The sequence below is a fragment of the Nuphar pumila genome, chromosome 8 (assembly GCF_984573655.1).
Source record: "Nuphar pumila chromosome 8, dmNupPumi1.hap1.1, whole genome shotgun sequence".
Classification (NCBI taxonomy): domain Eukaryota; kingdom Viridiplantae; phylum Streptophyta; class Magnoliopsida; order Nymphaeales; family Nymphaeaceae; genus Nuphar; species Nuphar pumila.
This window is the reverse complement of record NC_143256.1, coordinates 5832791-5904879: the sequence shown is the minus strand read 5'-3', so window position 1 is coordinate 5904879 and position 72089 is coordinate 5832791. Positions and strand designations below refer to the sequence as shown.

General features: G+C 36.2%; 1 protein-coding gene across 1 annotated transcript; it reads right to left on the bottom strand.

Moving 5' to 3' along the window:
- Nucleotides 1-26941: 26941 nt before the first annotated feature.
- LOC149829499 (CBL-interacting protein kinase 24-like) lies at nucleotides 26942-70101 on the bottom strand. The gene is made up of 16 exons (XM_090015983.1): nucleotides 69973-70101; nucleotides 69769-69883; nucleotides 69327-69627; nucleotides 69179-69241; nucleotides 69001-69072; nucleotides 67324-67431; nucleotides 67156-67230; nucleotides 67001-67054; nucleotides 65002-65127; nucleotides 47797-47886; nucleotides 43409-43531; nucleotides 43069-43188; nucleotides 41780-41896; nucleotides 28015-28071; nucleotides 27508-27582; nucleotides 26942-27299 (listed from the first exon to the last, which is right to left on the bottom strand). Exons 3-16 carry the CDS (start codon nucleotides 69492-69494, stop codon nucleotides 27201-27203), a joined length of 1347 nt encoding a protein of 448 aa, XP_089872109.1. The 5' UTR covers nucleotides 69495-69627; nucleotides 69769-69883; nucleotides 69973-70101; the 3' UTR covers nucleotides 26942-27200.
- Between the last annotated feature and the right edge of the window lie 1988 nt (nucleotides 70102-72089).

The window sequence follows — 72089 nt, the reverse complement described above, 5'->3', positions numbered from 1 at the left end:
AGGGTCAAACTTATGATAGTCAAGTAGGTATATACAAATTCCAAGTAACTCGGGATATTAAAATATATTCAAGTGTCACAATTTATATCTATCTATGCAACTCAGATGTCACGATTTATTCACAGTTTCATGTAGATTTATTCTATAGGAAAGTGTATGTTTCAAAATAATCATGTTGATAAATACAAAAAAAACATATTTAATTGATTGCATTATGAGGCATATTTTTTTCTTATTCATAACACTATTCTTTGGTAGACTAACTCATCGCCTACAGGGTTTTGTAATCCTAAGCTCTACAATTGAGTTGTGCAACTATATTCAGCATAATACAAATGTTTGTTAAAGCATTTAATAACCACTCATGTATTTAATATAATATAAATTCTCACTCAAGCATTGTACTATCAGGACATATTTATATCTCAAAATGTGTGATTCAAAAGGTCTTTGTTTCGATATTTATTTTCTCTACAGATTCTTATAGTCACTCATCATTGTATCAGCCAGGACCATCCGGGGGTTTATTATGTAATGTATTTTCAATTATCCTGAATGACTAGCTGAACAGATCTTAAGGGCAACCATTTGTAACCGAGAGAGAATTCTCCAAAGGTTGCTCTCACTTAATATTCATGTGTCTCGGACTACTGCAATAGTTGGGAATCTATCACTTAGGATACATTGATAGTGCCGACTCTAAAACCCATGAGTGAATGAAGACCACTAGGATGCCTGGAATGAGTTTTATACTTTAGTTACTCATCTAGCCATATGTCTTATCAAACATATCTTTCATATACAAGATACATGTTTCGAGAACATTTCCTTTGATATGCCTTGTTAAGGGATCAACAATCATATCAGATGTAAGTAAGTAATTGACTTTGATTTCATTCCTTTCAATCATATCATGAATATTGTTTACTTTTAGAATTGTCCGCTCTACTCTTCATAAGAGAGATGATAGCTTGGTTATCACAATAAATTTGGACTGACCCATTGGTTATGTCCTACTTTAAATCATTAATGAAGTAGCTTATCCAAACGGCAAATGTTGCATCTGCATTGCATGAAATGTATTCTACTTTCTGAGTATGCTGAGCTACACAACCTTGTTTCTTACAAGACTAGAAAATTGCTTCTCCTCCAAGGAGAAAAACATATCCAGAAGTAGATTTACTATCATCTCTGTTGTTTGCAAAGTCAGCATCAGAATACCTAGTTAATTCTAAAGCATCAGCTTGAAAATATAATTTCAAGTTTATAGTCTTTTTTAAATATCGAAATATTCTTTTTACTACTTGCCAGTGAATCCAACCAGGATTACTTTGGTAGTAACAAACGAGGCCAATAAAAAAGTTGATATCAAGCCTTGTGCATACCATAGCATACATCAAGCTTCCAACAGCTTGTGCATAAGGAATATTCAGTGTTTCTTGTTTATTGGTGTGAGTATTATGAAAATGATTTTTAAAACATTATTTTTAAGGAAAACAACTGTGAAAGTTAGACACCAAATAATAAAAACTGGCTCGTATGAGTGGTGGAGTCTGGGTCGATCTCAATGAATGGAAAATACTTTGTATTCAAACACACAATCTAAACTATGCTTTATTGCCAAAAAAAAAACTTCAATTAATCGAGTTTATAAGAAAATAGTGCAGCCCTCTGCGAAGAACTTTAAACAATAATTAACGGCCGTATTACAACCCAAATAATTTAATTGAATTAAAAACATGAAAACCTAATCTAAAAATCAAGGAAAAAGTCTTCAGTGCTTGAATCTTTAGTAGTCCCTTTCTTTTGCTTTTCTTATTTGCATATCACTTTGTGGCCCCTCTGAGGGCTCTCTAAGGGCACTTCTGAGGGCTTGAGGAGACCTCAAAGGGTACTTCGAGGGCACGAAAAGGGCTTTCTCGCACGTTCCAACGCTTTTCTGCAAAACAAAAAAATAAAACAAACAACAGAAAAGGAAATCTATGAGAAAATCAAAGGTGAAAATGAAGAAAAATCGCAAAACCATGAACTAATTAACATGAACTAACTAATAACAAACTTGTAACAACCTAACACTAAAAGACAAAATAGTAAAACTACCTAACAACTCAAGAAACTAAATTGCAACAAACCATGATTAACTAATGCAAGAAATCAAGAATTCAAGAAACTAAAATACTCTAAAGAAATCAAGAATACTTAGCTAAACTAATTAATTAATTAACATTAACAAGCTGATAAAGAAAAACAATTAGCAAGACTAAAGAAAAATCAGCTAAATGAAACCATGATACTCGGTTAATTTGAATCATCAACTAAGGCTAATGCTAACTATATGCAAGATGGATAATAAAATGAAGACTAGATTAGCTGAATGTTAATTATGCACTAAGTAATATAACCTATGTATGAAAAAGATCAAGTTATAAACGTGATTTGAACTAACTATGCATGAAAAAATATAAACCTCTGAACTACTATTAACTCTAAACCCAGCCAACATGAATTAACATGATTTGAACTAACTACTATAATAAAGTAATCTAAAAGCAATTTATCTACTGCCACACACAATCACACACAAAAAAAAAACTAAAAAAAAAACGATAATCGATAGAAGGGGAGGGATCTATGACTACTTTTACCCTAATCTATTTTAATTGAATTCAATGGAACTAATCTAACTAATCCTAACTACAACATGAACCTTAATCTAATTACAAAAAAAATGAATTTTACGTGAACTAAAACAGAGAAAGAAACACGCTAACCAAAAATTGGCGAGATGAAAACACCTAAAAAAGAAAATCAATACTTGCCTAAAATGACTTGTGCTAATCTAATCTCTGAAAAGAAAATTTTCTGAAAGCATAAGAGACTATTTATTTAACTGATAAAATAAGATAAATTAGTTTTGATCTACGCTACTCTAAAACAATGCTAATTGAATGAAAGAAAGCACAACAGCTAAATGATTAAAAAAATGCTATTTAATGGCTCTAAAGAAAATAAAATAAATAAATAAATAAAACATGAAATAATCTATCATAAACTCGATCTAACCTAAACTAATCTAACGCTAATCAAGAAACAAGAAACAAGAAACGAAAACCCTATTCTTAAACTATTGATTATCTAAAGCAAGATTACTCAAGACTTAAATCAAGAAACGGCTACACTATCAAAATGAAATCGGTTTATAACTATATGTGATGCAATGCTTTATGCGATGCAAAACCTAAAACTACGGTGAAAAAGAGGGAGAAAGAAGTGACCTATCGCGGATTGCCTCCGATGGAGGGATTGAGAGGAGAAGATGGTTGATCCAGCTGCATCCACGCTACCCTACGGAAGAGGGAGAAGTTGTCGATGATGAAAGGGTTTGAAGCTTGAAGAAAAAGAGGAAGAAGAAGAAGAAGAGGAGAATAGGTAGAGAAAGAAATCGGCAAAAGGAAGAGAGAGAACAAGGGAGAGAGAGAAGAGAGGGTGCATGTTTTCCAATTTGTAAAAATGTCTCCTCTTGCTAGAAAAAATGTATTTATAATGCTCTAATTAGGTTAAAATAGATTTTTTTAAAAGAGTCCAAAGATTTTTGATAATTTCTAAAACAGGGTCTCTTATGAAAAACGTGTTTTCTAAAAAACACAACTTCCTAAACTAATTAATATTGGCTAATTCAAGCCTAATCTAATTAAAATATAATTAAGAAAATCTAAAACTAATAAAAAATACTAAAAATGCAGGGTAAGCTTTGAAATACGCAATTTTCTGATAAATTCAATTTCAATATGGTTTCTCAAAACTAACAATAAGAATGGGTTTTTAAAGCAATTTTTTATTGGATCATGTATAAATTAAGATGAATAAATTGCAAATATTATGCATGATCATCTATCACCAAGACTATCATTCTTACTCAATTTGACACCTTTTATCACAGGTGTTCTAACAGGCTTACAATCATTCATTTTAAATTTCTTGAGTATATGATTTATATATCTTTCTTGACTCGAGCTTAAAAGTTTCTATCTTGAGTAATTTTAATTTAAAAAACATAGGATGCTTCTCCCATGTCTTTTATCTTGAACTGAGAATTTAACCATGAATTTGTTTTGACAATCATATCGTTGTTATTTTCAGTCAAAAGAATGTCATTCAGATATAGTGAGAGAATAACAAATTTACTCTCACTTTTCTAGACATAAACATAGTGGTTAAATTTATTTACCATAAAATGAAATGACGTAATTGCCTTATGAAACTTTAAGTACCACTGATGTGGTGATTGCTTGAGTCCGTATAGGGGTTTTTTTAACATATATACTTTATCTTCCTTGCCTTTTATTATATAGTCTTCAGGTTGTTTCATGAAAATGGTTTCTTTAGTCTCACCATTAAGAAAAGCGGTTTTAACATTCATTTGATATAAATCTAGGTTGTAGTGAGCTACAATAGCGAGAATTATTCTTATTGAGGCAAATTTTGCAACAGGTGAATATATGTCAATATAATCTAATCCTTTTTTCTGAGAAAATCCCTTAGCTATCGTCTATGGCTTTTACTCAGTCTATTAACTCACGTGATTTTATTGCCTCATCATATGACAGGTTATCTTCCATGTTATCTGTGTCTAAAGCATAACACAGTTCCTCCGACAGGTAGACATAATAGTCATCTAAGTAAGACGGGGGAGCTCTAGACCTTTTGTGGCCAACTTGAGACTGATGAGAAGAAGATAAAGAATTATCAGAGGGTTTATCATTACTTAAATATTCTTGTGAGTCATCAGAATCATAATACAAATCAAGCAGATCATCTTCATTTACTTTAAGAATAATTTCTTTCATGTTTTGATGTTTCAAGAATATGACATCTCTACTTTCGATTAAACCCTTATCTGAGTGATAAAATTTATAACCTTCCTTTGAGATATCTAATAAAGATACACCTTATAGATCTGGTACCGAGTTTATCTCTTGATCGCTCTATAACCTTTATATGAGTTATTGAACCCCATCTACGAAGGTGACTTAGGTTAAGTTTTCTTTCTATCAATGATTTATAAGGTGTAGAGACAATAGCTTTACAAGAAACCCTTTTTAAGACATATTATATGTATTGCTTCTTTCCATAATACTTTGGGTAATGAAGCGTTAGATAACATACATCTAACCATGTCGAGAATGGTCCTATTGAATCTTTTAGCCACATAATTTTGTTGAGGAGTACCTTGAGTTGTAGTTTAAGGTCTGATCCCATTAGTCTTACAATATTTAGAAATCTCATTTGAGGTATATTCTCCTTCTCGATCCGACCGTAAAAATTTAATCTTTCTACCAAGTTGGTTTTCAACTTCTTGGTGATATTCTTTAAATTTGTCTAATGCTTCATACTTATAAGTTATAAGGTAGACATAACTATATCTTAAAAAGTCATCAATAAAAGATGTAAAATATTGCATTCCTTTATGAGTTTGAGTCTTGAAGGAACTATAAATGTCAGTGTGCATAATTTTCAATAATTTATATGCTCTAATTACATTATATGAAAATGGTTTTCTTGTCATTTTTTCATAAACACAGGGTTCACATCTATAAAATAAAGATTCATTAAAGTCAGGTATTAGATTTAATTCAACAAGTTTCTTTATTTTCTTTAAATTAATATGTCCAAGTGTTTGGTGCCAAACATTTACATCTACATTAAAGACATTATCAATATAAGCAGAAATAGAAGGAATTTTATTCATATCAGAATTATAAATTTTGTACAGATCAAAGACCTCATCAAACAAGACTCGACCATGTTTTCCCATAGTAACCTTCCTTGGTAAAAATCAAACTTCAAAACCCTTGGCAACCAAGGCTGAAACAGACACTAGATTACGTCTTACGGATGGTACAAATAGGACATTTTACAATAGAACATTGTTTCTAGAAGTTTCAATGTGATAAGTCTCAACACCCATAACTTGAGAGTAAGTGTTGTTGCCCATGTATACCCGATGTTCACTAGGTTTATACTCAATCATGTCCACCATTCCTTCCTTGTTCATTGTTATATGACGAGTTACCCCAGAGTCCACCCACCATTCAGAAAGAGTCTGGTTTGCATAAGAGCATTCTGATATCACACAGATTATATCATGTCTTTCCTTTTGCTAGCTATTTTTGTTGTTCTTGTCATTGTTATTGTCCGTTTGACTCCAATAATCTTTCTTGAAGTGTCCAAGTTTTCTATATTTGAAGCACTTTACCTTAGTGGCAGCTGCCTATGGCTTACGGAATGTTGGACCTTTTCTCTTATCAAAATTTTCATTACCTTTAAAAAATTTCTTCTTAAAATATGGGCATCTAGAAGGATTATGGTTGTAGTTGGGAGCATCTTTTGTGAAGTGTAATTTGCTTTTCTTGTTTTGTTGTATATGTTGTTGCTCAATTTTAATTTGAGCATGAACCTCTTTTAGGGTTAGATTTTTTGAATTTAGTCTAAGAGCAGTTTGCATCATCTTCCATGAAGATAGGAGACTATACAGAATGGTGGATATCTACATACGATTGGGAATTATATTCTCAACTATCGCCAAAGTTTTTTGCCATTACTAGCATTTTGTTCATGTGGTTAACTACATTATCATTTTATTGTATCCTACACAAATTATATTGCTCCAAAAGCAATTTAATGTGAGTTTCAGAGGTAGTATCATTTTTCTTTAAAATAGAATCAAACATAAACTTTATTATAGGGTAATCTTTGAACACCCTAATTAGATCGTCATCCATGTAGGTGAGTATAATGGTTCTAACCAACATGTTATCTCTTTTATATTTGAGAAAAGTTGTTTTATTTGTTTTGGTAGCTTCGTCACTAGGGTCCCTCATTTCAGTAGTAAGGGCATTCTCGATGCCCTCTAAGGTTAAAATAAGAGGAATCCTCCTCTTCGAAATATGGAAATTGATTACATTTAGTTTATCAGTTTTGGCCAGTTCGATTGCACAAACCTTACTTGTCATTTTTTTGAATTTAAGTATTTTATGATGGCAAAACATGATAAATATATGTCCAACATTAAACAAGTAGATAAATAAAACAATATTACCCATGAACTCATAAAATATCATGTTCATAATTAGAAAATTCACAATATCAAACTTATTTTGTCATTCAAATACTAAAAAAATTGTACAATAATCAATTTCTTCTTATTTCAACTAAAACAAAATCAATGAGTCAAACTGCAAACTCTAAGCACTTTTTTGTAATTTCAAAAAATTCAGAGGTGAATACTGCAGAAAAAAAAATAGATCCCCTAAAATAGGACTTTAAAAAAATCCCAGGGGTTTTTTGCAAAAAATGAGAAATATAAGCCTATTTTGGATATATATATATATATATATGAAAGTTCAGGTCTCTTTCTAAAAATTATCAGACAATTAAGGACCTTTTTTGTAAATTAAGGGATATAAACATCAAAAATAATAAAGAACAGGGGCAGAACTATAACTTTATCGAAGCAGGATAGAACAAGCATTAACATAAAAGAATAGGGACAAAAATATAAATTAACCGAGCATAGGCTTGACTGGTAATACCGAAAAGACTAAGACAGTTATTTAATATTACCTTGGTAGGGATTTGATCAAAATTATCAAAAAAGACCAAGGGTAAATAAGTAATATAACTTTGGTAGGGATTTGACCGATATTATAAAAAAAATAGGGACAAATAAGTGATTTAACATGTTGAACCGTATAAAAGGTATGATTTTTTTAGAAAACTAGAAGCTTCGAGAGAAAGCTTCTGGTCTGGTGCTTCTTAGAAAAAATTTTGATCATCCAGTCTGATCGGCTTGTCGGTTGGGTCGCCAAAAACAATAGGGATGAAGACGGTGGTGATGAGCCGACAACGAGAAAAAAAACATAGGCAATCCCCCTTTTTCTTTTTTTGTTTTGTTTTTTTTTTGTAGCGAGGTCGTCGAATGCCGATGACCTTCTACAAAAAAAAATCAGTGAAGAGAGATCGCTGGTTAATGGTGACTCTCTAAAAAAAATTTCCTTATTTGTAAAGAGAAAAAAAATGATTTTTTTTTCAGAAAAGAGAGGTCACCGAATACCGGCGACCCTATGTAAAAACTTTCCTTTGTTAATAAAGAGAAAAGAAAAAACTCTTTTCTTTTTTCGGTTTTGGCTTTTTCTTTTCTTTTCTTTTCTTTTCTTTTCTTTTCTTTTCTTTTCTTTTTTTAAATGACCACTACCGGCGACCTAGTGCAGTGACTGGAGAAGGCTGGTGTCGTCGATCGAAGACTCTCTTTTAAAAAAAAATCCATTTCTTTTTTTTAGGTGGACAACAAAACAGAGGGTTTTAACTTAAGAGGTTGCCAATTTTCCTTTTCCGATGACCCTTTGGTGTCTGACGCAAACCCTAGATGGGGTCTGTGTTCTTCTTCCTTCTTTTTTTTTGTTTCACTCTCTACCTTCTTTAGAATGGACACATCCCATAATTCGGGGTCTATTTTTTTAATTTATATATAAAAAAATAAAGTCTAAAAAATAAATGAGAGGTTTTCCCTTGCAAGGGTTTTCCCCAAATCGAAAAAAATGGAGGATTAAGAAAAAAAAATTGTTTTCTTTAGTGTCATGGGCAGACCTGATTCAAAGCCTGTTTTTTTTAGATGCAGAGACAGAGGTCGTCAAAATCTGGTGATGTGTCTCATACGTCTTATGAACAAAAAAGCCCCTTTTCAAAGAAGTGGTACTAACCTTTCTTTTGATTTCTTATTTTGATTTTCGATGTTCGTGTGAACAGCAAATGATGGCCCCGAGCGGTGATCTACAACCCCGATGACCGATGAACTTGAGTTGTGGCAGAAGTGATGTGGATGAGTCTCTGCACATAGCAAAAACCTGGCTTTGATACCACTGAAGGATCGAAGTACCTGATGCATGCAGACGAAGGGAAGAACAACAGTAAGGTAAGGTCGTAACATGTCTTCTTTGGGAGAGGGTATGCTTTCTCATATTTACATGTGTATCTTCTGAGTAAGCCTTTTTTTCTTTTAAGGAAGAGATAAAAGCTGGTAGTTTTCACCCTCCTGGGTAACCGTTACCCAGCTCATATGGGACTTACCGATTTTCTCTCTTCTTACCGATTTTCTCTTTGAATAGAGAAAATCGGTAAATAGTTTCATCGTGAAGCTTATTTAAATGAAACATGTTCAAATGTGCTTCATTTGGATAAGGTCTTCTATCGGGCAGTTTCACTCATTGGAGAGAGAGTGGGTCCACCTCTCTCCTCAACGCATAAAACCCTACATGAAACATGGCCACTATGGTCATGTATGACCAACATGGAAGAGGAGTCCCTACTCCGCATCTTTGGCAAATGCCCCTTTTCAAGTAGATTTTGCAAAAAAATGATGTGGGATGTTACCCTTGTTTGGGAGTGCATTTCATGCTTTAGGGAGTTGCTTCTTTCAGAAGATGCGGCTCGAAGAGGACATAAGTGGCTATTTGCATGGAGGTGTTGGCTTATGTTAGTTTGGCGAGGTGTATGGCTTAAAAGAAATAGCAGTGTTCAGAGGCGTCGAGATTCCGGTTGGGATCCTCTCTGCTGGACTCAAATGGGAGTTCAAGGAAAGGCCCAAGCAAAAATGGCCAAACGATGACTTGATTGGCTTGCTCATTGAGGTTATAATTTCTATTGGTTTCCTGTTTTTATATTCTTGTGTTTGCAGGGAGTAGGGGTGTCAATGGATTGGGTTTGAACCCTATAGGGTCAGGGTTTGGTGATAAATAAGGTCTGATTACAATCCGGGTTGGACCCGAAAGATCCGATTAATATATGGAGCCAGGTATGGTTTGTGAAATTTCATACCAGACCCGGGCCTAACCTGAGTTATGACTAAAATCTGCAATTTTTCAATGTAAAAAAAATAAAAATATATATTATTTTACCGGGTATGGTCCGAGTCTGATTCATGTAATCCTTATAGAATTCGGGTATGGTTTCTCTTATGGTGGGTCTGATTGGACCCGGGTTGAAACCCTATACCAGTATCTCAAATCAGGTCTGGGTCTAGTTCCAGATGGGTCCAAACCAAACATGACCCGTTGACACACCTAGCAGGGAGTGATATCTCATCACTAGCCCTTACGCGCTAATTCTTTCCATACATTAATGACAATTATCTTTCCTTAAAAAAAATTGCCGTGCTGTTGTGCTCTTGATCCTGCCTGCGGTAATCTCTGTTGAGTCGCAGGGATGGTTTTGCAGAGAGCCATCTTAATTAGCTTTAGATAGTTCGTTGCCTTCGCTTCACCTCTGGCTGGCCTTTTGCTCCCCAATTTAATTGTTATGACCAACATGTACAGTCTGGTTTCACAATTTAATTTTCGTTTTCTCTGTCACTCATCTTCAACCACTTTGCTGTTTCACTGTTTTGGTTTCACGTTTCGATTCTGCATGTTTGAGAAGGTTCTCTGCATATGCCACACAGTGCGGCTATCATGCTATGCATGCATCTTATAGTCTAGGTCGTGGCTGGTCTAATGGTTTGACTCGATCAGGGTAGTTTTTTTTCTCCATTTCTGCTGCTCCTTGTATTAACACAGTAGTGGGCAGGCTCATTTTTTCTGCTACCCAGCACGTTCTTCTCATCAGCAAACCTCGGGGCAGTAATTAATAGAGGCACTGGTTGCAGGGTGCCTTAATTTCCTTCACTGAAATCTTCAGATCCATGCATTTTGTCCAACTCCCATCTATAGCCAGACAGCCTTTCGCAACTGCTCCTGTCCTCGTTTCTGACATATGCATGGTGCCTTGAAGGCCTTTACCAGTTTCACTTAAATATCATTCACCCACCGTGCATTCTAGCTAGATGAGCAGAAAGCACGGGATTTTCTCCTTTATATATATATATATATATATATATATATATATATATATATATATATATATATATATATATATATATATATATATATATAGAGAGAGAGAGAGAGAGAGAGAGAGAGAGAGAGAGAGAGAACTTGGGACAAAAACTGGTGAATAATGGAAGATTTTGTTTGTGGCCGCTGGTTCTGCTTTTAGAATTTTCGATTAAATTGGCCTGAATCATGAGCAGGATGATTCAGACTGGTTTCTACTTACGGCTGTTCAATTATCAGGTGTCAGGGGGGGGGGGGGGGGGGGTTATGTCTGAGAACGGGATCAGGTCATAGTGTATGCAACTGTTTGTCGGTTATATATTCAATCCCCACTGGTCCATCCCACTTGGGAACCGTGCAACTTACTTGGGAACTGTGAGTGTGGGGGCTCACATGAACCTTTCATCAAGTGAGATGTGCCGTGGGGATTGATCATAACCGATGAATCGGTTGTATGCAATATGACCTGATTTGCCTCATATCAAGCAAATGATGCGAGTACTTAGACCCGACTGACGCTTGTAATTCATGCATTATTGTTAAAGGTTACTCAACAAAGAGGAATTAGTTCATGCTATTCATTGGATCAACTTTTGGGTTTTTCTTTTATTAGAATCGGATGAACTTCGATTAGAATCACATATTTCACCTTGTGATTTGAAATCACATGAAATTCACTCCATATGCGTGTTTCTCTCTCTGTTTTGTTTTTCTTTTTAACCCTCACCGATAACTGGGTCACTTAATTGGCCCACCTACCTGCAAGGTAAAACTCTGGGTTGAGGACACAACCACCCAGCCTTACGTGTCCCAACCATGATAAAGCAACGGCAGTCCCCATGCACTAGCGGTATTCAATCCTGAGCCTTCAGCTTGACACAAGACCCCACTGACCACATGGACAACAGCCGCAGTGGTTCCATTTCTCATTTTCATTTTCTGATGTTTGGTTAGTTGCGTGAATGAGATTCATTCTCTTATTTGCATGAATCTAATGAGAGGTTACCAAACATGCAGATTCTGCTGCTTTGCCATGCAGGCTGGAACCTTCCACCCTAACTACTCAGTCTGCTGCTAAGTTGACACTTCAGTACTAAATTACATGTTGGTGCATGCTTGATTACCTCACTGCTTCCCCCATCACTTGTTTCTCTTATCAAGTAACAAATGAACGTGGTTGGTGTTACTGTCAACGTTTAGAAATGTTGAGAGCACCTGTACTCTAGTGGACCAACCTGAATGTGAACAAAGCCGTCTCTTTGCAATAAAATTGTTTTCACATGGTACTCCCATACGATGAAACACATGATCACCCATGGAACATGATCCGATATTGCTTCGTAACCGTTAATCCCCAAACAGTCAAAGCGATGATAAGAATTTGAGCCACTAGATTTCAACTTTCTGGTGCATAATAAATGCAAGAGGGATCAAAGAATCTAAACTACAACCCACAGTGCCCTAATATACAATTATCTAAAATTCAATTGAAATTCCGAGCAGAATAACATGAAAGCTAAAAAAACGAAAGACCAAGTTTCTATTAATCAATTTGTCCTTTAAAAGCACTATATATCTAATCCTTTGCTTAAACAGCACAAAACCAAATTCTCTAAATAAACTTGATTTTGTTCAAATTGCATTTGGAATTAAACTGGATCTAAAACTTGAAGTTAAATTTATTTCTTCTCCTAATCAGCAACATTTTCTTTGGGCTGAGGAAGATTCATGCACCCCTGACCAAGTTTCGATCTTTTGTTTCTGTTTCTTTTAGTTAGATTTGATCTATGCGTAATAGACCCGGAATACCTGACAATGACTGGCTTTATGGTGTTTTATAAACTGAAGATATACAAAGTCCATTCAATAGCAGTTAAGAGGTCAGTGAAAGAATTATTCATGCACGAACTCTCTCTTACAACTTTTCTTCTTGAGAATAGGTTTAATTTCATTATGATTTTATATAGCATACAGCTGCAAGCTGCAGTTGGGCAAGATCCTCTACAATCCTTATCTTGACTATTTTGTTGGGATTTGATTACATTAGAAAATGTACTTGGTCTCTTAACTGAACCTGGATTATAGAAACGTCTGACCCAGTTTTCATTTTCATTGAGATTCTCACATTTGGTGGAATTGTAATCTTCTTCCTTGATTTCAACAGTTAGACTCTTGCCATATTGATCTGTACTACATTTGTCAGGTCCACCAACGTATTTGACATATTTATCGCTAACATCCCCTTACAAGTTCCTCAAGGCTGAGATCACTTTGAGCTTGTGGTACACAGAAATTTGAATGTCAGTTGATAATATCTGCTATCTGATCTTTGGTTGATATATAATTTACTTGAAGCTGACCCTTTGCAATTCTCTCACGAACAAAATGAATGTTGATCTTAATATGTTGGATTCTACTGTGGAATATTGGATGAGCTGTCAGATAAGATGCTCTAACATTACCACACCATAGAGTAGGTGGGCTTGAAGAGAGAATACCCAATTCTTGAAGAAGGTTTTGAATCCACATTATCTCTGCACTGGCATTGGCTAAGGCGTTGTATTCTGATTCGATACTGGATCTTGAGACTGTTGCCTACTTTTTGGAGCTCTATGATACGAAGCTTTTTTCAATAAAAATAGAGTAACCACCTTTAGATCTTCTGTCATCTGAGAAACCTGCCCAATTTGCATCTGAGTAGCCTAAAATATTCATGTCTTTTATAGTTGAGAGAATAATTTCATAACTAAGTGTTCTTTTCGAATATCGAAGGATATGTTTCACAACACTCTAGTGAATGTGAGTGAGAGCATGCATATATTGACAAACTTTGTTAACTACAAATGAAATGTCAGGTCAATTTATTGTAGCATACTGAAGTGTGCCAAGAATACTCATATACAAGGATGGTTCTTTGAACAGTTATTCATACTCAGCAGAGAGAGAGGAGAAGATGTAGCCAATGGTGTTAAAACAGGTTTGGCTCCTTGCAAAGACACGATTGATCAAACTCAAGAGATACTTTTGTTGAGAGAGAACCAGGGTGTCTTTGGATCTGGTAGTTTCAATGCCCAAGAAGTAGTGAATTGGCCCTAGGTCTTTAAGGGAAAATTTTGTTTCAAGTTTTGAAATCAATTTTTCAATGTGATGTGCGAAACTACCTGTGATAATTATATCATCTACATAAATGATTGGAGGAGAAGGATTCATGTGGAAGACCCAGAATGATTTCCTTTTTTGGTTCATATCGCCGACTCCAATTATTTTGGGATGAAGGCGTAGTTGTTGTTGTTGTTGTATGTGTGAAACTACCTGTGATAATTATATCATCTACATAAACCAGGATAAAAATTGTCACCCCATTAGTCTTATACACAAATAACAATGTATCTTTTTTGGCTCCAACAAATCCTAATGAAAACAAGTGTGAACTTAGCTGAGAGAACCAAGCTCGTGGGGCTTGTTTTAAACCATAGAGAGCTCGTTGCAACTTGAAAACATGATTGGGAAACAATAGGTCTTGGAACCCTTGAGGTTGATCCATATAGACATCTTTAGTGTGAAAGCCATGAAGAAATGCATTTTGAACATCTAACTATTTGATAACCCAGTTGTTACTGATAGCCATAGACAAGACAATTTGAATAGTTGTGGGTTTCACAACTAGACTAAAAGTTTCAAAGTAATCCAATCCTTCAAGTTGATTGTACCCTTTTTCCACTAATCGAGTATTATATTTTTCCAAGCTTTTATCTGCTTTGTGCTTGATTTTGTAAATCCATTTACATCCGACAATATGCTTACTTATTTCAGGTAGTATAAGAGTCTAAGTATGGTTTCTCATCAATGCTTGATCTTCTAAATTCATTGTCTCAGGCTATTTAGCATGTTGATAAGTTTCTTTTATGAAAATGGGTTCATGATCTTAAGTTTCTTTTATGAAAATGGGTTCATGATCTTGGAGAAGAACTGAGAGAAGGGCTTCAGATATTGGGTGACGTGTGACTTGGAAAACTTTGGGTTTTAAAGTCTTGTCTTAGAACTTAGTTATCATGTGATGTGTTTTGGTTGGAGGAGTAGCATTAATGGTCTGCATGGGATTTAATGGTTCTTTTACAACTGAGATGATAAGAGGTTGAGAAACATCATTGGGTAGGTTATCATCTAGAGGTGGTTGAGTATTAAAAGATGATTATAAGATGGTTTGAGAGCTTGACATATGAAGGGGGTTTGGACTAGATATAGGGGCAGATATTAGTATGAGAATGGACATTGGACTTGAATCCTTGGGTTCACTGGCTAGTTATGACAAGGTTTTCAAAGAAAAATATATCTTATCAAAGATGACATGTCGAGAGATATAAATTTTATTATTATTTGGGTCCATACAATAGTATCCATGATGGCATGGATCATATCTAAGAAAAATACATATCAAAGTAATATCAAAGTTGACTTGTACTCAAGTTTATGATATTTGTATGGTCTCAAGAATGGATAACAAGCACTTTTAAAAACCTTTAAAAATTGATAAGTAGGTTTTGTTTTATGAAACCTCTATATAAATTTTAAAACTCAAAATTTTTGATAGAATGTGATTTATCAAATACACGGTTGTGGAAAAAGCGTTTGACCAAAATTTTGATGAGACCCCTACTTGAGCCATCATAGATAAACAAGAATCAACAACATGTTGATGCTTACATTCAGCCAACCCATTTTAATCATGAGTACGAGGGCATGAAATTTTATGCCCAATTTCACATTCTATAAGATATTTAGATAGACTTTGAAATTCACCTCCCAATCTGAATGGAGGTATTTTATTTTAAAACCCATAACATTTTCAACATGGGTTTTAAATCTTTGGAAGGCTACATAACATTTGATTTGTTTTTTAAGAAGTAGATTCATACATATCTAGAGTAAGCATCAATAAAAATAACATAATATCTAAACTTGTCTGCACTTAAAATAGGGGTTGGTCCCCAAACATCTGAGTAAACAATTTCAAGAGAATAAAGCACAACTTTAGATCTTCCTAGAAATGGACAACTGTGACTCTTCCCTTGTTGACATGCTTCGCACACATTATTCAAAAGAATATTATCATATGAAATGTCAAAAGCATTGAGAACATGTTGAATTATATTTATAGTAAAATGCCTTAACCTATGATGCCAAGTATCAAGAGAAACTCATTCACTACTTAGAGCTTGTGTATTCTTTACTTGATTACATGTGTGATGCTTATTTAGTTGATAGAGACCATCATGTATTGTTTCTTGGAGGAGCTTTTTCCCTATATGTTGATCCTTTAAACAGCTTTAGATCACATGTCGAGAGATGTAAATTTTGTTATTATTTGGGTTCATACAATAGTATTCATGATAGCGTGGAGTATATCCAAGAAAAACATACTTGGTTGACTTGTACTCAATTTTATGATGTATGTACGGTCTAGAGCATGGATAACAAGCACTTTCATAAACTTTTAAAAATCGATAATTAGGTTTTGTTTTATGAAGAACCTCCATGAGAATTTTAAAACTCAAAATTTTTTATGGAGTATGATTTATCAAATACACAATCATGGAAAAAGCATATTGCCAAAATTTTGATGGGACCCCTACTTGATCCAATATCATAGATAACCAGAATCAACATGTTGATGCTTACGTTCAGCTGACCCATTTTGTTTATGGGTATGAAGGCATGAAATTCTATGCTCGATTCCACATTCTACAAGATATTTAAATAGACTTTGGAATTCACCTCCCCAATCTGAATGGAGGTATTTCATTTTAAAACTCGTAACATTTTCAACATGGGTTTTAAATCTTTGTGATGCAAGCATAATATCTTATTTGTTTTTCTAGAAGTAGATCCATACATATTTAGAGTAAGCATCAATAAAAATAACATATCTAAACCCATCTACACTTAAAATAGGAGTTGGTCTCCCAAATGTCTAAGTAAACAATTTTGAGAGAATGAAACACAACTTTAGATCTTCTTGTAAATGGAAGGTTGTGACTCTTCCCTTGTTGACATGCTTCCCACGCATTATTCAAAAAAAATTGTCATATGTAATGTCAAAAACATTGAAAAACATGTTTAACTATCTTTGTAGTAAGATGCCCTAACCTACGATGTCAAGTATCAAGAGAAACTCGTTCACCACTTAGAGTCTCTTTATTCCTGACTTGATTACATGTCTGATGCTTGTTTAATTGATAGAGATTATCATGTGTTGTTCTTTGGAAGAGCTTCTTCCCTGTATGTTGATTCTTTACACACAAAAAATTACCGTGAAACTCAAAGAATGCATTATTAGCTTTAGAAAACTTTTGAACTGATATCAAATTTTTAGTCATCTTAGGAACATTTAAAACATGTTTCATATCTAACTGAATTGAAAAATTAAATGAACCAATATGACTAATGTTTAAACTTGTTCCATCTCCGATCTTGATGCCATTTGTACCCATGTAATCTGAATGTCTGGATAAATTGTTGATATCGTTAGTGATATGGTGAGTGACTCCTTAATCTGGGTACCAATTGTCATCAAAGAATTGTTGTCCCTGACCATTCATTGGAGTGGCCGTGTAGGCTTGAGAAGGATCCGATTTATTGACCATTCATTCCTTAAAGCTCATGTATTGATAGCATGTTTTAGCAAGATGTCTTGATTTTTTTGCAAATTTGACATATAGGAAGTGGGCAATTTTTTTGGTGATTGAATCTTTCATGCCCACAGGACTTACCTTGAAAGCCACCATGATCACCTCTTCCTCTATTTCCAAAATTTTTATTTTGTTGATTGAAGTTAGTTTTTGACACAATATTTGCAGCTAGACTAACATTATCATGACTCATCTCTTCACTTTCATTAAAATGAGCTTCTTGGAAAAGAATCATACCATGAAGATCATTTAATGAAACTGGGTCAACACGTGTCTGGATGGTGGTTTTAAAAGCCAAGTACTCATTGAGAAGACCTTTCAAAATATGCATTATCATATCACCATTTCCTACCGATTTTGGTGCAATGGTCAGTTGATGAGCAATGGATTTTACTTTTTGAAAATACTCATTTATGGATCTAGACCCTTTTTGATATCTTGAAATTATGATATTAGTTGCATCACTCTGGATCTAGAGCGTGCAGCATATGATGCCTTTAGTGCATTCCAAACTTTATATGATGGTGACAAACCCACTATTTAACTATGTATTTGCTCAATCAGAGATGACAAGATCCAACTCAAAAGGGTTTGATCACTCCTTAACCAATCCATCTACTCTGGATTAATATCATTTAATCCTTTTATTAGCAGGTTTGCTTCCATCAATAAATCCCACAAACGAGATCAAAATGGGTGTAGACTGAGACTCCCAAATCAAGTAGTTATCAGTTGTTAACTTGATCTATAGAATGATGTAAAGCATTAGAAGGATGTAAGATGGGCTGAGAGGAGTTCATACTCGAGGATCCTGATGATCCTGACACTGCTAATGATGATGATGAGAAGGATGATGATGAGCTTGCCATAGACTAAAGAATCAGCAGAATGAAAAAACTCAGCACACAAAAGATGCCGACAGCAAGACGACTTTATAAACGAGATCAAAGATGTCGATGAAGGATAAATGAGCTCAAAAAAACCCTAATGGTCTGATACCATAAAAGAATTAGTTGTGCATGAACAAAATAAAAGAAAACAACAGGATTTACGTGGTTCGGTGTGAAATTGACCTACAGCCACGAACCCTACTCTCTTACGACTTTTCTTCCTGAGAGTAGGTTTAATTTTATTATGATTTTATATAGCATACAGTTGCAGTTGGGCAAGATCCTCTATAATCTTCATATACGTCTGACCCGGTTTTCATTCTCATTGAGATTCTTATATTTGGTACAATTGTAATCTCCTTCCTTGATTTCAGCAGTTGAACTCTTGCCGTATTGATTCCACCAACATGTTTGACATATTTATCTCTAACAGCCAGCACAAAATGAGCTCTTTTGTTTTTGTTTTTGTTTTTGTTTGTCATTCCAACAGCACGTCTTCTTTGCGACTTGGATTCAATAAAATTTGGACCAAGTGGATTTTGCAATGTGAAACCGGATATGCTTTTGACAGGTTCAACCAAATTGACCTAGTTTTACCATGGTTTAGATCAAAGACTTATATACTCAAGGAAGTGGATTCTTGAATAAGGATGGGGTCTACTAAAATCTTGGTTTGGAAATTTGGCCTGGCAGCTTTAATAACGTGATGAGGTTAAAACAGTTAGGTTAATAAGGTGGGGTTATGGAGTAGAATTTAACACGTATAAAAAATGTTATCTGGGTTCAGATAGGGCAGAAACGAGGTTCGAGTGCGTGAACACATTCCACAATCTAGTTTTAGAATGCGGTAAGAGAAAGTCTATAAGGCCAAGACCTTTTAAAGACCAAACTAGTTCAGTTCCTAAGCATTTCCTCCTTGATGGGATGGGATAGGATGGGGGTGATTAGGGTGTGTACCCATTACCCACCACCAATTATGTTAATATCTGAGAGTTTGGGACTGGTTAAAATTGAGGGGCGCTTAGGTGATCGGGCCTAAGTATTTTACAAAGTACTCGAGCCACATAAAACACACAAAAATCACTGTGCAGTGATTTTCTGTATCGGCAAATTGCAATTAATCGGAGATTGCCCTCATCGGCAAATCATGATTAATTGAAAAAAATCGATCAACCTTGGTATGCAAACTCGGTAAATCGCAAATAATCTGCAAAATAGTAAACTCACACTAATAATTATAAACAACTAGATTTTAAATCATATATAGATAAATGAAAACTTATCTAAGTTATGAATTTTAAATACTTTTTTATTCACCTTATTAAGTTTATTAACTTAAAGTCAAATAAACAAGAAATATTTTGATAGTACTCATGGGTCTAATCACCTATGATGAAGTCATTTTCTCTGTGGCATGTCTGATGGGATGAGGTGGTGGTAGCGGTTGATTACCCATAAGTCTCCTCAGCATGTTAATAATATCTTCAGTTTTTTCAGTTTTCATATTTCTTTCATGCTGGATTTTTCCTGACACATTCAATCCAGATTTCATTGTCTGCCACATGCATCTTTATTTCTGAGTCTCATCCAAACCTCGATGTATTCAATATTTGATTCTAAGTTGAGTTTAGCATTCATAAGTATATTTTCTTCCTCACACTAACAAAGACAAATTGTCAAAAGAGAACCACATGGCCTTAGAAGTTGTATCTCTATTTTAAAATTTATATCATATTAATATTCTTTTTATCGATAAATTATAAATACTTTTAATTTTTTTATAGTATCAAAAGTTAAATAATTTTATTATATTTTAATATACCTCTAAAAATTAACTCTCTCTCTCTCTCTCTCTCTCTCTCAATGCTCCTTAATTTATTATATTTTAATATGCCTCTCTTTCTCTGTAATCAACAGGAGTCACGTCTCTCCCAAACACATCATCGATCACCTTTCTTTCCCCTTAATCGAACTTGACTCACGCGTTCTTGACGATACGTCGCCTTGAAATCGCCGGTTTAATCGGAGAGTTGTCCAACCTGCGATTCTCAATAAAAATCATGGTCGCTGAATCTTTCAAGAGGATGATCACGATTCACCGGCGATGACAGCTACACTGTTTGTGATCGCGGAAAGATTTTATCCTGTCTATAGTGTACCGTCTGTCAAACACTTTGATCTCAGATCTGAAAATGCAGATGTAGAAAGCCTTCTCAGCTACCACTTCAATTTATATCAAAGAGAGATTAAAGAAACTAAAGTACAATGTGCGGATCTCTAGTGTTAGATTTCACTTTGAACTTTAAGCAAAAATGCATAGAATGACAAACAAATCTGGTTGTTCAATCTGGATCAAGGGTGAACGGAATCACTTAATTTCACTAGTCTTAGTTGATGTGACTTGTAGTATGTCTCTTGTGGACCATACCAATCGACAAAAACATCTGCCAAGTTTGTTTCATCAAGCTGATCATTGACCTGTACCATATGCCACAGGTCCCATCCTCCTGTATCTTGGACATCTTTTGGTAGTCACAATAACTGCTTTTTGGAGGAGAAGGATCCAATTCAATAACTGTGGTGCAATTTTTTAAAATCTAGCGATATGATCAATCGGAGCAGTGCCATAATTCATGACTTGACCTGTGCTGACCGCCTTCCAAGGCCCGGCTGGGTCCATGATTCCAATGCACCAACACTGTTGATGATATAACAGCTTAGGTTGGTGTCTTCCATCCAGCATGTGCACCCTCTTTATGTCACAGGAACCCAATTTGTCCGTGCCTTCATGCTGCTCCAATAACCAAAGTAAAGCTAATGTCACAAGTTCAGTCATTATCTGGTTTGCCTATCTAGAAATAGATGTCTCAGATGAACAATGGGACCCATGATTTATTTTGGGGGCCCACTATGTGAGCACACACATGCACACTCATCAACATGAGAGAGAGAGAGAGTAATGGAATTCGTAGTTGAATAGGTTAAAAAAAATGTGTGGTTTCCTTGCAGTGGAATATGATTTACTAATCTAGTACTTGCTTTTGATCAAATCAACCTAGTGAAAATTTCCGTTTTCATCAAAAACTTTTAGTGCAGTATCAGCCGTTCATTTGTTTTGTATACATGAGCAAGAAAATCATAAAACTATAGGTTTTGCTTGCGCCCTTGCATTTAATAGGTCGTCACTTTGTGGTTTTTCAAGTGATTTCATCACCACCACTACAAAAAAGTTGTTGCTGCTTGCTTATAGAGCTATGGAGCTTTTGCACTAGGCTTTGTGCTATTGAATTGCATATTTTGGCTTTTTTGCACTGAGCTGAACAGTCTCAATTCCACTACAGGATTTGCAAATGAATGTTGGGCCACCTCAAATGGCATGAGATGCATGTGAGAGAACCAAAATGTACAACCTTTAGAGGACTGGCCCAGAGATTGGCTGATTTCCACCTTATTAGAGGCACTATTTGTACTAAGCTATATAGAATGTATCGAAAGTAGTTGACCTTTCAGGAAAAATTACTAGTGATGCTCCAAGAGCATAGATATTTATAAAATTGAGCTACTGTTTATTTGTTGGATCTTCAACATGCATGAGGGAAAAGATCATACCTATGCTTTATGAAACAGCTAGAAAAGCTTGAATACCACAAAGATTTTTTGTTGTTGCTTATTCCATGAATCCCATGCAAAACACTTTCGACTATGCTATTTGGAATTGATTATGATAGACGAGTAAATTGGTTAGGACCTACCAATTCTTAGGGTTTCCTAATTGGATATTGAGGCATTTTATGCGATGAGTGTTGCCCTGATAATTTCCATTTGAAACATATTAAAAGACAGATAATATCTGCAAAAAATAAACTAGCTACACAAATTATTGAGGATAATTGTAGGCCTAAGACAAGACAAACCATTGTAGGTAATTTATTAAAACCATTCTAGAAAATCCTAGAGATGTTTTTGGCATTGAATGTGCTATGTTAGATCAGTGGAACGCATTAGTTGTCTGCTCTTTATACATAGTTGAAAATCATTGAGATCAATGAAAAGAGATGAGATTGGGTGCAAGTGCCAAGTGGGTCCAGCCCAATGAGAAAAAAGAATATCGAAGCCAAAACTTTTGTTCATTACTAAACTTGCAACTGTTCTGTACATACACCATGTATTGTACTCTTCTTTTTTTTTATAACTCAAAAAAATCATACCTAGCATGAACACCTGGTTGTTGGCTCAACCTGTCGTACCTATGGTCATCGTGTCAGCTGCATAAAATTTTGAGGCTAGGACACTGACCTCGGGGCATATGCTGGGTGTTGGCTTGCGCAGAGGAAAGACATGAAAATCGAACATTGACCACTGAGGTGGTATATATCTCATGTAGTAAGCGGGCTCCTGTGTCAAGTTGAAGGCTCAGGATAGAATCCCTCTGTCACATGGGGTGGCTGTTGTTCTGGTTCTGGTAGGGGTCTGCCTAACCCAAGCTTGCCTATCAAAAAACAAAAAAATCGAACCCGCCTAATGGTGAAGCCCCCACCAGGGGCGTAGCTAGGGGGGGGCGCCCAGTCCTGCCTCCCCAAACAGTTAAAAAAAAAAATTGTTTTTTAAAAGCCCAGTCCTAGCCCTGCCCTGATTCCATATGAAATAGATTTTTATCCATTTTTTAGCCCAGCCCAGTCCTAGCCCAGCCCTTACTGCAGCAAATAGTTTGATTTGTCCATATGAATTAGATTTTTATTAATAATTGTAGCCATTTTTTATTTTATCTCAAAAAAAAAATTTTGGGGGCGCTGCCCCCGAACCCCCGACTATCACACAAATAATTTTTATTTTCTACACCCCTGTTTGCCCCCCCCCCTCACATGAATCCTAGCTACGCCCCTGGCCCCCACCACACTTAGGGATGGCAGTTGGGCGGGGCAGGGTGGAGGACAAGGTCTGCACCCCCACCCTGCCTCAAGATTAGAACCGCCATCCCCGGTGGGGATGGATTTTAACCTCCACCCCCGCCTTCATCCCCGTTTCATGTCCTCCATCCCCGGTTCAAACGGGAATGAGGCAGGAAAAAGTGGCAGGGACGGGGCGGGGATTGTGGCGGGGTGGGAAAAAGGGTACGTCCATCCCCGAACGGGGATGGATTTTAACCTTCGTCCCCGCCTCCATCGATCCCCGTTTTGTACCCTTCATTCCCGGTCCAAACGGGGCGGGGCCCCGCTTTCCCCCGATCCACTGCCATCATCCCTAACCACACTACGCCAATCCACCTTGGGGCTAAGTATTGGACTCTTGTGATGAATTGATTTAAGGAAGATTTACAAGCAAAAGAGCTTGAGTTGTTGAAACATGGAAGCCTTCAATATCGTGATTTGTTGGTGTCATATCTTATGTCTTCCAATGTGAATGACTCCTATGACAGTCCCAGCTTTGCTAAGCGAGCTGCCAGTCTCGCTATTAACAGTAAGTCAGAGGCTGGGCGAATCGTTGACCGGAAAACTGGGTTTGGCCGAGTACGTTTGGTGCTTTTTCTCTTCCTGACTTGACCCGTCCTCGGGTCAATAAATCACCAAAAGCAAAAGGCCAAAACGAGTGGGCCCACCTCACCGGCAATGCGGTGACGTCATCATCTTGGGGGGGGGGGTTTCTGGTTTGGTGTTTGTAGGACACGTGTCCGTCGACCTGTACGGGAAGATCACCGGGTTCCCCTCCGCCTTTGACAAGATGGGGATTTTTGGCTTTTCCCCGACGTGACCGAGAGATGTCAGCGTGGGGCCCGGTCTTCTCTGGTCAAGGACGAAAATGAGCTCATCATCCCCAGAGCTTTAAATTTTGCCCTTGAAGAATTTTTAAAATGACGAAGATATCTCTCGACTGACTCGTGCGGAACGAGCTAACCCACACGTGTGTAGGACGTAAACGTCCGGATTCGGGTCGGATGTGATCGATAACGGATAAGATTAATCCGATGTTGGCTAATGGATTCTGATTCGGATGGTGAAAAGCTTATGCCAAAATCTGATTTTTTTACACCCAACCAGATTCAGATATCCACTAAATCCGTATATCCATAATAGATTTGGTAGCAAAAAATCGAAACCATATCTGCATTCAATTATACTAATCGGGTTGGCTTACAAAATCTGACGAGACAGAATCGGATTCAATTGAATTTCAGATAAAATCCGATCCATTTCCATTCCTACCACCCGCACCGACTGTTCATCATCTGACAGGGGCAACTCGTGAATGTTACCAAAGCCAGTAGGTGTGTGCGTCCCTTTTGCTGCAAGTGGCTGCTCATGGGGTGGGTGTCATTACGGGGAACCCAGTTGTTAGTAGCTTTCAAGGGGGGGCAGTCTAGTCACAAAAAAAAGGAGATTAGAGGTGTAGACAAATTCTCAACGCAACGCAACAAGAGCAATTTGTCCTGTTCCCAGGCAACAGCCCACCGTTCTGTCTCTCTTCCTCCCATCAGTCATTTACTACTTACTCTCGCTCCTCACTCCACCATACCCGATCTTTCTCCTTTTTCTCTCTCTCTCTCTCTCTCTTCTTCTTCTTCTGGAGAACATATCCGTACTTTCTCTATTTTCCTCACTCTTTCTTCCTCCCCCACCCCTCGTGTGAAAAACTTCAGAAGAATAAAACTCTTTCTTCCTCCCCCCCCCGTGTGAAAAACTTCAGAAGAATAAAAATGAGAAGGCAAAAGACGAAATCGAAAATGGCTTCTTCAGCAGTACCATACCCAACGTGGAAGGGCATTACAGTGGTACTTCTCCTCCTGTCCTTATCTTTTACACCCTCCAAATCAGGTAAAAAAATCAATCTTCATTGCTCAGTACAGGAATTCATGGCATCAGTTTCCAATTTTTGCTTTGGATTTTTTATATGTGTGCGTGCGGTTTTGGTTCAGAAGGGTCATCACCTCCAAGTCATAATTCTGAGGAGTTCAGTGGGAAGAAATCAGTTTTGGGGTCGAGGCCTCCTGCGTGCATAAACAAGTGTTCGAGTTGCAGGCCGTGCATGGCTACCTTGGTCATCCCTCCTCGCCACGAGAGGAATTTCATGTTGTCTCAAGCTGATGATAGCACGTATTACCTTCTTTTTTGGAAATGCAGATGTGGTAATAGGCTGTTCCAGCCTTGATGAGTTCTCTCATCTATCACTATCATTAGTGCAGAAAAGAATTTATAATATAGTTAGATTGAAGAGCACATATCTCTCTCTCTCTCTCTCTCTCTCTATGCCTTGTATTTAGAGGATTAGACCGCGAAGGTACAGGAGAAATGTCTTTTTATATGCTTTCCTTTTTATGTAAACAAAGAAACCCTGGTTCCCTTTTGTTTGATATTTATTTTATTGTTTACATGCTGCATGTAAATAATCGAAAGCATTTTTTACTAATCTAGTTAGTGATTCATATCTTACAACCATATGACATTATGTAACTATATTCTGGCAAGATTTTTATTTTTATTTTTTTACTTTTTTCACAAATGGGTAGTGCCAGCACCCATTAATATGGTTGCAGGTAGTTGAGAAATGTACACGTTCTCAAGGAGAGAGCTGGATATCATTCGGCTATGCCCCTCAATTGTGCGGTTTTCACTTCATTCAGATCATAATCAGGCTTCAGTTCCACAAAGGTTTCAAAAGGCTAAAAAGGGAAGGTTAATACAGGTCCCTCGGTTTTCATCATCCATGGAATGGAGCTTCCCACTCTTGGGATGGCTGTTACATTACCACCAGGATAGTTGGTAACAAGGATCATTTCCCTGGACAGTCCCTCTTGGTTTCCATTCAGAATCCAGACACGCCCTTAGGTCCCTAGTTGGGCATTGCCTCAAGGAACATTTGTTGCACCCCCACCCAAGGGGCCCTTGAAAGGGAAGGCGCATTTCCATGGGAAGAGATGTGAACTCATTTTTTTATAGGAAATATGCGTTTATGCATGTATTTTGTGAGTCCCCACCACATATTCCCCATGGATATGGATATGTTTGTTTCACTCCTCTTAGGAAAGAGTTCATCTCTTCTATAAGAAAAGACCTCTTCATAGGAAAAGGGTGGACCGAGTACTTTGTAAACCACTTGGGCCCGATCACCTAACCACGCCTCCAAAAGGATGGAATTCCCCACCCACTGTGTCACTTGATGACCAAATGACCCGATCCAAATAGATCCGGATCAGCTTCATTTGGATCTCTTATGTCACCATAGCTGGTGAATATACACAACAAAATTTGTGTGTGCTCGCGCCTGAAAGTGAGACAACTCTGATGGCCACAGATTTGCAGGTTGGCGGCACGGCAATCATAGGTACAGCAGACTAAGATCATCGCGACCAGGTCTCAAGTTCTGAGTGCTGAATATTAAAACAAAAAAAAAAAAATTGGACAACAAACTCTATGAGATTTCCAGAGAGAGACTGCATATTTGAATGAAGCTATGCATTTCTACAAAATGAAATTGTTCGAGATGGCCTGTACATCTTTCCGCATACGATACAAAGAAAGCAGATACAAGCCACACGGATGACCCCAAGATTAATTACAAACGGTTGGGGGGGAAATACATTTATTCAGTGCAACCTACACCTGCCACATCCAACTTCTCATGACCGGCAGCTTATAAGTCGAGTGAGGCACAAATCCCATCCGGATGCTGACTGATCCTTCACGGAACAGTTGGACAGAAAACTAGCAGTTTATAACCCTATCATGTCGGTTAGATTTAGCTGTTGTCTCTGATGGTCTCCATATAATATGCTCAAGCTTGCTGCAGAATTGCTTATATAACTGCAGAATAGAATTTAGCAAAGCTGAGGTTACCACCGAGCTAATTGCCAAAGCGTGGGCTTTTAAAAAATTAGCATTCTATACACTTTACTATTAGATACTGGAAACTGATTCAGAAAGAAAATGGTATCCATGCTCTTTTTCCTTGTTTTTACATCAAAATTGTCATGCAATGCATGGCCCTCAAATGTCGGATAGTGTAACTGACCTTGTGATATTCAAGTGTGTCACCTGCTGCCTTTCGAACATCCACCATGAAAAGTGAAGGAGCGACTTCAAAGACCTGTAAAAAAGTGAAGCACTTCAATAGCTGGTATTTTCAATAGATGCATAATCCATAATAAATAGGTGAGTCGAAGGCTGTTTAGGCCAGCCTATGGTTTTGCTATCTGATGTGTCGAACATTTGCCAGGAGAAAGATGTTAATCAGTGGTCTGCTACGGCACAAGGATACAGATGTATCTGAAGACAGAGGAATTGACCACTTTGATGAAATGTTCCATTATCAGTAGAGTGAAACAGGATAGGTGGTCAGTTCCTTGAGCTTTAAGATATTAAACGTGCACTGTATTCCCTTGTTATCCAGCACACTTGCTAAAGCTGGTTTTCATAGTGTTTTTTATTTGTTTCTACAGTCTAGAGCCTTCCTGAAACTTCATAGGATTGTGCAAATCACCAACTGTCGACTTAATGCAAGATTACAAAGGAAAAATACCTCCAGTGCAATGGCAAATTGTCCAGCTTTATTTGTAGAAATTCCTTCTAGTCTCATCTGCAAATCATGATAGACTTTTTCAGTAGATGGACCGCAATGCCAAATGGTAATGGTAAAGCTAACAGAAGTCTTACAGACATCCAATGAACAATAAAGTGTACAAGGTGCCTACACTTAGAACATAATTACAGATTTGTGATACCACAATTATATAAAATTCACCCTGGTTCCCTAAGTTCTTCTATAAAGTAATACATACGCCAAACTGTGAACCTACCCATGCAACCAAGATTAAATATCAAGTTAGTAAACAAGAAAAAGGTCGCTTGTCCAGTAGAGAAGCTTTGAATTGCTTAGGTGTCACTAAAAACACATCAAAAGCCACATTTTTTCTCTTTTGGTGGTTTGCATAATGAAGTTTGGGAATCACTTGGAAGATTGTGTTATCTCATCTTCAAGGACTCACGGCCCTAACAACAAACGTAGCCACGATTATCAAATGCTAAATGGTGAAGATTTCAAATGCATCCTTTGTCACAAGAAAGGCTCACCACAAACTGAATTTTTGTGCAGTCAGCAATTTTAATGGACAAAATAACAAAGATTCCATCATCAGGTAATGCAGTATACACAGAGGAAAGCCTCATGTCTGGAGATGTGAAAAGATGCCTTAAATTGCAAAATGGAATTCCACAAGTTAAAGAGGCTATTAGGATCCCATATCAACCAAAAAAAGCCACCACGCATAGTCTTCATACTGCTTTCATGTACAATCTCTTTAATTGTCCTATTTTTGCAGCACATTGAAGCCTATAAAAGCATACTCCATTATATCAAGAAACTAGTCTAACAGAAGTCGCAGTAAAGGCAAGTACTTTACCATGGAGAAAGCATAAACATCGTTATCAAACTCTACTAACAGATAAGTGTCTCACCATAAGTTACGAAATTTCAAAGACTTTCAGCTTGAAGAGGAATCTTTGAATTATAATGAAATACATTTATAAGAATCCTTATACCTTCTAAAACTTTATTTTTCAAGAAAATTCTGACCAATTGTTGTCAAGGCACCCAACAAATTACAAAAGAGATAGCTTAAGTGGATACTTTGTTTTCAATAGTAATTTTAGGGAATAGTTATGCAAGAAAATTTTCTTAGGGATCACAATTTTCGTGTCACTTTGAAATTCTTTTATGTCTTATAGTGGCACGATGTGCATTGTGGCTAAAAATTATGACCATGCATAACCTGAGACCCTTGACGCTGTAAGAAAATGCATGATCTGCATTTTCATAATGTGCATTTTAGTAACCCTAGTAAAGTGCAAGCACAAGATCACCTTTTGCTAGTTCCCTCAAGTTATACTGAAGTTAACTCAGACCATTATAAGACTCTGTTTGGGAGAGGGTAGCTGGGGGTAAGAAATATGGAATCCATGAATTTGTAAAGACAACAGTTGGACTTTATGGAATTGGTAATTCCACTTGCATGTTTGAGAGTGATCTCAGTTATCTGGCAACATAATTGTCATTTCCTACATTAGGTTGTTCGGGTGACATACTTGTAAAGTCAAAACAGCTTGTGTAGCCATTGCTAGCTATGTCGTAAGGTAATTGTGGAGGCAGCCGGAGTAGCAGTTGGCATGAAAGTTGGTAATTACCACCACCTCATTAAAACAATTGGTTTGCGGAAACGGGTGGGTTTTGATGATGTAATGCCATGCCAGTTACTGTTAAAATATAAAGACTATAAATATATATATATATATGTACGTTTGCAATACCCGATAAGGGTAAATTGGTCATTTCCATTTTGCACATATTCTCCTTATGAATATGTTGTAATTATTTTTCTTTTTGTCTTTTTATTTTCCTTTTAAATTTCTTTTTCTTTATCCATTAGAGGGCCCACATAATAGACGTTGGGCCCCTCCAACAGTCACAATTGTGACCGTTGGAGGGGCTCCAACGTCTATATGGAGCCCCTCCAAGGCCTCCATCTCTTGTATTATAAATAGGGGTTCAACCCCATTGTATTCTCCAAGTTTTTAGCAAAAGCTCTCTTCTCTTTAATAAAGATCCTATATTATTTTCATGCCTTTGTGCATTTGTGATTTATTGTATGTATTGTGCATTTGTGCACACTTGTTCCAAGTGTTCTTCTTGTACCTTTGTGCACACTTCATACATTGAGAACTTAGTGTTCTTGTGCATATAATCTCGTTGAAGACATTTTCACATGGTATCAGAGCTTGATCTCTAAAAGAATTGCTTGTGTACTACCTTATTCCGGTGGTTGCCTCAAAAAGCGTGCTCATACTTCACTCGTGCATTTTGGCGTGGAAAGCTCTTGTAATCCACTTTTAGTGTGACACACCACATCAAGTGAGCTTAAAAAGACCCATTGTGGTAAGTGTCTCTACTCTTGAAGTCTTGTCTTTTCTCTCATAAGCTTCTCAATGGCGAAAAAAGATTCCTACTTTTCCCTTGGTTTCAAACTCAATGGGTCAAACTATCATGTTTGGGTCAGCAATATGGAGGCTCACATCAAGGGAAAGGTTCTTTGGGGTTACATCCAAGGTACGATCCCGGAGCCCGAACCAAAAATCACTATAATAGAAAAGGAGAAAATAAAAGTTCTTGATGGAGATGAAAGGACGAAAGCATTTGAAGAATATAGCAAAAAGCACAAAGAATGGGAGATGAAAAATTATAAAATTCTCTCATGGATCTTCTCTTCCGTTGAGACTAGAATCAATGCAAATATTTTGAAATTCAAAAAAGTGTCTCAAGTTTGGGAATATCTTGAGAGGATATATACCTCAAGAGATTTATCTCACAAGCACTATCTCCAAAAAAGGGCTTTGACCCTTCAACAAAGCGAATTGACCATTAGAGAATATTTCACCGAATTATCATCCATTTGGGATGAGCTTGATATGCTTAAACATAAATGAAGTGGGGAAGCCATTGAGCTTCGACACAAACAATTGGAAGAAGATCGGTTTTTTAACTTTTTAAACGGGCTTAGACCCAAATTCGAACAAATAAGATCTCTCTTATCCTCTTTCACTTCTCCACCTCTTGAAGATGTTCTCACTAAACTAAGTAGAGAAGAAACTCGATTGGGTACGAGTAAAACAAATCCAAGTGTTCTTGCTATGCCTCCAAACAAAGATGAAAATGAAAGAGCATATGCCGTGCCTTAGACCGAGGAATAACTTGAAGACATATAAGCCCCCGCATTTTAAAAAGTTTCAAAATCAAGGAGCAAAAGAAGATGGAGGCCAAAATAGAAGGTACCAAGGAAGAGACTATAGTAAGATTATTTATCATTTTTGCAAAGAATCGGGTCACATTAAACCGGTTTGTCCAAAATTGAAGAAAATGGTGGCCATGTCCACAACATTTCAACCAAATAAAGAGGAAGGACCATCCACAACCAACAATAGATCTCTATCACTAAATCAAATCATGGAAGCTCTTCAACCTCTGCTTAAGGGAACTATATCTAGGGCCATCATGTCAACCTTCTCTCCTACCGGTAAGATTTCTTGGCTTTTAGATTCGGGTGTCTCCTTTCATACGACTCCAAATGTTTTTGCTCTTTCCGAATACACAAAAAATTCATCATTTTCTTTTGTATGCTTCTCTTGAAATTGAAGGATTTGAAAAGTTTGAAAGTCAAAATTTGTCTATTCTTAAAATTAGATTTATACCTAAGTTAAATTTAAATTTTTTTCGGTCTCTCAACTATCAGACCATGGGTGTGCTATCAAATTCTCATCAAATAAATGTTGGATACAGGATCGTCAGTCCAGAAAGTTGATTGGAGAAGGCTCTAGGAAAGAAGATCTTTACTACATGAAATTTCTCCAAATTTCAAAACACTCTTTTTGTAACATTGCCCAACATAAAGATATAAATGTTTGGTATAAGCGACTTGGGCATCCCAATATTGTCAAGCTTTCTTATTTACATTTTGTTAAAGATCTATGTAAAGATGATTTCACTTGTAATGATTGCATTCTTGAAAAAATGAGAAGCTTACCTTTTAGACAAAGAACTATGTTTACAACCAAACCTTTTGAAATTGTGCATTCGGATGTATGAAGACCGGCACCCGTTGTATCTAAAGGAGGATTTGCTTATTATGTTATTTTTGTTGATGATTATTCTAGGTTTTGTTAGATATATTTTCTTAAGCATAAACATGAGGTCTTTGCATTGTTTAAGACATATTATATGATGATTAAAAATCAATTTAATAGTAACTTAAAGATTCTTAGAACCGATTTCGGAGGAGAATATCTTTCAAATGATTTTAAAATTATCTTGAAAATCATGGAATTGTTCATCAAAGATCTTGTCACAAAACACCTCAACAAAATGGTCTAGCCGAAAGGAAACATAAACATATTATTGAAACAACTAGAACTTTGCTTATTTTTCAAAACTTCCTAAAAGATTTTGGGTCGAGGCCCTTGCATTCGTTTATCTCATAAATCGTCTTCCTTCAAAAAATCTAAATAAAATTTCTCCTTTTGAAATTCTACATCAAAAGAAACCTGATTACAATAGGTTAAGAATCTTTGAATGCAAATGTTTTGTTCTTACTTATAAAAATGACACTCTCACCAAAAGTTATTCCTTTTGCATTTCTTAGATATTCTGAAACTCATTAGATGCTATGATGTTAAGAATGATAAATTATATGTTTCTAGGAATGTAACTTTTTTAGAAAATGTTAGTAGTTTTGAAGAATGTGAATCTCATAAAGAGAATATGGATTACTCTTTTTTGTTTAAGTTATTATCTAGAGATGATGATATTTCTAGCGATGATGAACTCTTATATAATGATTTTGGTGATAACGAAAATATAGATGAAAATAACTATCAGAGTACGATATTTCATATATGGGTTTGGATCTGGATCCAACCCATTGTGTAATCTGTCCAGCGTGTAATATTGGACACCTTTGTAAACACATGTGATATATAAGGGTATTCTTGTAAATCATGTATTAGGGTTATTACTTTATATTGAATAGTATCAGATCACGTCTCCCTCACTATTCATTAAGGGAATATGTGATCAGTTACAGCCCTATCTCTCTCCTCTCTGAGTTTTCTTGCTTGTGAACACATTTAGATGATTCCTGACATGGTATCAAAGCACATCTGACCCTAGGGTTGAGATCTTCTCCAGAAGGTGTGTCTCGAAAGGTCCTTTCCATCTTTTCTAAGTCTTCTTTCTCCTCTATACTTTCTGTCATTCTTTTCTTAAGGCTGTTTCATTTCTGCGTCTCTTTCTCTTCTTTATGTCTGTAACAGCAGATCTGTGTGAACAGATCTGGGTAGTTTTCAAGAAAAGGAAAGTTTGTCTTCTTTATCTCTGCAACAGTATATCTGTGTGAACAGATCTGGCACAGGTCTGGGTAGTTTTCAAGAAAAGGAAAGTGTGTCTTCTTTATCTTTGTAACAGCAGATCTGTGTGAACAGATGTGGCACAGATCTGGGTAGTTCTCAAGAAAAGGAAAGGTTGTTTTCTTTATCAGACGTATAACGTCTGATCAGAATTTATTCCTTATATGACGTCTGATATTTTCAGATCTGACGTCTCACACATTTAGATCTAACGTCTCATTGATATATCTTTCTCATATTGATTTTCTTCTTACATAACATCTGATACATTTAAATTTAGTGTTCAAATGTATTTTTCTCAAGTACCGTCTTATTAGCATTCTCCTCATTCTTTGTTAATCAGTGTCACTACCTGGATAAGTTTTTGTCCCATCTGTGTGTGCAGACTTGCAGATCTGTCCACACACTTCTGTCATATTATTGTCTGTTGTGTGCAGTGTTCGGATCAGACTCGTAGTCTTTAAAAAAAATGCACACGCAGATATTGGTTTTCTATCTGGTCATGGATTCCCCTTCCCAATCAGTTCTTTCATCTAATTTTTTTGGTCAACTCATTTCTGAAAAACTTACCAATTCAAATTTCTTGACTTGGAAAAAATAAATTCTTCCATTCATTAAGAGTTAAGGTCATTATGGACACCTGAATGAATCAATTTCAGCTCCCCTAGAATCTGTCATACAATAAACTAAGGACAGGAATGGGGCTGCCTCTATACAACAAGTACCAAATCCTAAATATGAGGCTTGGATGAAACGTGATCAAGCTGCAGTCGCTTTTATCACCTCTACTCTCTCTCAAGAGGTGTTGGTGGGAATTCCAGATGAATGTTCAGCAAAAGAACTATGGGACAAGTTGGTGAAGACCTATTCTCGGATATCAGAGGCCCGGATTTCATTTCTTCAGCGCGAATTTCAACTTATTACTAAAGGATCCATGTCTATAATGGAGTACTTGAACTAGGTCAAGAACATTAGTGATCAACTAGCAATCGTAGGATATGAGGTGGCAAATAAAGACAAAGTTAGGCAGACCTTGAATGGATTGGGGCCAGAATTTCATGTGCTTTCAACTTCATTGTTGTGTCTACCAGACTTATCGTCCTTTGAGGATTTGCAGACTAAACTGCTCCAATATGAGATGACTTTGAAGGGCATGTCACATGAGACTGGTGAGCAAGTTCTTGCTATTGGAGTCTCTTTTGGTCAGGGACGTGGAGATGGTAATTTTGGTGGTGGCAGAGGACGTGGGCGAGGTATTCAAGGTGGACGTGGATTGTTGCCTACCCCGAATGTTGCATTAAACTTCAATACAAAAAATGTACCTACATGTTACTTATGTAATAAGTGAGGGCACATCAAAGCCAACTGATGGCACAATCCACAGAATAAAGGAAAGTTTCAAAAGGGAGAGAGTTTATCAGGACGAAAGGAGAATTTATCGAAACTTGGGGAGATGTGAAGGAGCTTCTATTGGCCACGTTGTCTGAACTTAATTTGAAGCGAGATGAGAAAGGAGTGTGGTACATTGAATCAGGAGCAGCTACTCATGTCACAGGTAATGCTGGTAAGTTTTCTACCTTAACTCCCTATTTTGGAAAAAATAGCATTGTCACTAGAGATGGATCACACCATTCTATTGCAAATATTGAAAATGTTTTTGTCCCTTTGTCTAATTCTTTCCTTCATCTTTCAAATGTCCTCCATGCCCCAAATATTAAGAAAAATATTGTTTCAGTCTCCAAGCTTGTTGATCATACCAATTCCTCTGTTGAATTTACTCTGTCTTTTGTTTATGTCAAGGATCTACAAACAAAGAAGACATTCGCTAGAGGAGAACGGCGCAGAAACATGTATGTCTTCCAGGAAGATCCTTCTACTGCCTTGAAGTTGTCTCCTCAGTCTGTTTCATCGAAAAGTGTTTGTGTATTTAGTTTGGAGTCTTTAAATAAATGTAATAAGCCTAATACTTGGCATTCACGTCTTGGTCATTGTAGTCAAGTATTCGTTGAAAGACTTGTGTCTGATGGTCTTATTCCTGAGTCTAGCCTGAATTCTAAGTCAGATAATAAAATGTGTTCGAGCTATCAACTGTGTAAAAGTCATGTACTTCCTTTCCATTCAATAAATAAAAGAGTTTCAAGGCCTTTTGAAATTGTTTGTTCTGATGTGTAGGGGTCAGCCCCTGAATCTTTTAATTCTGGCAGTAGGTATTATGTTATTTTCATCGATAATTTCTCTCGCTTTACTTGGATATACTTCATGAAAAATAAATCTGAAGTCTTTTCCATTTTCCGTCGCTTCCATGTTTTCATTAAAACTCATTTATCCTGCAATATCCTACATTTCCAATGTGATGGTAGAAGAGAATATTCTTTTCGGGACTTTGTTAATTACCGTCAAGATACTGGAATTATCGTAGAGTATCTTGCTTGCATACGCCTCAACAAAATGGAGTTGCAGAACGGAAACATCGCCATATCATTGAAAGTGCTATGAGCATGATGCACGAAAGTAATCTTTCAATGAGGCTATGGACAGAGGCATTTCATTCTGTCGTCCACATTATCAACCGTCTGCCCATGAACATTTTGGACAATAAATCACCTTATTTCGTTTTGTTTGGCAAGCACCCTAATTATGATGAACTGAAGACTTTTGGTTGTATATGCCATGTTCATATTGACTCTTCTCTGCGTAATAAGTTTCAGGCTAAGGCATCCAAAAGCAGATTTGTTGGGTACGCAGATCATCATAAAGGATACAGGTGTTATGATCCTGTCAGCAGGCGAATAAAGATCTCTAGAAATATAGTTTTTGATGAAAATGATTTTGGAGATGAAAAGGTTGTTTCTGCCCAGACTAATATGAATACGTCTTTCTATTATCCATGGCTTAATGCAGGGCTATTTTCTGAAATAAGCAATAGTTGATCTTCCACCTATGTTCAAGGGATGTCATCTCAAGAAGAAAATAGAGGAGTGCAGGAACTTGCAGTAGAGATCCTAGAGCCTCCATAAATAAATAAGTTTGCTGGACAAGTTTATACGAGAAGAGAGAGGAACTTCTCTTCACCTGCCGATGATAATGAACAAGAAGTTCCTCACTCCCCTTCTCTCAATGACACAAATTATCTTGTTTGTGCTACAGTGGCACCTCCTGTCAGACGATCAGAAAGAGTTTGACATCCTATTGAAAGGTGGGTTAATTATGAGAATTTCACTATGGATTTTCAGTTATTCTTGTCGTGTATTGAGAAGGAGAGTGAGCCTAAGCATTTTCATCAAGCTATTAATTCCCAAAAATGGGTTCAGGCCATGAATGAAGAGATGGAGGCTTTGTATCAATGCCAAACATGGACCGTTATTCCTCGACCTTCAGATAAGAATGTTGTTGGGTCGCGATGGGTCTACAAGATCAAATATAAACCGGATGGGAGTGTTGAGCGCTACAAAGCCCGCCTTGTAGCAAAGGGATTCACACAGGAGTTTGGACAGGATTATGATGAAACTTTTAGTCCAGTTGTGAAAATAGGCATGATTCGTATTGTCATCTCATTGGTTGTAGATTATGGTTGGAGAATAAGCCAGTTAGATGTGAAGAATGCTTTTCTCCATAGAGACTTGAAGGAAGAGGTATACATGGAACAACCACCAGGGTATACAGAAAGGGATCCTAAGGAGTATGTCTACAAATTAAAGAGAGCACTCTATGGTCTGAAGCAAGCATCTCGATCTTGGTTTGAAAGTTTTTCCTTAGAGATTCAAAGACATGGCTTCCAACGATCGCAATTGGATCATTCTCTTTTTATCCTTCGAGATACGGGGCTTACTACTTTCTTACTGATATATATTGATGATATAATTATTACAGGAAATAGTGAGCACCATATTCAAGAGACTAAAGATCTTTTGAGTCAGAGATTCAAGATAAAGGATCTTGGAGACCTTTGATTTTTCCTTGGAGTAGAGGTTGATAGGACAAGGAGATAAGCTCGCTTTGACTCAGCACAAATACACCTTGGATCTATTAGAGAACGGTGGAATGAAGGATTGCAAACCCCTCGCTACTCCTAGTGTACTTAATCAGAAATTGAGCACACAAGATGGTGAATTGTATCATGATCCCACCAAATACCAAAGTCTAGTAGGGATGCTTCAATACCTCACCTTTATCAGGCCAGATATCACATATTCAGTCAATCAAGTTTCTCAATTTATGCATGAGCCAAGGGTTGGCTGGACACATGGATGCCGTAAAAAGGATACTAAGATACTTAAAGAGTACTGTTGGAGATGGACTTTTGTATACCAAAAAAAAGACCCATAAAGCCTGCTTATGACATCATTGTTTACTCAGATGCAGACTGGGCCGGAGATCCTGATGATAGAAAGTCAGTTTCAGGCTATAATGTTTTTCTTGGTGCTAATCTTATTTCCTGGAGTAGCAAAAAGCAGAAGGCAGTGGCTAGGTCTAGTATAGAAGCTGAATACAGGTCGATGGTTGTTGCTACAGTAGAGGTCACATGGATTAGACATTTGTTGATGGAGTTACGAGAGCCGATTGCTAGTTGTCTTCTCCTTTGTGATAACCAGAGTGCTATTCAGATATCTCTTAATCTTATTCATCACAGCAAGACCAAGCACATTGAGATTGACCAACATTTCATTAGGCAAAAGATTGAGGAAAAAGAGATTGAGTCCCATTATGTTCAAACAGAAGATCAGGTGGCCGATTTGTTTACTAAAGTGCTCACAAAGTGCAGATTCTGGTTCTTGAAGAACAAGTTGTCCATGGTCCAAAACCATGCACAACTTGAGGGGGGCTATTAGAGTACGATATTTCATATATGGGTTTGGATCTGGATCCAACCCATTATGTAATTTGTCCAGCATGTAATATTGGACACCTTTGTAAATACATGTGATATATAAGGGTATTCTTGTAAATCATGTATTAGGGTTATTACTTTATATTAAATAGAATCATATCATGTCTCCCTCACTATTCATTAAGGGAATATGTGATCAGTTACAGCCCTATCTCTCTCCTCTCTGAGTTTTCTTGCTTGTGAACACATTTAGATGATTCCTGACAATAACAACTCTTCTTATCAATCTATTGATCATCCTATAGAAGAAAGAACATCTAGTGACCCCATCACTTATACACTTAAGGATAGAAACAATTTTAGAAGGGCAATTGAAAAATATAGTGAATCTAGTAAACCTTCCTCAATAAATAATCTTCGTAGAACCGATAGAACTAGAAGAAACCCTTCTAGATTTATTTCTTATGAATCCTTCTCACCTAAATATAGAGCATGTCTTAGTGCTATCCATTCATATGTAGAACCTAGAAGTTTTAAAGAAGCCAAGAAAATGATAAAGTGGAGGGATGCAATGGATAAAGAACTTAGAGCTCTTAGGAAAGCCAAAACTTGGGAATATCAAGATTTGCTTAAAGGAAAGAAAATAATAGGATGTAAGTGTGTTTTCAAAGTCAAAACTAAAAGTGACGGGTCTCTTGAAAGATATAAAGCTCGTCTAGTTGCCAAGGGATATAATCAAGAATATGAGATAGACTACGATGAAACTTTTGCTCCAGTTGCGCGAATGGTTATTGTTAGGTACCTAATTACAATTTCATTGATTAAAAAATGGAACATATATCAAATGAATGTTAAAAATGCTTTCTTAAATGAAGATTTACGTAAATAGGTTAATATGGATGCTCCTCTGAGAATAGATGTGCCTAAAGGTAAATCTCTTCGCCTACGAAAAGCCCTCTATGGTTTGAAACAAGCTTCCAAGGCTTGGTATGATCGATTTACCAATATAATGGTAGAAAATGGATTTGTTTCATATTACACTGACAGAGCTTTGTTTGTCAAGAAATCTAAAAGGTATTGTGATTTTGTTATTATATATTGATGATATGTTGATCATAGGAGATGATGAATAGGAATCAAGAGTATCAAGTCTACTCTAACAGAAAAATTCAAACTGTCGAACTTACGTTTTGACATATTTTTTAGGCATTGAAGTTGCCTATTCTCACAGGGGTTACTTTTTATCTCAAACTAAACTTGCTTGCGAGATCATTGACAAGTCAGGCATTACAGATGACAAAATTTGTGAAACCTCTGAAATTGTAGGGACAAAGATGAAGATTGATGATGGGATTCTTTTAGAAGATCCTACTCATTACAGGCAACTTGTTGGATCATTAATGTATGTTAACATTACCAGGCTAGATATCTCTCATGCAGTGCATGTTGCAAGCCAATTTCAAGATGCCCTTACATCAGTTCATATGAGTGTCATTCTTCGAATTATCAGATATGTGAAGGGGTCCATAAATAAGGGGGTATTTCTATCTTTATTTTCTGAATTAAATTTGATAGATTATACTGACTCTGACTGGGGAGGTGATCCAAATAACTGTCACTCCACCACTGTTTTTTTGTATTTTTTTAAGTGAATCTTTGGTTTCTTGAAGATGCAAGAAACAACAAAAGGTGTTTGTCTTCTACGAAAGCTGAGTACCGAGGCATGGAAACTACAACCATGGAAATTATTTAGATTTGGCAGTGATTGAAAGATATGGGAGTTCGTGTTCAAGGACCTACAAAGTTATGATGTGACAACAAAAGTGCAATATATATTGCAAAGAATCACACATTTCATGAGTGCATGAAGCATATCGAGATAGACTGCCACTATGTTAGAGAATAATATCTAAAGAATGTCATTGATCTACCTTATGTGACATCAAAATACCAACTGGCGGATTTTTTTCACTAAGGCGCTTTGTTCTCCTAGATTCAATTTTCTTCTTGGCAAACTTTCGGTCATCACACCGTAAGTTTGAAGGGGATGTTAAAATATAAAGACTATATATAAATATATATATATATATACCTTTGTAATACCCGATAAGGGTAAATTGGTCATTTCCATTTTGTGCATATTCTCCTTATGAATATGTTGTAATTATTTTTTCTTTTTATTTTTCTTTTAAATTTCTTTTTCTTTATCCATTAGGGGGGGGGGCACATAATAGACGTTGGGCCCCTCCAACGGTCACAATTGTGACCGTTGGAGGGGCTCCAACGTCTATATGGAGCCCCTCCAAGGCCTCCATCTCTTGTATTATAAATAGGGGTTCAACCCCATTGTATTCTCCAAGCTTTTAGCAAAAGCACTCTTCTCTTTAATAAGGATCCTATATTATTTGTATGCCTTTGTGCATTTGTGATTTATTGCATGTATTGTGCCTTTGTGCACACTTGTTCCAAGTGTTCTTTTTGTGCCTTTGTGCACACTTCACACATTGAGAACTTAGTGTTCTCGTGCATATAATCTCTTTGAAGACATTTTCACAGTTACCACGATTCCTATAACAACTTCCTCTTAAACAATTTTGGTAGTTGTCGAATCCCCACCTCCTCGCCGACATCGTCCGATGGTGGGCTCCTAAACAGAGCCCAAGTGTCAATATGAACAGAAAACCCTATGGAATGGAATATGAACCATATGCAATAATAAGATAACTTGCTATTTTGACAAAATTGATGGAAACTAAGAAAACGCAATTAGGGCTGCACAATGAGCTGAACTAGCTCAGGCTCGTTCCATTTAAGCTCCACTTGAACTTGTCCGAGAAAATGAATGAGTCAAGCTTGAGCAAGGGCTGAAATTCGGTTCATATAAACGAGCCAAGCTTGAACAAGCAATCGAGCTCGGTTATCTCTATTATGCTCGGTATAAGTATTTATATAGGGCATCAGTTTTCATATATGTGTATATTCTGTTAATGAAAAGAACAACAAAAGTATTGTTATCCTAATGGTTAAGGCGTTTGGCCTTTACAAGGGTGGTGGGTTAGTTCAAATCCCACCCATCTCTTATTCTTTTAAAAAAAAAATCAAAAAGTTGTTCAGCTTGAGCCAAACCGAGCCGGTTACGGACAAAGAGTGCTCAAGCTCAGCTTGAGCTCGAGCCGAGCTTGAACATCCAAATTTATTTGACAAGCCAAGCCGAGCCAGCCCAAACTCATCTCGAACCCGGCTTGTGTGCAGCCCTAAATGAAATAAACATTTTCACCCTTCCAAAATAATGCTATCTCCTTCCGTTCATATTGAGACAGAAAGTGACTACTAAGATGCCCACATATTTGCGTATAAGATACTTGTTGAGATCAAAGTTTGGTTTCTGTATACAGTAACTCCAATGTGGATAGCATCACATATTACAAAGTGGCAAAATATTTGGCAAGAGTGAGATTACTGTCTTGTACTAAAATACTTGAGCATGTTATGAGTGTCAAAACATTACCTTGTAATTACGAGAACGAACTTTTAGGCCCATAGATTCGCCAACAGTTTCTAAAGTCGATATAATAACTTTGGCAGGTTTACGAGAAACAAATCGAGTTTGGCGTTTCACATAATCCTGCCAAAAAGATCATGTTAAAATATAGGAAATCGAAAATAAACCACTTCTTTCACATAAAAAAGATAGATCTTTCACACACAGCCCCACTAAATATTAAATGAAACAACAGAATAAGAAAAAACACTTCAATTCTTGGAAATTCCAACCAAGGGAGAAGCAATTCATAATGACAGAACTTAATTATGTGATTCAAAAAAAAATAAAGGTATATTCATATCACCAAAGACTACAAATTTCTTCATTCCAAAAGCGAGGTCATTTTCAAAGAAAGACTTTTCCATATTTTACCTTCACTCATTCTAAGAGCACATGTTTCACACGTTCACTAGTAACTGCACCAGTACAATATCAAGAAGGCAACAGGAAGACAAAAATAAACTCTGTTGGGAAATGTTCAGAATTATAAGTAATTTTAGGAGAGAAGGGTGGAGGAATTTTGATAAATTTCCTATAGTTCAGCTTGCTGAGTTGTAATTCAAAACAATCAGGTTTTGCTGAATAAAATCTAGTGTACCAAAGTTCTCAATGCAAAGTTGGTGACGGTTGCTGCATCTGGAGAAAAGTCCTGGTACCTAAACAATGCATTGCCCAACCATATCACCAAGCATGCTCATCCCTTTTCCCATATAAAAAAGAGGTCACTTATTATAGGTGAGGGGATACATCATCCCACCACAGACGATGGTTGAATTTATCTCCCTATGTCTAAAGGTCCTTTTATTTTTAAGAATGTCATTTTCATCCTCAATAATTTGGTTTTTTGTTTCCACTTGATTCATTATTACAATATGAATTGGTAATTCTACTCAGTATACCTAAAGGAACAATCATTAGGGAAACATATTTTAAATGCCAAAAATGCAGTGAACTTTATGTCAGTAATTTCCTTTACAGAAGTTGAATTCCTTGGTGGTTACTTGTGGCACTAATAATGATGTCATGCAACTGTGTGACATCATAAATTAGGACATTGTTCTTTTGACTCAAGTAAATAAATTAAAATAAAATCAAACAGGACTGATCACTCGAAGGCAACAAGACCAAATATTGAACTTTTACTAAGGAAATATAATCAAGGCAATTCAGACTTCTTTATAATGCAAAACAAACAACTAGAATGGATAAACTAAAGAAAAAGCAAAAGTGAAACGTGGTGGTTTTCCTTTTACCTGTCTTCGATCAAATAATGCTGCAAGATTCAGGCCCTGTGATAGGGTAATCATTTCAAAAGCATTCATTATCAGAGGACCCATGTCATCACCTCCTCTTTGTTCACGTACGTATTGATCCTGCATGATTCCATCACTTTAAATAAGAATATTCAAATAATCTAATAAGCAGATGCTTATTAAATATGAAATAATTGACACTTCTAACAATTAGCTGACAAATTGAACAAGATGCAAAATATGCATTAAGATGTGAAGAATACTTGCAGGAAAAAAGCTCAGGATTAAATAATTTTTGACAAAGATAACTTGAAGCAACATGTAATGATGAGAGACTGACCTCAAAGTCATCAAAAACAGCCTGAACATCATCCAAATTAACATTTTCGTCCTCACGATATCTGACAGCAACATAATTTTTTTGAAACCATCCATGATTCCTAATCTCTTCAATCCGAATTCGCTGCAAAATTTTAAACTTATTCAACATATACAGAGCCAGAAACAAAATATAAAGCAAATATAGTGCGAGAAACAATATATTAGGAGAGAGAGAGGGAGAATGGTAAAACCAAGTTAGATGCAAAAAAGAAAAGACCTATGGACTGTAGTATTTTTTCAGATAATGTGCATGATGAAAAGAGTTTCTGTTTGGATTCCGCCTTTTTCGGTCAGATTGGTCTCGGAAAGCCCTCCTCTCTGTCCAGGGGAAGTAGATACAAAACCTCATCTTATTATGATATTTCTTTTACCTAGTGCCATCTTCGCTTGGAAAAGCCGAGACTTCCATAAGCTATTCACTCTCCAAGACAATGCAATTTCGCAACCGGTCAATCATGCTATCCTTACCTTCCAACCAATCGGCCAATCACGCTATCCCTACCCTTCAACCAACCCCTTCGATTTAGCTTCTCCAGAAGTATATAATCTCGGTCCCTTACCTTGATGCCTACCACTCAATTTTTTTTTCAGTGATGGTCCGCAAAATACTGCTTTTTCTTTTTCTTCTAGTGGTGGTTCCACCGTGAAGCGAAGGATGGGAATGAGCGGAATCAATGTGTTCCAAATGCTAGCCTACAGATCGGATTTATTTTCTAGCTTGTTCTGCCTTTGTATTAATACCAACTTTAACTATTAGTCTTTCTATCTTTCTTGTGGGTTAACCGAAGGAGGGGCGAAGGGTGGGCTAGGTTGAAGTCATCCAACGGCACCACCATCAAGTCACACTTTCCAAACCATTTGCCAATATGTAGTGGAACTCTCTTAGCTACCCAAAAAAAATGGTTTTGCCTCAAAGTTCACCACCTTAACCGAGAATCACCTCGGAAGCGAGAAGAGAAACAAATCGGAAACAACTTAGGAATTGAACTGGAAGCGAACCAAGATTTGAAGGAAAAACGAAGAGGGAAGCAGCCTAAGATTTGAGTGAAAACGAATAGGGATTGTACAAGAAGCGAAAATGTAATTATACTTTTCCTAACTTACCAGAATATAAAATTTATGTTATCATTGACAAAATAAAACATGAATAGATAACATTAAAGATGATCTATTAATCTCAAAATTGAATCATATATGCAAGTGCAACCATTTAACAAATGCATCCAGTTGCAAGAATTTAATAATTAATACATCAAGAAAAATTTACGTTTCAAAATCGTGTAAAACACATAGCAATGAGTCAAGAACACATTTTGCAGCCTATACAATTTGCATAAATAAATCTTGCAGACTTTTACAATTTGCACAAATAAATGCTTCTAAGAATGAATAACAACAAAATTCATGTTTCAGAAAAATTTCAGTGGCAACAAAATTCGTGTTTCAGAAAAATTTCTCCATGGTATGTTATAACATATCCTAAGAACCAACACAAGGAAAAAAATTTAAGCATCAGAACAATTAAACTCATTCTAATACATAATCGGTACCCACCATCATAGGAAATCCAGCTATTTGATTTGTGAAACACAAAAAGGCATGCAGTTCATGTAGCACAGGACCAAGAAATAGCAGCAAAACAAAATTTAACATTGAAAATTTCAAGTACATTAACCACAAATCCAAGCAAAATGCACAATCACATAGCAAAATTGGAACTGCATTGATAAAGAGATTCAAATTTCAAATGCACCCACTACAAGAAAACAGAAAAAAAAAACACCCAAGAAAATTTCAAATGCACCCAAGAAAAAAACAGCACCCAGAGAGAGAGAGAGAGGGTGTAACTGATCCCTATGGTAGATAGAGTCGGAGATCGTCGGAATCGCCAGAGAACGAGAGACCACTCACAAATCCTAAAAACTCAAAAAACCCTCCCTGTTTCCCTCCCCTTGCCTTTTAACAAAATTTTCCACGAAGGACAATTTTGCCCTTCCAAACATAAGCTTTTTTTTGGCAAAAATAATTTGTAACAGAAAAAATTGTTCGAGCCTCAAAATACAAGGAAACATGATTCCCGGAGTTGAAAATCGTGTTTCCATCAAAAGAGAAGCTCGCTGCCCCCAAATTGGGAAGCACACTTCTCATTTAAAAAGGGTGCTTCCCCTAACGTTTTGTAAGCATCGCATTTCGCGCTTCTGAAATGTATTTCGAGGAAGCACGTTTCCCCATTTCTATGGACGCTTCCGATAACCCTGGCCCAAACCCAGTTTTACATTGAGAACGCGTAAGAAATCATGGACTTATCCGCATAAATGACATTGAGAAATGGGGGAAAGATAGTTTCCAAAATTTTCAAACTCATAGTGAAGGAGAAAAGAACTTCATAAACTCAAAGTCAATTTGCATCACATGCTGCTTTGCTTGTATCATATATTCTCGGTATGCAATATACAAGATTTATGACGACAACCACCTAGGGAACATTTGACTGACACACACCAAAACTTATAGGTTTTGTAAAATCCAAACTTTGGTAAACCCACGTTTATTACCAAAACCTGGATTTTTTAGGTGTTTGGATGACAAAACCCCATGAAACTGGGTTATCATAGTTTTTTCCTTTCTGGTCATGATTTTTACCAACCAATGGCTGGAAGATGGTCAGAGGGTGTTCTTCATGCCAAATGGCACCTCTTGATCATTTTCAGCCATTGGGTGGCTAGAAAACAGATGGAATACCATAGTCACTAGTATCTGTCTCAGATATTTCTTGGCAAGGGATTTTCTTTGGAGGTTTCAGAAGTGGTTTTTCTCAAGAAGATCCAGATATTTTAAAAAATAAAAAATGTAAAAAATAATAAAAATATAAGAAATAGAAAGTTTTAGTTATATTTTTCTTATAAAAATATAAATACACAGTTAGAAGGTTTTTAAATTATACAGAAACAAGGAATCAGAAAAATTATAAGAATTTTTTGAAAATATTGTGATATTAACACCACTATGTTATGAAGATTTTTTAAAAACATCATGATATTTTCACATTCTTATCAATTTTTCCAAAAAAGATGTTATTGCAATATTTTCTACCAAGTGGAAACAATAAAAAAATACAGCAAACACAAACAAATATCTGGTTATTTTTTACCACCTGACAGCCGGAAAACAACTTGAAAAGAAAACAAATGTCCTTTTCTGAGTGTTGGAGTTGGAAAGCAGAATATCCATTTAGAGAACCCCAAAAAATGTTTTTTTTTGCTACCCACTGGCTAGGTCACTACCTATGTCACATGGGTGCGGGTGCGGGTGCGGGGATTCGGCACTTCCAAAAAACCCGGGTGCGGGGGTGCGGCAGGGGCAAAAATGTAAATATATATATATAAAGGGGGTCAGCTGTTCTGACAGCTGCTGCTGCTGTCAGCAGCTGACAGACAGCTGCTGTCAGCAGCTGACCATTACTTTTTTAAAAAAAAAATCCGCAGCCCATTTGGGCAAATTTTAAAAAAAAAAAAAATCCAAAACAAGAATGGACCTAAATGATCCTGGGTGCGGTCAACGCACCCAGGATAGGGTTGACCGCACCCGGTGCCGCACCCGCACACGCACCCGCATCGAGTCGCGTCGACGCGGGTGCGGCACCATGCTAGCCGAATCCCTGTGACATAGGTCACTACTGTCTAGACTCTAACTAATTTTTCACCAGACAATAGACACAGTTTTGTGTCACTCAAATAGTACACATGACAGGGTTTTCCTTGGTTACCCCACAAAACACCAAAAGCATGGTTTTCAACATCATCCAATAAGAAATGCTCCTTATTAGTTTTCCACCTTCTGCATCCAGCCCAAATGGACTGCACTGACCAACAAAACGCCCATACTTTATACCAACGAAATTACCTACTAAGCAAAAATCTTCCAACTATGGGAGAGACTATTAGCAACTATTTCCTAACATAAAATGGCTAAAAAGAAAGTTTGAATCATCACTTCACATGAAGTAATATGCATAAACTTTATCCCAGCATCAGTGTGTATTGACTATAGATCATATCCCAAAACCTTTCAATATTCTAAACAGTCACTAGAACTTACAAAGGAAACTTGTTTCTCATGCCCTTTTATGTCTAATGCACAATCGCTAGAGTCATAGGTTAAAAGTCCAATTATAGGGAATAAAATGTATCCACTAACAAATCATCTTAGCAAGAAGCATAATTTTGTTAATTTCAATGACTGAAGATAAATGAAAGATGTCATCTCATCTAAGAACTAAGAAAAGAGAAACAGAACACTATTAAAAAGTTGGCAATAACAAAATAAAGTAGTTTACCAAATACTCACCGAAACAGGATCTGGATCCAGAATTTTCTGTATCAGTGATGTTGCTCCAGAGGAAAACCATGAAGGACAGGAAAACACTGCTGCATTGATCTGCAGAAGAACCAAACAGAAAATTGTTACACACACACATACAACCACGCAAGGAAGAGAAACAATCTTCATATGCAAAAAAACCTCATTCTCAAGGATTTGAGATTCAAGGCTCTCAAAGATCCTTAGGTTCATTTCCATTGGTGAAGGATCAAATCTTAAATACCTGGTTTCCAGACATTCTCTCTCGCTCTCTCTCATATGTAAAGGAAGAGAAACAATCTGGATATGCAAAGGAACCTCGTTCTCAAGGATTTGAGATTCAAGGTTCTCAAAGATCCTTGCGTTCATTTCTGTTGGTGGAGGATTAAATCTTAAATACCTGGTTTTCATCCATTGTTGATAATCTCTGTTATATATATATATATATATATATATATATATATATATATATATATATATATATATATATATATATATATATATATATATATTCACATGAATATGTATTTTTATATGTACTTTAGAATGTACTTTAGAATGTATTTTACGATATATCATATATTTTTGTGTTTTTTATTTACTGTTTTGTATTTTACCCCTTTTATAAGGGGTATTTCTGTCATTCTGGACTAGACGCTAGCCATTGGAACTAGCCCAACGGCTAGTTTTCTCCATTTTGTATATATATGGGGGTTAACCCCCTTGTTCAATTATGCTTCCCTTGGGCATTGTCGATTAATAAAATTATATTTTTTATATTAAATGTTAAGCCCATTAGTGGCTTGTGTGTGCTCTTGAGTGCTTGTTCTAGCCTTAGTGGCTTATGTGCATTATCCCATAGTGGATTTGTGTGTGTGCACTTCTTTCCTTAGTTTCATTACATAGTATCAGAGCCAATAGGTTCTTGATTCTATTGGTGGACCTTCATGATGATCGAGCTTCTTGGAGAACGTTGAAGCTTCAAATCTTCATCAACTCTCTCTCTCTCTCTCTCTCTCTCTCTCTCTCTCTCTCTCTCTCTCTCTCTCTCTCTCTCTCTCTCTCTCTCATCATGGAGAAGAAATCTCGTGTTGGTCATGCCCATCAAATTGAATGGATCCAACTATCATATTTGGGCTTTTACTATGGAGAATCACATATTATCCAAAGGTGGTGGAGATTGTCCAACACTTCAACTTTCATTCACAAAGATTGTGGATGGGAACTTAGGTTCCTTGAAGATGATGAAAAGACCATCGCCACTCTTGAATTTGAAAGAAGACACATCGAGTGGCGGATAGACAATGCAAAAATCCTTGCATGGATGAGAGTAGCGTAGATGCTTCCATCCTTGATAGTGTGGCCCAATTCAAAGCAGCCAAGGAAGCATGGGAATGCTTGAAGAACATGTATACTATGAAAGACATGACTTATTTGTGGAACTTTCATAAGAAGATGATGTCCTTGAAGCAAGGTGACAAATCCATCTAAGACTACTACAACGAGGTGGACCTTCTATGAAGGAAACTTGTTGTCTTGGAGCTCAAGTGGGAGACCATTGAGGATCGACGCCTTAGACAAGAGCAACTAAAGAGGATACAATTCTTTATGCTCCTCAATGGTCTAAGGCCCGAATTTGAAGGGGTAAGAATGATGTTGCTCCATAAATCCCAAATTCCTTCTCTCCATGAAACTCTTGCCAAATTAAGCATGGAGGAAACAAGATTGAATGAGGACAAAGTTAGTGACACTGTTCTTGCAACCGTCAAACCTGGTGTCACTACCAAGACATATAGACCTCCACATTTTGAAAAACAAAACAATAGAGGTTTTAGAAAATTTATTTGTCACTTTTGCAAGGAGTCGAGACACCTAAAGTCAGTTTGCCCAAAGTTAAAGAAGGTGATTTATGTTGGAGACTCCACCAAAGCAAGCAATGATTGTAATGAAACAAGAGTGCACAAATACAATGCCAACAACAGGCTACACAAGTGTACAAATAAGAATATGGTCTCTAATGGACCGACAACAATCTCGTAGAAGAGATACAAGAATATGAAATCCACAAGAGCACAAAAGCATAAAACTCACAAGAGCATAACAAAAAAGATATTTGTATTAAGGCACAACAAATGCTCTAGAAAGCATTGAGATACAAGAGAGGGTGTAGAGCCTCACTTTACATAAAAGGAGGCAGTCCAACGACTAGTTGGACTGACCTCCAACAGTCACTTGTACAAAAGGACAAAAAAATAATAAAAAGAAAGAAAATAAAAATGACTCTTCAGTCCCTAATGGATTGTGCTAAAATATATTACATGAAATGGCCAGAATACCCCTGATATATGTATATTTATAAATATACATACATCAATGAACATGTACACAGTATTTTAACACTCTCCCTCAAACTTACGGTGAAATCACCGAAAGTTTGCTCAGAAGATACAAAAATCTTGGTACAGGAAGTGCTTTGGTGAAGAAGTCTACAATATGAAACTCGGACTGAACATAAGGAAAAGTAATTGTTCCCTTTATTTGCGAACATAGTCACAATTCATCTCAATATGCTTCGTTCGCTCATGAAATGTGTGATTGTTGGTTATATATATAGTGTTTTTGTTATCGCAACTTAGTTTTAAAGGTTCTGAAACATCCACACCCATATCTGAAAGTAGTGCTCTTACCCACACGACCTTGGTGGTTGTTGTAGCCATCGTCCTGTACTCAACTTTCGTGGAAGATAAAGACACTTTCTGTTGTTTTTTGCATCGCCAAGAAATGAGAGAATCACCTACAAATACATAAAAACCTGTAGTTGAGTGACGGTTATTGGGATCTCCTTCACAGTTAGAATCAGTATAAGCAATAAGGTTTTAGATATAGTTTTCTTGATGTATCGAACTATTCTTAATATTGCACTCATGTGAACCGATGTGGGCGCATATTGAAATTGACTCGCAATGTGTACTGCATGCGCAATGTTTGGCCTGGTAATAGACAAGTATATTAATGATCCCATAAGTTGTCTATAAGAAGTTGGATCATCTAATAACACTTCATCTTTAGCTCTCATTTTAGCATTTATCACTTTAGAAGTATCGGCATATTTTGTTTCAGTGATTCCCGAACGCGCAACAATACCAGCTGCAAACTTGATTTGAGACAAAATATATTCTCTTGGCGAGTAGGCTACTACAATTCCTAAAAAATATCTCAAAAAACCAAGGTCAGTCATATCAAAAGATTTTTTAAGCATAATTTTAATTTCTTCAATTTCCTTCAAATCATTCTCAGTGATGATCATATCATCAACATACAGAATAAGAATGATAAGTGAGGTACCTATAGATCTTACAAAAAGAGCAGTGTCAGTAATAACAAGATTTAAATCCAAGGTTCAACACAGTACCACTAAATTGATCATACCATGCTTTAAGGGCTTGTTTAAGCCCATATAAAGGTTTTTGAATGCGAAGAACCATACCATTTTCAACAATCAAACCAGAAAGAGGATCCATGTACACTTCTTCACTTAAATTCTCATTTAAGAATGCAGTCTTCACGTCTAACTGATATATAGGTTATTTTCTAATGGATGTTACAACAACTAGAGCCTTAACTGCGGTCATGCGAGCTATTGGAGCAAATGTTTTCTCATAATCTATTCTATATTCCTAAGAGTATCCTTTTGCAACTAATCTTGTTTTATATCTTTCTAGGGATCTGTCACTTTTTGTTTTGATTTTAAAGACTCATCTACACTCTATTGTCTTATTTCTCTTGGAAGAGGTTGAATTGCCCAACTATGGGTTTTGTATAATGCATCTAATTCTATTTTCATAGCTTCAACCTATTCTTTTATGTTTTTAGCTTCGTTGTAGTTAGATGATTCATGATATAAATGAATGACTAGAAGACAAGCCCTATAGTTCGAAGAAAATGATTCATAGGAGACAAATCTATTTGGAAGTCTATGTATTCGTTCAGATCTTCTAACACTAGTTTCTTTAACATTTGTTGATTGATTAAATCTTTCAAAAGCACATGGATGCTCCCCATTATCTCATCTAGAGTATTGTAAGAGATTATAAGTTGGTTCTCTTTCTTCAATTGAGTCGTTAATAGACTCGAAATTACAAATGTCAATATCGTCAACAATTTCATTATTTGATTTAGGTAACAAATCAAATAAGAAGGCATACTCTGATTTTTTCTTAGGTTTTGCATAATTAAATCCATTTTTATTTTCAAGAAAAGTAACATTTCTAGAAACATAAAGTTTATCCAATTTTTTAGTAAACATAAAGAATCCATATAGTAAAGATCTCATTTTTTATGGCCTTGCCCAATTAGCTTCCTTAATTGAAGATTTTGCACCCAACAAGCCTTAGATGAGAAGAATACTTTACATCCATAATCGAAAATTTGATAAACTAAAAAAAGATTTAAGTCCAATTTTGAAATAACCATTATGTTTGGAACAAAAAAGTGTTTTGAGATACGGTTGAGGTTTCCTATATTTTTAACTTTTAAAGAAGTACCATCGGTGGTTAATACACATGGAAAATATGAATTAGTGCAATTGGATAATAGGGACTCATTATGAGTCATGTGAAAAGAGGCTCTCGAATCTAAAATCCAAGAAGACTTACCCGAAATAGAGGAAGAGGAGATGGCGACACCAGATCTAAAGGAGTGGCTTTAAGAATTTGTGAGACGGCCTCTACTATTTAGGCAATGGTCAAGTCATTGAAGTTGTCCCCTTTCTTTGATTCTTGAGGTTCTTCACTTAAGGCGGTTACTTTCTTAAACTTAGGACAATTCGGTCTTATATATCCTAGTTCCTTACAATCATGACAAATGATTTTACCTTTGTATCCTCCTTCATTGTGTCCTCCATTGAATTTCCTTTCAAAGTGAGATGGTTTATATGTTTTTACAAAAGTTTCGGGTCTTGACACGACAAGAACCTCATCATTAAACTTGTGCATTTCAAGTCTTGTTTTCTCTTGACAAATTTGAGCAAGAGCCTCACTTATAAGAGTTGAGATCCTATGAAGCAAGGAGGATCTAACTTGCTCAAATTCCGATCGGAGACCATAAAGAAAAGAGAAGATTTTCTCTTTCTATTTGTGATCTTTTCATTTTAATAGCCAAACCTTCTCGTTTTGGTTCTAACATGGCTAGTTAGTCCCAAATAGGAGATAAAATACCATAAAAGCCTTATACTTTTATCTCCTTGTTTGGTATTACGTACCTTATCTTGAAGATAATATAACCAAGCCATATCTTTTTGGATAAAGGTACTATTTAGAAAAATCCATGAATCACATGCCTTTTAAACTTGATGATGTTGGTGGCAATTTTGAACTCTATGGTATTCATTAACCATGAGAAAATTTGAGCATTGCTAGCTTCCCAATCCTTCAATTTGTTTTGATATTCTTGCAAAGCTTTTTCTTTTTCTTCTTCGGATAAAACTTTGACTTGATCTTCTCTTCTTGTCAATTTGAGTTGAGGTTCATTAGTGGCTCCACTAACAAAACCCCATAGCTTTTTACCTTTGATGTGATTCTCCATCATGGTTGCCCACATTAAATAGTTATTTTCATTGAGCTTCTAGGAGATGATGGAGGCGGAATCTCTTTATCCCATAATGAAGAATTTTTGTGTAGAAGGATTGGATGAAGACTAGAGATTTAAGAGCACCACCACAAGTACGATATTCCAAGGAAGCTTTCACTACTTTAAGATCTAAGCTCTGATACCATGTAATGAAACAAGAGTGCGCAAATACAATGCCAACAACGGGCTACACAAGTGCACAAATAAGAATATGGTCTCTAATGGACCGATAACAATCTCATAGAAGACATACAAGAATATGAAATCCACAAGAGTACAAAAGCATAAAGCTCACAAGAGCATAACAAAAAAGATATTTGTATTAAGGCACAATAAATGCTCTAGAAAGCATTGAGATACAAGAGAGGGTGAGGCTCTATTTATAGAGCCTCACTTTACATAAAAGGAGGTAGTCCAACAGTCAATGGACTGACCCCCAACAATCACTTGTATAAAAAGACAAAAAATAATAAAAATAAAGAAAATAAAAATGACTCTTTAGTGCCTAATGGACTGTGTTAAAATATATTACATGAAATGACCAGAATACCCCTGATGTATGTATATTTATAAATATATGTATATTAGTGAATATGTACACAGTATTTTAACAATAATATCAACAAAAGTGGAGAACTTAAAGATCTCTCAATTGCACAATTGGCCACGGCTCTACAATAATACTTGAAGGCATCTACTTTCACTTCAGGTGTTGCGGTTTCAGCATCTCCTCTGAGTATGTCACCTTAGATCCTTTACTCGGGAGCCTCTTTTTACATGACACCTAATGAATTACTACTATCCAATTGTCGCGCCAATAAAGATTTTTCTAGTATTTTTATTGCCGATGACACCTCTTTAGAAGTTACAAGCATTGGTGATTTAAAAAATGATTTCAAATTTTTTTTTTGTTTCAAAAGTTAGACTTATTCTTAAATTAAATTTGAATTTGCATTTGGTTTCTTAAATATCAAATCATGAGTATGAAATCTCCTTCTCATCTAAGGGTTGTTTCGTGCAAGATCGTAGTCAAGGAAGCTGATTGGGAAAGGCTACAGAATAAGAGATTTATACTAAATAAACTTTTCGTGTATTCCAAAGAACACTTTTTGTAACAATGACAAAGAAAAAAATATTAAAACTTGGCATACAAGACTAGGTCATCCAAGTGTATTTAAACTTTCTCTTTTTCCTTTTTTGAAAAAAAAAATGTAATGAAAAATAATTTGTTTGCAAAGGTTGTATACTTGTAAAAATGAAAACTCTTCCTTTTCCTTCTAGATCCTATGAAACTAAAACAACTTTTAAATTGGTGCACTCGAATGTGTGGGGACCCGCTCCGGTCATATCTAAAAAAAGATTCTCCTATTATGTTATACTTATTAATGATCATACTAGATATACTTGGGTGTACTTCCTTAGGCAAAAATCTAAAACTTTTTCTTGTTTTAAGAAATTTCATAATTTGATTAAAAATTAATTTCAAACTATTCTTGTTTAGATTCAGGAGGTGAATTTTTATCAAATGAGTTCAAGTGTTATTTGAAAGAAAATGAAATTTTATATCAAAGATGTTGCTCAAAAAACCCACGATGGTCTTGCCAAAAGAAAACATAGACACGTCATAGAGACTACTAGAACATCACTTATTTCAAAAAATGTTCTTAAAATTTTTTGGGTCGAAGCCACTCTCACTACAATCTATTTGATAAATAGAATGTCATCTTCCGCTTTGAAAAATATTTCTCCATTAAAATAAATTGATATTGAACCAAATTTTAAAAGACTAAGAGTTTTTTGTTGCAAGTGTTTTGTGCATTGTGAAAGAAATGATAAATTATCTCCTAAGGCCATTGAATATGTTTTTCTTGGTTATGGGAAAAATCAAAAGGGTTATAGATGTTATGACTTAAAAAATGAAAAAATTTATATTTTAAGAAATATAACTTTTCTTGAAGATGAAAATGGTTTTGAGAAATATATGACTAAGAAAGATAGTGATTATTTTTTCTTGTTTGATTTATTACCTAAGTAAATGAATGAATTAATTAACATTGATAATGAGAATGATGTTAATGATCGCATTGCTAATGAACCAAGTAGTAATGACGAAGGTTGCAATGATAATGCTGAAAGTGACTCTTCAAACATTATTGGTGATGAAGCCAATGATGTCAAAGAGTTTAAGGTTTATCCCTGACGTACTAATGAGGAACATTTATGTGCACTTCATAAGCACATGCAAAATCAACCCATAGATGGTACCAATCTTAGGAGATCGGATCGCACATCTAAGGCTCCTAGTAGATTTGTGTCTTATGAGTCCTTTACCCCAAAAATATAGAGCTTGTCTATTAGTTATTCATGCCCTTTATGAAGCATCTACTTACAAAGAAGTCAAAGATTATCCTCATTGGGTAGAAGCTATGAAGGTTGAGCTAGATGCCCTCCATAGAGCCAAAACTTGGTAAACTGTAAGTCTTTGCTTAGGAAATAAAACCATAGGACGTAGGTGAGTCTTCAAAGTTAAAACCAAGAGCAATGTTGTAAAAAGCGTTGAGGGGTAGCAAAGCGCTCCACCAAAAACTGAGGTGAGGCATAAGCCTCGAGGCGTAAAGCATAAGTCTTAAATTTGTTTTTTAACTTAAAAAAACTTTTAAAAAATATCTAAAAATACAAATAAATAAAAGAAATGCTTTATTGATGAAGCAGCACCCAATAAGAAATAGAAAATTTCAAATAAATACCAAAAAATATGAGATTAACATGTAAAAGTCTAAAATAAAAATTATATATTAACACAGGAATTTATAAAAACTCAAAGAATTAAAAAAAAACTTGAGTCAGTGCTTTATATAATCCAATGAATTCATATTCATACTCAATAAGAATCAATATATATTACACAAGAATTCCAATTAAACATCCACCATGAATTCCACGTTGAAACAGATTATATAACTGAGAAACTGATTATATAATTGAGAAACTAATTATATAACATAGAAACATATTATATAGTTGTGAAAAAAACTACACAGCATAACAGGATTGACAGCAAAATATAACATCCTAACATGTATGTATATCTGTTTTCCACACAAATACACATGGATTTATATAATTATTAAATATATAACATATATATAACTGAGAAATTGATTATATAACTGTTTAGAAACATATTATACATGAATTATATAAGCCGAGAGCTTAGAAGAGGAGGAAAGAAAAAGAGTAAAAAAGAAAAAAACTGTGTACCTCAGGTTGACGAGGTCCTCTTCTTCTCACAGTGAGAGAGGGAGAACGCTCCTCCTCCTCCTCCTCCTCCTCCTCCTCCTCCTTCTTCTTCTTCTTCCATAGAAAGAGAGGGTGAGGGAGAGCAGAGAGACAAGGGTCTTATTCTTCTTTTTCTTCCTTTCGGCCTTCCTTTCAGCAGAGAGAGAGACGAAAGAAAGAGAGGGAGGCCCCTGACCCTAATTAGGGTGTCCCAAAATTTTGGTTAAATGGGGGCTTTAACCCCCATTCGATCCATTAATTAAAGGGGCACGCCTCCCCCGAGGCGTACGCCTGAAAGTGTATGAGGCATATGTTAAAATACGAACTCCAGATTCACTTGGGCAGAGAAGAAGAACAATAGAGAGAAGAGGCTGCAGAAAGTCGCGTCTGAAATTGATTCAATGTGACTGATTGTATTCGGTAATACATATTAAGGGATTACAATAATTTAGGGTACGAAAATACCCTCTAATAAAAAATAGAATTACAACATAATGTATTTGGAACGTATTTGGGTCTGAGTCCGGTCCGGTCCGGTACAACATAACGCATTTGGGTCTGGTCCTGTGCAGACCCAACTTGGATCCAAAATCCATATACGGCTTCTTTTCACCCTCCCTTAAGTTGTACATGGTCCTAAACCATGAACAACTTGCCTTTTAGCATCCAAAACCTGTCCTTCGTCAGTCCTTTGGTGAATATATCTGCAACTTGCTTTTTAGTTTGAACAAAAATAGGTTTAATTTCCTTTTCTTCAACCTTTTGTCTGACAAAGTGTTGGTCTATCTCAATGTGTTTTGCCCGACTATGATAGATGGGATTGAAGGACATATTGATGGCACTTTGATTGTCACGTAGCAAAAGCGATCGAGCAATCAGTTCTCCTATCTCAGTTAGGAGATGGCTTATCCATGTAGTCTCAGCAGTTGCGGCAACCATCAACCTGTATTTAGCCTCTGTGCTCGACCTAGAGATGGCCTTTCGTTTTCTACTACTCCCAGAGACCATGTTTGACCCAATAAAACTACAATAACCCGATATTGATCACCATTCATTTGGGTCGCCCACCCAATCAGCATCAGCATAAACAATGATCTCATGTACACCTTGACTTAGTTCACTTTTCCTGTACACCAGTCCATCACCAACCATACCTTTTAAGTACCGTAGTATTCTCTTAACAACCTCCATATGCAGTGTATGAGGTTCATGCATGAATTGAGATACCTGATTGACTAAATACACTATATCGAGACGAGTAAAGGTTAGGTATTGCAACATGCCTACTATGCTACGATATCTGGTGGGATCTTCATATAAGTCCCCTTCTTTAGAGATCAGTTTCTGATGGATGATACTTGGGGTTGCCAAGGGTTTACAATCCTTCATGCATGCCCTACTAAGAATGTTCATCGTGTACTTGTGTTGAGTGAGAGTAAGAGTGTCACATGTCTTGTCAACTTCCACCCCAAGAAAATATTGTAGATCTCCCAAATCTTTCATTTTGAATCTCTAATTCAATAATTTATTTACTTCCTCAATATGAGTTATGCAGTTACCTATAATAATAATATCATCTACATATATCAATAGAAGAGTGGTTGCAATTTGTTTCTTGTAGATAAATAATGAGTGATCTAGAAGAGACCGAAAGAAACCATGCCTATGTATCTCAAGCAAAAAACTCTCAAATCAAGAATGAGACGCATGCTTGCACACATACTGATTAGCATTTCGTTCTGCATATCCAGTGGGATGTTCCATATAAACTTCCTCTAGATCCCCATGTAGAAAGGCATTTTTAACATCTAGCTGGCTTAATATTCATCCATGTTTAATGGCTAGACCTAACACAATTCGAATGGTCTCCATTTTTACAACCGGATTGAAGGTTTCATCAAAATCTTGTCCTTATTCTTGTGCGAACCCTTTGGCTACAAGTCTAGCCTTATATCTTTCAATACTCTCATCTGGTTTATATTTGATCTTGTACACCCATTTTGACCCAACCACATTTCTGTTGAGTAGTCTGGGAACAACCTCCCATGTACCACATTCATGTAAGGCTTCCATCTCCTCATTCATTGCTTCAATCCATTTTCTAGAGTTTCCAGCTTGATAGAATGTGAGAGGATCATCCTCTTTATTTATGGACATTAAAAACAATTGAAAATCCATTAAAAAAAATTTATAGCTAACCCATCTGTCTAGTGGATGTTGAAGCCGAGTAGATCTCCTAACATCCAACGTCTGTGAAGAGGTAGTAGGAGTATCAATATCTGAATAGGAAATGGATGGAGGCTCCTTCTCTCGTCGGGTGTAGATAACACCCTTATACCTTCCTGTTTCCAAGGGGTAAACAACTTCTTATGGTTGTGATGCATCTGTTGATTCCCCACGTCTCTTTCTAGCTGCAATCTGCAAGACAACCATCATTAATGTCGGAGAAAAGTTCAAAACTTAGCCATGGGTAGTACACCTAAACATTAGGACCTGAACTGGAAGGGTTAGCTGGCTGGTTATCAAAGTTCATCTCGTCGAAAACAACATTTCTCGATATTTTGATGTGTTTGCTCAAAGGATCATAGCACCTATACCCCTTGTAGTTCTCTGCATATCCCACAAACCTACACTTCAAGGCATTGTCTTGAAACTTGTGTCTTAATGAGTTGTCAATATGCACATAACAAACAAATCCAAACACACATAATTCATGGTAATCAGGATGAATGCCAAAAAGAGAAAAATATGGCGATTTGTTTTCTAAAATGGTCAGGGCAATCGGTTTATCACATGCACTGTAGAGTGAAAAGCCTCTATCCATAAGGTAATATGGAAATTACTATCGTGCATCATGCTCATTTCACTCTTAACAATATGTTGATGCTTCCTCTCAGCAATCTCATTTTGTTGAGGTGTGTGTGGGCAAGACACTCTTCTTATTTCATTATGTTGAAGAAAATCGATAAAATCACTAGAAAATAACTCTCCCCCTCCATCACATTGAAAATATAGAATATTTTCAGAGAAATGGTTTTTGACAAAAGAATGAAATCTTCAAAACAATCCAAAGACTTCTGACTTGTGCTTCATAAAGAATATCCAAGTGTAACGTGAATAATTGTCAATGAAAATAAGATAATATCTACTACCAGAAACAGAAACAATTGGAGTAGGGCTCCAAACATCAGAACATATGACCTCATAAGGCCTTAAAGCTCTTTTATTAATCGAGTTGAAAGGTAAAACATGACTCTTACATAAATGACAGCTAGGACACTTTATATCATTTGCTTCTAGACTTAGACTAGACTTAAATAAAATTATTTAAGACAAGTTTTTTAATAAAGTAACGGCCACAATGACCCAAACGATTGTGTCAAAGAGTTGGCTTATTACATTCAGAAATAGCAAACACACACTCAGAAGAGACCAATGATGGATATTGATGGAGCTTCAAGGATGAGCAAGTGGAATGGACTACGGAGGAAGGATCATATTGAAAGATGTAAATGTTGCCTTGTCTCTTTCCCTCAGCAAATGTTTCTCTCGTGCAAAGATCATTGACATAAACAGAAGAGGGAGTAAATCCAACTGAGGCATTAACATCATCAACAAGTTTTGAGACGGAAACAATATTTTTCTGAATATTAGGAGCATGGAAGACATTTGAAAGATTGAGGGAAGACCTGGACATGGGTATAATGGCATTTCCAATGTGTGAGATAGAGTGATGAGAACCATCTCCTATGACTATACTATTTCTACCAACATAAGGAGTAAGGTTTAAGAGCTTACCCGCATCACCTGAGACGTGGGTTGTTGCCCCAGAGTCGATGTACCAGATGCCCTTATCATTTTTGCTTTATATTCAGTCTTGCCAAGGCTGCCAATAGCAACTCCTTTACTTCTCCCCCAACTTTTGAATTTTTTGTATCTTTCTTAGCCTCTGTCTGTGAAGATTTTTCCTTATTTTGAGGATTAAACCAGAAATTTGCTTTAATATGTCCTTTTCTGTTACACAGAAAACAAGTAGAAATTGACCTTTGACCTTGTTGATTGGAAGGCACATTGAGTGTTGGAAACAATCCACTACCCCCAAAACCATTTCTTCCTTGTCCTCTCCTACCTCGAAAGGAACTTCCTCATCTTCCTCTTCCATAAGTCAACCCTATAGCAAGCACATCTTGAGTCCCTGACTGCAGATAAGTCTCCTCAGAAAATCCCTTTAGGGTCATCTCATACTGTAGCAACTTTGCACGTAGATCATCGAACTTTGGAAGCTCTGGGAGACACAACAAGGATGTTGCCATAACATGATAATTTGGCCCCAACCCACTTAAAGTATGTGGAACCTTATCTTTATCACTGATCGCACATCTCACGATAGCCAGTTGATCTGTGATGTTTTTCATTTTATTCAAGTACTCCATGACAAACATTGAATCTTTCTTTAACATCTAAAATTCTCGCTTGAGAAACACAACTCTTGCCTCAGAGATCTACGAAAATGTTTGAATTAGCTTGTCCCACAACTCCTCGGTTGAACAATCATCAGGAATAGCCACAAGAACTTCTTGTGAGAGCGTAGAGGTGATGTATGCCACCAATGCTTAGTCCCTTTTTATCCAAGCAACATAATTCGGATTTCTGAGAAGCACAGTAGAGGACGCCCCTTTATCATCTTTCTTTTCCTGCGAAATGAACTCTGGAGGGGTTGGGATTGATCCATCCAGATGTCCAGAGAAATCATGGCTCCTTATAAAAGGAACAATCTGCCTTTTCCAAGTCAAGAAATTAGAGTTATTTAACTTTTCATAAACTAGTTGGCTAAGAAAGTTAGAAGAAAGGCCCATCTGCGGAAAAAGTGAATCCATTTGAAAGGATACAAAGAAGGAGATGACGTTGAATGAGGGAAATAGGAAAAAGAGAAATTTCTGGACCAGATTCAGTTCACTGAGAGAATTAGCCACTCTAATATTTTGCCCCTTTTTTTTGCAGAAATTTATGACAAATATATTATATCCAGACGTGATTAGAGAACACGAGAGGTCTGATCGTATCAACGCAGAATCGGTCCCAAATTAATAAAATCCCTTGTTGAACAGAGAAAATGACGTCAGGTCAAAAATATGAAGACCTTAAGAATCTTTGCAGTCTGAAACAACAAAGATATTGAATATAGAGAACAAAAAATTTAGATAAAAATAAAATTAACGACAGAAAGTCAGATCAACGTTATTTCAAGGCAAAACGGAGATTTTCAGATTGCCGGCAAGAAATCAAAGGAAGCAATGATATTTTAATCTGAAAATCAGATTCAGATTAACAGGAAGGAAAGATGATTCTGAATAAAACGCAGCTTTAATAGATTATTTAGAGAAGAGAAGAGCAAATCTGAAAAAGAAAAGAAGAAGTAGATCTTGAGATCTCACCAGAACCGGCAAGACGAAGAAGACGCAGAGATTTGGGGCTAAATAGAACACGTATTTTCTTGATTTGGAATCTCAAATCATCTCCTTGGACATACCTTTAGGAAAAGCAATCTCAGACCCAGTTTTAACATTGCTCTGATACCATGTTAAAATATGAACTCCTGATTCACCTGCGCAAAGAAGAAGAACAATAGAGAGAAGAGGTTGCAGAAAGTCACGTCTGAAACTGATTCAACGTGACTGATTGCATTCAGCAATACATAAAATATGAACTCCAGATTCACCTGCGCAAAGAAGAAGAACAATAGAGAGAAGAGGTTGCAGAAAGTCACGTCTGAAACTGATTCAACGTGACTGATTGCATTCAGCAATACATATTAAGGGATTACAATAATTTAGGGTACAAAAATACCCTCTAATAAAAAACAGAATTACAACATAATGTATTTGGAACGTATTTGGGTCCGGGTCCGGTCCGGTACAACATAATGCATTTGGGTTTGGTCCTGCGCAGACCCAACTTGGATCCAAAACCCATATACAACTTCTTTTTAGCATACACCTCAAGGCATATACATTTTTTTGTTTCCCTCAAGGCACAAGGGCCCTCACCTTGAAGTGAGGCACGCTTTTTGCACCTTGAGGCATGTTTTTAACAACACTGACCAAGAGTGATGGAACGTTAAAAAGATATAAGGCTAGGTTAGTAGCCAAAGGATATGTACAAAAATATGAAATTGACAATGAAGAAACCCTTACACTTGTAGCAAGAATAACACGTGTCAGGACCCTTATAGTTGTAGCCTCTATTAAAAAGTGGTCAATTTACTAACTAGATGTCAAAAATGCATTTCTTAATGGAAGATCTAAATGAAGAAGTGTACATGGACCCTCCACCAGGGCTTGATGTTGAGGAAGGTAAAGTTCTTCGACTCAAGAAAGCATTGTATGGTCTTAAACAGGCCCCTAAAGCATGGTATGATCGTTTTAGCAAAGTTATGATTAATCTTGGTTTTATATCATGTTATACTGACATTGCACTTTTGTGAAAATTGCATAAACATGTATCATTATCTTACTATTGTATATAGATGATATGATTATTACTAGTAGTGATAAAAAAATGAGTTGAATTTATTAAAAATGTTCTTAAAAAAAAATTGATATGTCTGATCTTGGTTTTCTGAGATATTTTATAGGTATCGAGGTTGCCTACTACCCCCGATGGTACGTTTTGTCTCAAATGAAATTAGAATCTAAAATTGTTGTGAGGTCTGAGTTGTCAAATGATAAGGTTGTGGATACTCCCAAAGTTATCAATGTTAAAATGAGGATCAGTGATGGAACTATTTTAGAGGATCCCATACCTTACAGACAGTTGATTGCATTTTTTACATACTTGTCTATTACTCGATCGGACATAGCACATGTTGTACATAAGGCCATCCAATTTCAGCATAAATCCACTTCAGTTCACATGAGTTCACTCATGCAGATCATTCGATATATCAAGGAGACTTTAAATAAAGAATTATTCATTCCATCCTCTTGTTTAAATCAAATTGTTTAGATTGACTCATATTGAGGAGGCAATCCTAATTATTGTATTTCTACTACAGGTTATTGTATTTTTTTCGACAACTCACTTATTTCTTAGAGGTGTAAAAAGCAACAAAAGGTGTCGCTCTCTTCCATCGAAGTTGAGTACCGAACAATGACAACTGCCACTTCAAAGATTGTTTGGCTGAGAAGTCTATTGAAGGGTAGGCACGTTATCATCTCTACCCCATCAAAAAAGTGTTGCGACAACAAGAGTGCTATCTACATCTCTAGCAATCATACCTTCCACAAGTATATGAAACATAGAGAAATGAATTGCCACTATGTTCATAAAGAGTTTTTTAGAGGCACTATTGAGCTTCATTACGTGACATATGAATACCAAATTGTGGACTTCTTCACCAAAGCATTGTCAGTGCCTCTTTTTCCTTTCTCCTTAGCAAACTTTCGATGATCTCACTGTCAGTTTCATCACAGAAAGTTTGAGGGTCATGTTATATATATATATATATATATATATATATATATATATATATATATATATATATATATATATATACTTTAGAATGTATTTTAAGATATATTGCAAATTTTTGTCTTTTTTATTTTTTCTGCTTTTTGTTTACTGTTTTGTATTTTACCCCTTTTATAAGGGGTATTTTTGTCATTCTGGACTAGCCGTTAGTCTAGGCCTAACGGCTAGCCTATTAGCCATTGGGACTAGCCCAACAGCTAGCCTTCTCCATTTTGTATATATATGGGGGTTAACCCCCTTGTTCAATTGTGATTCTCTTGAGCATTGTTGATTAATAAAATTATATTTTTTATATTAAGTGTTAAGCCCATTAGTGGCTTGTGTGTGCTCTTGAGTGCTTGTTCTAGCCCTTTGTGGCTTATGTGCATTCCCATAGTGGATTTGTGTGTGTGCACTTCTTTCTTTAGTTCATTACAATCTCCAATATATAGCTTTCAGGGATTTAAGATTTGATGTTTGCTTTACCTTGGATCTAAGATACAAGGTAATCAAACATACCCTAACTGAAAAAACTACAGCAATGAAACAAGGAAAACATTCACACAATATAGCTAAAACAATAACTCAGTAATCTCAAGGAAGATATTTCATTGAACATTGGCTTCCCTATACAGGATTAAGGACCTTGCATCTATGTTTCAAGATTCACAAGAATCAGCATTCACAAAAAACATATAAAAGAGGTAGCCTGAACACAAAATAGTGCATAAGACTTGCTGGATACACCTTATAATTTGTCAAATGAATAATTTGTACCTTTTTGTGCAATGTTGGAAGATCTGTCTCATTGAATGGAAGATATCCTGCCATCAGAACATACAGGATAACACCACAAGACCAGACATCTGAAGCTGAACCATCATAACCCTTGTGGCCAAGTACCTAAAAAGTAGATTGCCTAGTGCTTAAAATCTTTGGAATCAAACTGAACAAGTGAAAACTCAATAATAGCACCAACTTATTTAACTACAGTAGTATAAGAAGACTAGAGGCACAACTGCAACAGAGAGATATACTGACATCAAGCACAGGCCTTCACTTCTTTCAGTAGATAGTCAAGAGAAGTAAAACCCATTAGCATGCCACAAAAATTACAAGTAACAATGTTTGTTAACCCTTGAATTCTTGAAAAACACACGGATAATGCCCCCTTTGCTTAATGATGGTGACCTTCATTCTTATTATCATTATGCTTCAATACTTCAAGAATTTGAACCAAACTAAGCATGCTAAAAATAGAGGCCTTCAATTGAAATGTTTTAAAAGGAGAAACACGAGGCAGGTTTTCCATTTTCCTTATTTTAGCATAAAAAATAGTACAGAAATCAAATGGGTAGGTGAGGCAATGAAACACTACCTATCAAGGAATACAATACAAAGGGAAAACAAGCAATAAATACAACAGAGAAATCAGTAAAGAGCTAATATGCAGTAGGAACACCATTTAAAAAATATGCAAATCCAGTAAGACAGAAGGAATAGAAAATGTGGCAGTGATCCTAATTATAAAATGTCCCTAAAAATGCAGTTAAGCATAAGTACAAAATTCATGACCTAGAAGGCAAATAGAAAATCTAATATCATGAAACAGAATTAGGAGGTGTAGTACCATAAAAAATAACATAGCTTTATCTATATACATATAAGGTTTATAGGTCCTAAAAGCAATGATATCAAAGAATCAATAACTACAAAAACCAAACCAAGAAACGCAAAAAGCTTCCATGAATATTATAACCGAGGAAGCACTCAGTTCATTCTTCAGAAATTATCAAAGATGCCCTGTTACGGCCTAGAGCCAAGCAATGTAATCCTCACCAAAAGCACTTCAACCAAGCCCAAAATAATCCATCATAACTATTTCAGTTTGCTCCTTCGAGGTTCCTGTTTTGAAACCACATCCGAGTGGCAATACTAAATATCCTTTAAATCTTTTAGTGTTTTTGCTGCTCTGTTTTTAAGATTCCCTGGAAATATAGGGGCCAGAATTGTCCAAAAACATAGTTGTACAAATAACTATAATTATGCTATAATGCAAATAAGACAATTGGACCTAGAAAATCCACATTGGTGCATTCTCTAACAATATTCTCCAGTTTCACATTTTAACTAACCTTAATGCAGAAGGTGATCCCTATATTCTGTAGTAGATGGTTTATCTCCCTTCACCAAAAAAGAACTAGATGAAATAAACAAACATGCTAAGATACATGCATGTATATGTACATACATACACATTAAAGTACTAAAAACAGCAACTAACTTTTTTCATACACAGAACCACTATGCAGTTCATACATTTTCAACATCCCAGTCCAGTGCACAGGTCACACTCCTTATCCTCTAGTCACTAAGGTCGTACTGCTCACTGCAAGAACAATCAAGCAGTCATATAATACAAACCCATACTGCACCCATTTCATGGATAAATCAATTATAGATCTGCTGCTAAATTATGGCTTGTACAGTTATATTCTAATCTTCCAAGACAAAAAAAAAAGTGATATTCTTTGTGCAATATCAGCCTCTGAAACAGTCCAAAATTTATCACAAACGCATACATATCCCTGCTGTACCAAGCCACTTGGATTGTTGTAGAAATGAACAAACTTTATACTAAATAAATTTGTTGACAGCCACAGCTACATGACTAACATTATTCCACAGTATAGGAATTCAGCACAGTGCAACAAATAATCAGGTAAAATACATCAAGCTCTGCAAAAATGTGCAAGACTGACAAAAGAACACTCACTTCAGGTGCAACATAATTTGGGGTACCACAAGTTGTATGAAGAAGGTCAATGCCCTGCAGATGGAGACACAATAAAATAAGGAAAAAAAAAACACATGTCAATTGTACAGTTTCCTGGCACCAATTGATGAACAGAAACAAGTTACAATTCTTACTTGGCGGCGTAATGCGCTAAGACCAAAATCTGAAATTTTTAATTTTCCTTGAGAGTCCAGGAGAAGATTTTCAGGCTACAAAGAATTCAAACCCATCATATCCTAGAAAAAAATTTGTACATGAAATTTCATATTGGAAAAAATGGAACTCATAACAAGTAAAACTACCTTCAAATCTCTATGGTAGACTCCCTTTTTGTGGCAATAATCAACACCATCAATAAGCTGCTGAAAATATCTCCGAGATTCTCCCTCACTGAGCCTCCCTTGGTGAACCTGTACATTAAGCATCATCAAATAAGTAGAGTTCTACTGACCAATCCATTGGTAGATATCAATAAACTCAAAATGTTGATGCTGGCACAAAAAAAGGGAGATAAACAGTTACGGCTTCCAAAAGATTGAAAAATCAGATGCTATATAGTATAGGCAAACCAAACTCAAAACAAGAAAATTATTTAAGACTGCTTCATTTGTCCAGTGAAAACCATAGTCACCTGTATCATTCAATGTAACTTCTCAGTGAGGGTTTTTCTCAGGGATATTTTCAAAAAGTGATTTTTCTCGAGAAAATCTCGGAAGCTTTAAAGTTTTTAAAAATGTAAATAACAAGGAAAATAGTAGGCTTTCTACTATTTTTCTTGCAAAAATATAAAGAAACAATTTTTTAAAGTTTTTAAAATATAAAAGAAACCAAAAATTAGAAAAACTGAATTTAAAATATATAAAAATTAAGAATTTTTAAAAAAAAATAGCACACAAATATCATGATAATATCGCGATGTTTTCATTTTTGTGATGTTTTCCCATATTATCGGCCTTGCTGAAAATGGGAATAATTCCACAATATTTTCAAAAAATCAGCGATGTCGGTGACAGTGGTGAAAGCCTTCATAAGAGAACAACTCCATAAAATTACATGAAACTTCTGACAACTTCAAGATGTTTGATTATTTTCTAAGCACAGACATGGAATAGGTTTCCTTTTTCCTCCCCAGATCCCAACCCCCTCAGATGCACCCATGCTCCATGTGGCTGTGCATGGTTGTAGAATTTAATATGATATATTAATATGAGGAACATTATATATCCTTTGGCAAAGATACAACAAAATTCTGAAAACAGTAGAAGATAAACATTTCAGGAACAGAAAGAAAAAAAGAAGAAGAAGAAATTATCCATTGCCTGTTTATCTGATACCACCTTCTGATCCCAAGAGCAACAAGAAAGAAAAGAAGAAGAAATCATCTGATACATTCTGTTGGAGATACAAGAAAAATGGAATGCTTTATGTCTGAATTGGATGGTCTCTATCCATGGTGAATGATGTTGTACTGGAGATTAGCCTAGGCTTGTGCTGCAAATTCCAATGATTTCAAATGTATGATGCAATAATTGCAGCACGCTGCTGATTCTATGCTCGGTTCTGGTTGAAACCAGCCTACATACCAAATTACCCTAATGTAGATTAAGATCTAAAAGAAGATGGGTGTGCTCATGGACTCCTTTCAAGTGTAGATCCATGCGTAACAGCAAATATGGCAGACACTACAAAGAGATTGAAGGGCAGATATATGTAGATAGACTCATCAGAACAACAGGTAATTGTAATTGATTTGATGCAAACACACAACTGTACAAGAAGATCAGAGGGTGTCTAGTTCAAAAACATGCGTTTCGTACTTTTATGAAACTTGGCACAGCAAAGGGCCACCATTTATCAAGACCTTTTATAAATCATTAAGATTCAATTTTCCAATTCATTTAGATATCTGAACTGCGTGACACTAACTTGCATCAAGGTGGTGATTTGAGAGTATATAATTGTAGCTTCGAATGACTTACGATCTCATCAAACAGTTCACCTCCGGTGACCAACTCCAGAATCATATATATCTTTGTCTGACTTGCTAGAACCTACAATGGCATCATGAGTTAACCAATTCAAGAACACTTTCCCACAAGAGAATTAGTGGATAGTTGAAGAACAGACATCCATTTCAAATAAGCTCACAACCATTACCTCATGCAACCGCACAATGTTGGGATGCCTAACAAGTTTCATGATGGATATCTCCCTCTTGATCTGAGATACAGGAGATTTTAAACGGCTTAGGTTATATGATCTCAACCGAATCAAGCACTCCAATGAACCAACCACGGAAGGCTACCTGATCGACCATTTTATGCTTTAGAATCGTGCTCTTTGCAAGCACCTTCATAGCGACGCTCTCGCCGGTCTCCGTATTCCGGGCGAACTTCACCTTCGCGAAGGCGCCCTCGCCAATGGTCCTCCCCACCTCATATTTCCCAACCTTTCTCGTCACCATCTTCGGCATTTCGCGTCCCTCCACCAAATACTCATTCGAACCCCCTCAACAAGGGGGGGGGGGGGGGGGGTAAGAGAATTGGGGAAGGAAAGATCTCTGCCCTTTGGCCAGGACCTATCAATAGGTTCTCTGCAAGAAATTCCTGAAAACCAAAAAATAAAGTAAGAAAGCAAAGCCAACCATTTTTCGTTCCAAACCGATAAAAACGGGATTAACAACGAATACCCAACACGGAACAATCATGAAACAGGGTGTAAAGATCCAACTTGTAAGGAAATAATACTTCCTATAGTAAGCAGAGAGAGGAGGCGGCAAAAATGAGCCTCTTGGTAAGGAAAAAGCCTTGCAATTTCACAAAGCCAAAGCCAGAGGTGCAGAAGGTCGACAATTCATTCGCTCTGCTCACAAAAGGCAAAATTATTGGCGTCATGAAAGATAAAAAAAAGGGAAAAAGAAGAGAGGAAGATGGTGAAGGCGAGAGAGGTACCGTGCTCGCTTGTGTTTCTACATTTCCGAGACGCCTTCTCTCATCTCCCCACGGCTCCACGTTAATAAATGTGATTCTGGATGACACCTGATCCGTCCACACTATTTCTGTGGCCACACTATTGCTATGACCACACGGACATTCATCATCCAAACGTAATGGAACGGAAAAAAAGGACCACCATCATCAAAACGTAGTTTCACGACAGACTTTGGTATGCCTGAGATTTGACGTGCCGCGTACTCGTCAATTTTTGTCTTGCCTCCGAGGAGTCGCCGCCTTCAACTGAGCAAGGACTTGTTATTCCTTACAAGGGGTTTGACACTCAGAAATGGAACGCAGCAGACCGCCCTTCCACTGGCCAAGGCTCCCCCCTCCGTTGTGCCAAACCCCTTGGGGCTCATTCCTCCAGTATCTTGCAAACGGTTTTGAAATATCAATAATGGGAGATCCTTCTGTTAGTTTTTAAATGATATATTTTTCTTCACAAAATCCCTTCTTGGAACATTGCATTGAAAAACTTGAGGTATGTTTGCAATGCCATGTGATTCTCGAGATATCACAAAAAAAGTTGGTCACAAGTCTTGTGACCGATAATCACACATTTTACTTGTGATTTAAACCTAAAAGACATGGTTTTGTTGTTTAGAACACGACAAAAAAACAATATCTTATGAAATCAAGGACATAGATCATACATGTAATGAACCCATTCTTAAAAAACATGTTTACTTTTGCAATTATATGTTTCAAAACTCATTTTCTACTCAACAAATCCAACACTATAATGTCTGATTTTCCTAAAAGCTAAAAACTAAAAAAAATTGAAAAGTAGGTGACTTATATTCTCTAGTTTTGTACCTTTAAATAGCACTTGTGAGACCCGTGATTTTTCAGCAACTTTCTGAATAAATTCATGAGGCATTGTAAACACCTCAAACTTTCACCCTTATTCAGTGTTTGCATTTTATGTGTCATTGCATATCACTGTATGCATTTGGTATATCATTTCATCGCATTGCATGTCATCACATCTCATTTTCGAGATCCAGCACTCCTATTTTCAAAATATTAAATCCAGATTTGAGTTTTAAAACTTTTCTTTCAAGATCAATTTCATAAACCTGGGTTTTTGCATCGATATTTTCTATTTATTAACCCTCAAGATCTTATTTTTTTTAGAAAAATAATCTGAAATTGTTTAAAACCAATTTTCAATTAATTTCAATCATCAAATAAGACCCATTTAGGTAGTGTTGCTTCTGGATTTCTTCATTTATCAAAAATCTCATAGTCCTAGTTGGCTCAGGACTCTGTCTTTTCATCTTTTTAAATCTTTTCAAAACTCCATTTCGATTTTAAACCAGATGTAGTCATATCGCTTGCCCATTCTTGTCATTTTTTGCCAAAATCTTATAATCACAGTCCAATCAGGACTCTTTTTTCTAGAATCTTAGTTGGATAAGGACTCTTTTTTCAGAGTCCCAGTCGGATCAGAACTCTACCTTTTACTACCATTTTACCTGTTTTTTATAAAATCTTTCAAAATTCTTCATTTTGGCCAAAATTCTAAAGTCCCAGTAGAATTAGGACTATTTCTCAGAGTTCTAATCGAATCAGGACTCTATCTCGATTTCACCCTTTACTCCTGTTTTTCACTTGTTTTCAAAATCTTCTCGTCTGATTTTTAAAAATTCTTCTGTTTTAGCCAAAATTTTAGAGTTCTAACCGGATCAGGACTCTTTTTTTTAGAATTTCAGTCGGGTTAAAACTCTATCTTTCATTGTTATTCTGCTTGTTTTTAACCAAATCTTTCAAAATCTTTCAAAGATAAGTAAAAAACTCAGAGTTTTAGTTGAATCAGGACTCTGTTTGAAGAGTCCCAGTTGCATCAGGACTTTGACCCTAATTTCAATTTTTTGAAAATCTTTCCAAAATCTCTTCATTTATCTTTCCGAATTTCAAAATTGTTACACTTCTATCACAAAGTTCCAAAATTTTGGGATTCTATTCCAGAGTCCTAATCGAATCAAGACTCTATCTTGAGTTCATCTTCTCACTTCTTTTTTCACTGTTTTTTAAAAGTCCTTTTTAAAATCTCATCATTTTCTTTATAG

Coding starts and splice junctions, on each gene's coding strand:
- LOC149829499 (XM_090015983.1), bottom strand. CDS start 69,494: ATGCCGAAGATGGTGACGAGAAAGGTTGGGAAATATGAGGTGGGGAGG. Junction 69,242..69,326: donor AGCATAAAATGGTCGATCAG/GTAGCCTTCCGT, acceptor CCTGTATCTCAG/ATCAAGAGGGAGATATCCAT. Junction 67,231..67,323: donor TCTACCATAGAGATTTGAAG/GTAGTTTTACTT, acceptor AATTCTTTGTAG/CCTGAAAATCTTCTCCTGGA.